Source organism: Schistocerca nitens, chromosome 4, assembly GCF_023898315.1.
Source record: "Schistocerca nitens isolate TAMUIC-IGC-003100 chromosome 4, iqSchNite1.1, whole genome shotgun sequence".
In the NCBI taxonomy this organism is placed as follows: Eukaryota; Metazoa; Arthropoda; class Insecta; order Orthoptera; family Acrididae; genus Schistocerca; species Schistocerca nitens.
The window spans coordinates 18,118,527-18,190,615 of record NC_064617.1 but is presented as its reverse complement, the minus strand read 5'-3'; the positions used below and the strand labels follow the sequence as shown (position 1 = coordinate 18,190,615).

General features: G+C 44.5%; 1 protein-coding gene across 1 annotated transcript; it reads right to left on the bottom strand.

Annotated features, from left to right (window-relative positions):
- Positions 1-28,330: 28,330 nt before the first annotated feature.
- LOC126251371 (uncharacterized) lies at positions 28,331-53,138 on the bottom strand. Its single transcript, XM_049951754.1, has 3 exons — positions 53,103-53,138; positions 37,223-37,621; positions 28,331-28,477 (listed from the first exon to the last, which is right to left on the bottom strand). The coding sequence occupies exons 1-3, from the start codon at positions 53,136-53,138 to the stop codon at positions 28,331-28,333; spliced, it is 582 nt and encodes a 193-aa protein (XP_049807711.1).
- Between the last annotated feature and the right edge of the window lie 18,951 nt (positions 53,139-72,089).

Below are 72,089 nucleotides of genomic sequence, written 5' to 3'. Positions count from 1 at the left end.
CTCAGCTATTCTTCTTGGGAAGATTTCACAAATAGTTAATATGAATTTAGTATACCAGTGTGTGGTAATTACATGACGGACAGGATTGTGCTTCGAATGTAATTTCTTTGACTGAAAATTTGAATCTGTTGGTTGTGGTTAACTTTCTGTTGCATGTGTTTCAATGTTCTTTGTGTGTTGTTTTATGAATCCAGTGTTGTATCCAGTCTCCCAATCTTGGCTCCATATTTTATGTGTTCTGTAAGATTCCAATCTCACAATTTCACAATCGTAAATAAGGCACCAGCTCAGTATAACTCAAGTATAATATGCTGAAATTTCAATGAACAATCTTAAAATAAATTGGCAAATATAAACTGATTTCTCTCTTTTTATTTAAATTCTCCTTTTATATAGATATATTACCGGTTGTTGTATGACTGTAAAAGATTATAATCAATGTTAGTCTGATTGGTAAGGTGGTAAACCTAGACTAGATACCCAGTCGTGAAACAGTTGCTTAGTAATGCAAGATTAACTTCCCCAGACAGTTCACGGCTTGTAACCCGCTTTTATTCTACTATTAGCATCCGATTTCAGCATAGCACATTCCTGTAGAAATATTACAACTGAAGCAAGCCTATAGAAACATCAAGAAACGTTCATAGGATTTGTCGACCTGAAAAAAGCGTTTGACAATATAAAATGGTGCAAGGCGTTATGAAAAGTAGTAGGGGTAAGCTATAGGGAGAGACGGGCCATATACAGTATGTACAACATCGAAGAGGGAATAATAAGAGTGGACGATCAAGAACGAAGTGCTCGTATTAAGAAGGCTGTAAGACAAGGCTGTAGCCTTTCGCCCCTACTCTTCAATCTGTACATCGAGGAAGCAATGATGGAAATAAAAAGAAAGGTTCTGATTTGGAAATAAAATTCAAGGTGAAAGGATATCAGCGATACGACTCGCTGATGACATTGCTAGCCTGATTGAAAGTGAAGAAGAATTACATGGTCTGCTGGACGAAATAAACAGTCTAATGAGTACAGAGTATGGATTGAGAGTAAATCGGCGAAAGACGAAGGTAATGAGAAGTAGTAGAAATGAGAACAACAAGAAACTTAACATCATGACTGATGGTCACGAGTAGACGAAGTTAAGGAATTCTGCTACCTAAGTAGTAAAATAACGAGTGACAGACGGAGCATGGCGGACTTCAAAATCAGACTAGCAATGGCAAAAAGGGCATTCCTAGCCAAGAGAAGTCTACTAATATCAAATATCGGCCTTAATTTGAGGAAGAAAATTTTAAGAATGTAGGTCTGGAGTACAGCATTGTTTGATGGTGAATCATGGATTGTGGGAAAACCATTTGAGATGTGGTGCTAAAGACGAATGTTGAAAATTAGGTCTACTGATAAGGTAAGGAATGAGTAGTTTCTGCGCAGAATCGGAGAGAAAAGGAACTGATAAAGAGAAGGGGCAGGATGATAGAATATCTGTGAAAACATCAGGGAATGACTTCCGTGGTACAAGACGGAGCTGTGAAGGGCAAAAACTGTAGAGGAAGACAGATTGGAATACATCCAGCAAATAATTGAGGACGTAGGTTGCAAGTGCTGCTCTGAGGTGAAGAGGTTAGCACAGGAGAGGAATTCGCGGAAACAGAGCGACAGACAGCCGTAGCTTCAGCGCGTGGGGTGAGATCGGCGCTAGCTTTCACATTTGTAACCGCATTGCACACGATTATAGGCACATGTAAATTTAATTAACAGGAACTTTAGAACTCCAAAATATACAGGAAACTTTTTAATAAAAAAGTGAAAAAAAGAACGCTATGGGCACCCACACCACTGGTATGCGTGCTCTCGAGGATTAACGAAGCACACATACACCACTACGTGCAATGTAAAATAGTGTAGCAACAATAACTTTAGAAATAGGTATAGTTGTAGTCAGTCAGCAAGCTAACCTCCAGATATTCCGATGCTGTTTGTAACATATCTAGTAATATAAGCTGGAAGTTATTCACTTGTAAATTGAGTTTTTTTTTCAAAACTTATCCTTATTTTCCGACTTTTGTTTTCATCCTACATTAATATAACCAATAGCTACTGTTAATATAATTTATTGATATTTACGACACATAAATCACTGAGTGTGTTTAGAGTTTACGGATAACATGTCAAAAATAGTGGCAAAAAATTGAAACAGAAGAAACGTAGCGTGGGTGGGCCAACCTTCCACAGGCAGTCTAAGTCAGGGCGGAAAACAAAAGATACATTGACCTCAGCAAGCTTCTTTGGGGCGCAGCTATAGCAAAAAGCATTGTCATAATTAATTAAATACAAACCATGCTGGAGGACAGGAGCACAGCACTTCTCACACGGCGAGGAGGAAGTTACTGCTCGCAAAAGGTTAATTCTAAAAATCGTAATAATTAAGAAACCTGAAATGTGTCAGTTGAAGTGTTTCATAACTAATTCTAGATTAATCATAGGGTGTAGCCCGGAAGTTTTAATTACTAATCCTAGATTAATTTCCCAGATTGCCTAAAAATTGCAAACAACGACCTTACCTTAGGGCCACAACCACGCTTCTCAGGCAATTACGTGAGTTAAAATCGACATCAGGGAATCCGCTGACTGTCCCCTTGCGCTGCCTGCGCCACTGGGGCACTTGTGTGTCATACATTCAAGAACGAGATGTGACTAGAACCTGTGCCCAAGCATCCTGGACAATGCGCGAACAGAAAGTGAAGGTCACTCAGCTGGTTCTTGAACAGATAATGGTCTAAGATGAAGTCACCATTTCCCCATTCACCTGGGCATATAGGATGCCTTAAAAAGGCGAGAAAGCTCTGTGGTAACACTTTCGTCTCTGGTCCAGTTAAATGATTTACTAAAGGCTGGAAACCCCTCCCCTCACCTCTTTCCACTCTTGAGCAATTAGATGGTTCAAAATTATGGGAATACCTTCTCCTCCACCCTTTTTTTTCTACTTCAGTTATTTGACTTTCATCATTCAAGGTATGGGCACGGTAATTAAAGGATCATCCAGAGTAATATTGCAGTAATTCCTATAATAAATTATGAGATTAGGCAGCTTGACCTTAAAGCATGTGACTGCTGCGTGTCTGAATTACTATAGTTTAAAAATGTCATGGCATATTCTGAAAAACAGCGGTATATATTAACATAATTAATGAAACAACGCACTTTGACATTATAGTGTGTGATTAAATTACTATAGTTTAATGACATCACGTAATATTTTGCAAAATAAAGGTAAAAATTAATGCTGAAGATATTCTGGCATTATAGTATGTGACTCAAGCACTAATGAAGTACTACAAATCAATGACGAAACCACATTGTATTCTTAAGCACTCCAAAACATGATATCTGCATTTCTTTACCAGTTTTAGCGAAATACATACTGCCCAATATCGCCTATCAATTACACCATTATCACAGGTTAAACAACTGGCGCTGTGCGACATCCAAACAAACACACTGGTATCCCACATTAAGCAATACTTAAGCAAATACATCGATATCCTGCGTTAAACAACTTGCACAGAAAGATATTTTAACAAATACATTCATATCCAACATTAAACAAACAGCACACTGTATGAAATATGTGTTGTTGGTATGCAGCATGACTATATGGCTGATCCTAGTAGACTTCTAAATAACGACAGAAGGAACTAAGTACATACACTTGCAGCACATTGCTAAATGTACAGTGTAAAAAATTTTCCTACTAGTATTAAAAATGATGTAACAGAACGTTAAAAAACAATGTCACTATGAGTCACCCTATGCTGGTCATGTAATTAACAGTGGGAAATCTGGAGTATGTAGACACACAAGACATCAGTACAACGTAAACAGCTATCCGAACCCACGACAGGCATGGTGAAGAACTGGTAGCGAAATTTATATTCAAAATAGACTAGAAAAGTGCAAGGATTTGTTCTGCAGGTAGCCTGTTCAGTGGCGACTGCCGATGCTGCAACCTCCAGCATGAGTATCCGTCGTCAAACATCTGCTGCCTTGACCACTAGCAACAGCCAGAAAAACCCAAAAGATCTTATAAATACAAGCGAAGAAGGCAGAGGGAGAGGGAGAGGGAGGGAGAGATCCGATCGCCCGCACCTGGCACACCTCAAATCATAGTAAATCACTTGCCTTGCTCTTAGCCACAGACGACTACGTTTATCAAATGCTGCTGGTGGAAGCAGCAGACAATGATAAATCACACAGGCCTATACATATATATGGCAGAAGCAGTCTTAGAAAAAGATCTAAACATTTTTATTACATGCTTCTAGTTCCCACAAATACTGCCAGTATAAAGTCATTATTAAAATCGTTACAACTGGATAATCACCCATCAGTGTACTGTTCCACCTTTATTATGGTAATTTCATTCTGTAACTATGATATCGGTTAGTTCCTATAAATTTAGCACGAAAGCGAAAGATCACTAATACGAGGCGTGTTTTTTAAGTAAGGTCCGTTTGAACATAAGTACACAACGAAACGTTATTTCAAAAAAGTAAATTTATTTTCAGAAAGAATATGCTTCACTCTATTTTTCGACATAGTTGCCAAGTTTGTTCAAACACGTATCATATCTCTCAACCAATTTTAAAATACCCTCTTCATAAAAACTTGCCACCAGCTCTGATAACCAAGAGTTCACTGCCGTTTCCACGTCGTCGTCATCATTGTAACGGTTGCCACTGAGGTGTTGTCTGAGGTGGAGGAACAGGTGGTAGTCGCTCGGCGCAAGGTCAGGACCGTAGGGTGCGTGGTCTAAGACTTCCCAGCCAAAACTGTCCAATAAACCGCGCGTCTGACCTGCAGTGTGAGGTCTTGCATTGTCGTGGAGAATGACAATTCCCTTTGTCAGCATGGCTCGTCTTTTGTTTTCAATCGCTCTGCGTAGGTTTCTCAGGGTTTGGCAGTATGCTTCTGCATTGATAGTGATTCCTCGTTGTACGAAGTCGACCAACAAAACATCAAGCCTATCCCAAAACACCGACGCCACGATTTTGCGCTGGAACAGAGTCTGTTTGGCCTCCACCTTTACAGGCGAGTGTGTGCGTCTCCATTCCGTGCTCTGTTGCTTCGATTTGGGCGTGATATATGCGAAACCCATGTTACGCTCCAGTTACGATCTGACTCGAGAAGCCGTGACCTTCTTCGTGATAACGCGTCAAGAACTTGATCGCACACTCAAATCTTTGGTTTTTGTGGTCCTCTGTTACTGTACCCAACTAAACATTAGGTGTTCAGAAACAGTTTTGTAAGGCACCGATCTCGACACGTCGGGAAATTCGTTTGAGAGACCTGTTGTTGTGAAGGGCCTGTTCTCACGAGCCCTCGCTTCAAATCAAGCCACCAAATCGTCTGTAATCAAAGAAGGGGGACCCGTGGACGTTGTCGGAGCGGTCCTCATCATGGAGGTTGTCACGGCCACCTTTGAATTCTCGTACCCACTTACACACTTTGCTTTCTCTCATAACAGTATCGCCGTACACTTCGCAAATCTGTCGATGAATTTCTGCAGCAGACAGGTTCCTTGCTGACAAAAACCGTATCACTGAGCGAACCCCACACGCGGCGGGCGAGTTGGTAGTCTTAAAACATTTTGAAAGCACCGAACAGAACCGTACAGGTTAGGTACAGAGCTGAAACTGAGCACAGTTGTTCCCGAGGCATGCCGTACGCGAAGCACGCGCTTGTTGCGGTATGCTCGCGAACTACTAGTGTCTGCAACAAAACGGACCTTACTTAAAAAACACGCCTCTTAGCTATGAAAAAATCGTTAAATTTCTGCTTGTTTTTGTATCGGTGGTGAAATATCATGATGTATCTAAAGACCTACTCAATGACAACACCGCTGGTAGAGCACTTGCCCGCGAAAGGCAAAGGTCCCGAGTTCGAGTCTCGGTCCGGCACACAGTTTTAATCTGCCAGGAAGTTTCACCACTGACCGTGTTCGATGGACCCTCTGGCAGGCACTTATATGTGATTTGCAGAGTATTCATATAGATGTAGATCTAGATGTGCATCACACTTGATAGTGCAAGAGATGGGTTCCTACGATTTATTGTAAAACCTTGTTACCCACAGCAGCTCTCTATAACACAAACGAAAGCTGAGAAAAAAAATTATGGCTGTCCCATTGTGAACAACAGGAATTTAAATCAGAACTTTATGTATTGATTCAGTACAACAGTAAAAAAATTAGTCCAATTAAATATTCATTTTTGTCCGCAGCTCGTGGTCGTGCGGTAGCGTTCTCGCTTCCCACGCCCGGGTTCCCGGGTTCGATTCCCGGCGGGGTCAGGGATTTTCTCTGCCTCGTGATGACTGGGTGTTGTGTGTTGTCCTTAGGTTAGTTAGGTTTAAGTAGTTCTAAGTTCTAGGGGACTGATGACCGTAGCTGTTAAGTCCCATAGTGCTCAGAGCCAAATATTCATTTAGTCAGTATTAACAGTCAGTTAAAAACATTAAGGATAGCCAGAACCAACATGGCGAACCACAACCTAACCTACACGTCTCACCCGTCTGATTCGACCCTCCTCATACTGCACCCCCACACATATTATCCTCATTTCTAACCTTATCATTTCTTAGGATAATACCTTACAGTTCTCCATGTTAATATCTAGGCATATACTAGGCATTTATAAAGAATTCTTAGAACACTAAACAATCCCACTTATCTCACATGCTAGCAAAGTCATGCTGAAAATCTTACAGAATAGATTTCGCAAGTATCTAGAGCGAGAACTATCGGAAGAACAAGTTGGATTTCATAAAGGAAGAGAAACCAGAGATCAAATTGTCGACATTCAGTGGATTATGGAAAAGGCAAGAAAAGTAGAGAAAGACGCGTATCTCTGTTTTTTTTTTTAATATATATAATATCAGAGCTTTTGACTGTGTCGATTGCAAGACATTACGGGAAATACTCAAAACTATGGCTGTACCAGACCAACTCATTCATGGAGTTTGTACTCTGAGCAAGAAGCCGTAACGAGAACTACGTATGGGACAACTAAATGGATCAAGATTCAGAAAGGGGTACGACAAGCCTCCGTATTATCACCTTACTTATTCAATCTATATGCGGAGCACATTATGAGTAGTGCCAGGCTAGATAAAGAAGAAATTGGAATTAAAGTAGCTGGAATAAATATAAAGAACCTTAGATACGCAGATGATACTAAACTGTTGGCAGAAAGTGCAGAAGAGTTCAAGGCTCTCCTGCTGGTGTTAGATTCAATGTTAAGAAAACGAAAATTATGGGAATTGCATACAGGAGGAGAAACAATGAAGGTAGTGTGTATGTTCAATTATCTCGGTTCCCAAATATCTGCTGATGGTGACTGCAGCCACGAAATCAGGAGATCCTTGGTGCTTGGTAGAAAGACAATGTCAAAGCTTGACAAGGTTTTAAGGAGTATAGATATGAATCTACGAAGACCCTTATTGTAAGGACTATCGTCCTTCCAGTTGTGATGTACGGATGTGATACCTGGGCCATCAGAAAGACGAAATGGTGAAGAATAGACTCCTTTGAGTTGTGATATTGGAGGAAATTTCTTAGAGTCCCATGGACTGTAAAGAGCACGAGTAGGTCAATACAAGAACAAATCAAACGAGAGTGCTTCCTGGAAGGTCTGGTACTAAAGCAAAAGCAGACCTACTTTGGACACATCCTGAGAAGACTTGTTTCACTGGGGAAGATCGAAGGCACTAGAAGAAGAGGGCGTCAGAGGCTGAGATGTGTCGACTGAATCACAGACGTAGTGTGTTCCAACCTGGAGAGCCTGTGGGAGAAGGCGCAGGACAAAAGATGCCGGCGGCTTTAGTTCATGGGGGTCACGTAGAGTCGGAACCGACGAAATGCATGGAGACAGAGAGAGGAGAGACAGAGAAAGAGAGAGAGATACTAATGGACATTACTATCGCGTGAGATCGAATAGTATGTAATAGTAATAACAAAGAATCAAAGTCGTGACTGAGAAGCCTGAGAGCGTTTGTGTGTTTCACAGCGCAGTCTGACAGATGTCCCTGCACTGGTGTTTCACCTCCACGCTAACACTGGACTCCATGGAAGAGCGACAGTACAGCTCCCGCCAAATTCTACTGGGTAATTTTTGGGGACATGCGCTTCGGATAGACTAGCGATAATTATATCCTACCATCACGTATCTCACACAGAGGCCATAGGTAAAAGATAACGAAAACAGATGGGGCAAAAAAGTAGATTAAATAATTCAAAGTCTTTATGTCTGTAAAAGATTGCACGTAGAACAGCAAGATACGTAAAATTTAACCCATGGCTCATGTTGTCCACATGCTATTCAAGTCAGTGATTTCGATATTGGATTTAGGGTGGACCGGCATATGTACTTTTTGCTGCAATAACCTTGAAGTAATTTCTTTAATAGTTATCTGCCTAAATCTTCTTGATACATCAGTACATTTTTGTTAATACTGATGGAATACCAAGATGGAATGATACATACGGTGTAAATATTCTCTTCAAGTAAATCCATATAGGTAGTTCTTAATATTGTCAACAGAAAATCAGTATCAAGTATCTCAAGGCCTGTTGAACGGTTGTTAAATTGTGGTGTAACAATTACAGAAATAAAACTTCAAAATCAGGCGGAAATTTTGTGTGTATCTCGAAGACAATAGGTTTTCAATGACGAAAGCATAAGCAGAGGTAGATTTATAGTTCTCCAGAACAATTATCAAAGAAACCTTTAATTTTAATTATTCAGTGGTTAGTTTAGCATCTGCCTGGTACCAGTACTCAAATATATGGGTGTACCAGACCACCTCATTCATGCAGTTTGTACTGTGACCAAGAAGCCGTAATGAGAACTACGTATGGGACAACTAAATGGATCAATATTCAGAAAGTGGTACGACAAGGCTGCATATTATCACCTTACTTATTCAGTCTATATGCGGGGCACATTATGAGGAGTGCCAGGCTAGATGAAGAAGAAAGCTCATTCCTTTCAGTTGTCTGACAGTACACTGTGCGATCTGCCTAATTCTAGGAACTTAAACAGCTTTATGAAAGTTTTCCTTTCCAGGTTGACATTGTGCTAAGAACAAGTTGTCTTGCAGAAACTTTGTAGATTCTCGCTGGCCTGATACGGGTTAGATAATAAAGAAACCCACTAGGGTAAGCAATCACAGCATAAATATTCTTCTATATTTAGATACGGAATATGTAGAAAATATCGAAAATATAGAAAAACATGTAAAAATATGGAAAATGGAAAAATATGAAAAATACAGAAAAATATGGAAAACGTATTTGATGGGCAAATAATGAACATTGATGGTGATAATCACTACTCGATACTAGCAACTTGTGGAGGGATAAACACATCCATAAGAGCTATAAGAAGTGCAGAATCTCAGCTGGTAAGGTGTTAAGTGTTGCAGAAAAAGATGGGCACGCCCCCCACAGTTTTACGTTTTCTTGGTTTTGGTCCGGTGATCGCAGCGTACACCACAGAACAGGGTCTTTTACGACTACATATGTATATAGTCGACATAAGGTGGCGTAACTTTTTGATATTGGTTTTGTTAGATGACTGTGGTTCATTTACGTGAGGCTGCCACATAGTTGTACTTCTTATATTAAGTGGTTCTTAGGACTAAAACCCATAGGCTCATAGGCAATGTGTATTTTGTCGGTATGTTTTTTAATATAAGACCAGACGGATATACATTTGTGTAACCCTAAATTTGTATATGACTTTTGGTAGGTTTTATATATGACCAGAGAGATGTGCGCTTGTGTAACTCGACAGTCCGAGAAAATTTGCATTTCTTTTCGGTATGTTTTATATGTAACCAGGCAGATGTGCATTTGATGTGGCCGGAAAAATCTGCGCTTATACACAAGGTGTGTTTTATTGGCATTTTTATATATGACCAGATGGGTATGCACTGTGTAACCCTGTAATGTTCTTAAAATTTGTATGTACTCTTGGTAGATTTTATATATCACCAGACTGATGTGCTGTGTATAACCCTGCAGATCCCATAAAATATCTATGTATGTTCGTATCTTATTACGTATAGGACCAGACAGATGTACATTTTTGTAATTCCGCAGTTCTCATCAAATTTGCATTTGACAAACTGCCTATTGGCTTCTGTCTCGGGTTATTCGGCCGACGTTCATCTAATGATTTTCCTGACGTTTCGCCAGCACGAGTGGCTGGCATTGTCAAAGCTTCACCCTCCATTGCCGGTGGTGAACTGGAGCCGAGCTCGCGGGCGCAGGCTATATGTACCTGGCGCGCCAACGTCCGAGGGCTTCTCCGCGGTCATTTCCGGTGCGGTTCTCCTCTTGCTACCTGCGACGGTCGTTCGCTGCAGTACGGGAAGCCAGGATCCGTTGACCTTAAGGCTTTCCTCTTTCTTGTTCAAACTGTTCGCGTGTTTTTGTATTTCTACAGCTTCTCTGAACAAGCGCGTGTGATAGTGCTTCTCTACAGCCAGAACTTCCGTGTCGGCGAATTTTATTACATGGTCGGTCTCATTCAGTGCGTGCTCTGCCACGGCCGATTTCTCCACCTGCCCCAACCTGCAATGTCGCTTATGCTCTTTGATCCTGGTGTTAATGGATCGTCCAGTCATTCCGACATAAACTTTTCCGCATGTGCATGGTATGCGGTATATTCCCGACATTGCAAGTGGGTCTCTTTTCTCCTTCGCCGATCTAAGACACTCTTTGATCTTCCTTGTCGGTTTGAAAATCGTCTTTACGCCATGTTTGCGCAATATACGGCCGATTCTGTCCGTCACTCTGGGAATGTATGGCAGAAAGGCCGTACCCGACAATTCTTTTTCCGGTTCCTTACTTCGCCGAGGTTTGGGCTCTGTTACACTTCTAATATAATTTGTGGAGTAACCATTGCTCCTCAGGACAGTTTCCAGGTGTTGCATTTCTCGTTTGAGGTGTTGCGGCTCACATATTCGTCCTGCTCTCGTTACGAGCGTACTAATCATGCCTCTTTTCTGGCTCGGGTGGTGGTTTGACAGTTTGTGCAGGTATCGGTCCGTGTGAGTCGGTTTTCGATACACGCTGTGTCCCAGATCTTCGCCGTCCCTTGTGACCAGAACATCTAGAAATGGCAGTTTCTTGTCCTTTTCTACTTCCATGGTAAATGTTATGTTGGCATGGAGGCTGTTCAAGTGTCTTAGGAAGTCACTGAGCTGTTCTTCACCATGGCTCCACACCACGAAAGTATCATCGACGTACCTGTACCACACCTTAGGTTTGCAAGTCGCCGAGTCCAGTGCCTGTGCTTCGAATTGTTCCATGAAGAAGTTGGCCACCACTGGACTGAGAGGACTACCCATGGCGACACCTTCCAGCTGTTCGTAGAAATCGCCATTCCACGTGAAATAGCTCGTGGTGAGACATGCATGGAAGAGCTTTCTGATGTCTAGCGGAAAAATGGAACCGATGTGCTCCAGAGCGTCACTGAGTGGCACTTTCGTAAATAACGAAACAACATCAAAGCTGACCAGGATGTCGTTTGGTGCAAGTTTCAGTTTCTTCAGCTTCTCAATGAAATGTCCTGAGTCCTTAATGTATGTGTCGGTCTTCCCCACGTGTGGCTGGAGCAGAGAGGCCAAGTGTTTTGCCAGTTTATATGTCGGTGATCCAGGAGCGCTAACGATCGGTCTCAGTGGAACGTTGTTCTTATGGATCTTGGGTAATCCATACAGCCGAGGTGGTAGGGCTTCTGTGTTGCGCAGGTTTCTCTGTATGTCCGCCGGCAGAGAAGACGCCTTGATTAATCGATTCGTATTCCGTGTGATACGTTGCGTCGGATCTGCGCTTAGTTTTCGGTACGTCGTCGGATCTAATAGGTCTCGGATCTTTTGCTCATAATCTTCGGTCTTCATTACGACGGTCGCATTCCCCTTATCGGCAGGCAGTACCAATATACTCTTGTCGGCGTTGAGATTCTTAATGGCTTGTACCTCTTCTTTCTTCAGGTTGCAAGCTGGTGGTTTTGCTCTGGAGCACATCGGTTCCATTTTTCCGCTAGACATCAGAAAGCTCTTCCATGCATGTCTCACCACGAGCTATTTCACGTGGAATGGCGATTTCTACGAACAGCTGGAAGGTGTCGCCATGGGTAGTCCTCTCAGTCCAGTGGTGGCCAACTTCTTCATGGAACAATTCGAAGCACAGGCACTGGACTCGGCGACTTGCAAACCTAAGGTGTGGTACAGGTACGTCGATGATACTTTCGTGGTGTGGAGCCATGGTGAAGAACAGCTCAGTGACTTCCTAAGACACTTGAACAGCCTCCATGCCAACATAACATTTACCATGGAAGTAGAAAAGGACAAGAAACTGCCATTTCTAGATGTTCTGGTCACAAGGGACGGCGAAGATCTGGGACACAGCGTGTATCGAAAACCGACTCACACGGACCGATACCTGCACAAACTGTCAAACCACCACCCGAGCCAGAAAAGAGGCATGATTAGTACGCTCGTAACGAGAGCAGGACGAATATGTGAGCCGCAACACCTCAAACGAGAAATGCAACACCTGGAAACTGTCCTGAGGAGCAATGGTTACTCCACAAATTATATTAGAAGTGTAACAGAGCCCAAACCTCGGCGAAGTAAGGAACCGGAAAAAGAATTGTCGGGTACGGCCTTTCTGCCATACATTCCCAGAGTGACGGACAGAATCGGCCGTATATTGCGCAAACATGGCGTAAAGACGATTTTCAAACCGACAAGGAAGATCAAAGAGTGTCTTAGATCGGCGAAGGAGAAAAGAGACCCACTTGCAATGTCGGGAATATACCGCATACCATGCACATGCGGAAAAGTTTATGTCGGAATGACTGGACGATCCATTAACACCAGGATCAAAGAGCATAAGCGACATTGCAGGTTGGGGCAGGTGGAGAAATCGGCCGTGGCAGAGCACGCACTGAATGAGACCGACCATGTAATAAAATTCGCCGACACGGAAGTTCTGGCTGTAGAGAAGCACTATCACACGCGCTTGTTCAGAGAAGCTGTAGAAATACAAAAACACGCGAACAGTTTGAACAAGAAAGAGGAAAGCCTTAAGGTCAACGGATCCTGGCTTCCCGTACTGCAGCGAACGACCGTCGCAGGTAGCAAGAGGAGAACCGCACCGGAAATGACCGCGGAGAAGCCCTCGGACGTTGGCGCGCCAGGTACATATAGCCTGCGCCCGCGAGCTCGGCTCCAGTTCACCACCGGCAATGGAGGGTGAAGCTTTGACAATGCCAGCCACTCGTGCTGGCGAAACGTCAGGAAAATCATTAGATGAACGTCGGCCGAATAACCCGAGACAGAAGCCAATAGGCAGTTTGTCAACAAGTGGCCACGAAAGCCTCAACAATTTTGTAAATTTGCATTTGCTTTTATGTCGTATATGTGACCAGGCAGATGTGCAATTGTGTAGGTCTGCAGCTTCCATAAGTTTTGTATATATTTACGTGATACAGTAATCTCCAGAATTATGCACAAGCCCTAACGACGTGGTGTTACCACGCACGCAGAGCCCTTTATGACGCGAGCTGTGACATTCGTTGGCGCCTCTTCTGCTAGCGCCATCTCGCGACGCGGCCTGTAGTGTATAAGAACAGAGCCGGAGTTGCGGTAGCACATAGCTTGTGCTTGTATGTGATGGAGACACTTAACATTTATAATGTCACCTCTCTTGGACGCTACTTACGACAATTTTGTAAGGCCTGCGTGTTATAGGCAACTATTAATATTACTTTAGTTTGCCTTAATGTTGTAACCTGTATGTGTCCTAAGGTACGTAACTAAATTTATATGTATACATGTTATATAAGTGGAATCCAAGCCCACTTTTATAGAGTTGTCTGTCCTCCCTAGATCGGATCACGGCAGTTTTAGTTTCACCAAAAGCGGTAATCATAGAATAAAAAGAATTCCTGCGATCTTGGCTACCAGTTTATTGTTTTACCTTATATGTCATTAATGCAATGGTTTCCATTATCTTCTGCATCCTCATGCCTTTTAGGTGCAGTTTCCTACCGCAAGGGCAAGAGAGTGCCCTGAACCTCAGTCAGCTCCTCCGCCCTCTTTGACGAGGCCGTTGGTTTATGATGCAAGTCTTTGGCCGCATTGCTCACGATTTTTATTCAGAATTTAAACAGTGGCAGGATTCGAACCCGGGATCGAGGAAGCTTTATTACTACCAAAGACGCTGCTCCTAGACTACATACCAGTACAAACAAGGGGGAGGCGCAGAAGTGAGTGCTACCTTATTCCAGTATAAAGAGGGATGTGAGTAGTACCTCATGCCTGTGGACACGTGAGTGCTACCCGAGTACAGAACACAGTCCCAGAATACTCTGGGATACTTCCTCATATGGCAATCACCCACTGCCAGGAATTTGGGATAACATGCAGGTGTAGTGCTGATCATTCTTCCAGCTACAAATCACCGTAACGTACTATAAACAAAAATGACCTTCAGCTGATATTAACGAGTGATGAAGTAATGGGTCTTTCCCCGGCGTCTTTCGCGACGGCATACACGAATAAAACTTTCTCGCTTTTCCAGCCGCGTCAAATCGAATAAAAATCCTCGAGCTTTCGATGGCCATCTCCGCCACCGTCGTCAGTTCACTGACTGCCGGGGCTGCTTTTTTTTTTTTTCTTTATTGTAATTTTTATCACCTTACACAAGGCGGGCTGTCAGCAGCTGAGTACGCCGCTCTTCAGCCTTGAGATTTACAATAAGTAAGAAATAGAGGGGACACAGAGAATACAATCAAAAATGGCGGGCAAAACAATGTAGACACCAAAAAAAAAAAAAAAAAAAAAAACACGGAGCCGTTCACGCCTGATGAGAAAACATCACTGACACTAGTGGACACGGCGCACAAAACAGGGACGATGGCGATGGTACACGTGAACAGTGGCGGCGTTCCGGCGAACAAACACTAAACACAAACGAAGACACACACACGAGACACTAATAGCGATGACCTCCGGCGCGCGAATGTTCACTATGCGTGTGGTGTGCGAGTCCGGGGACCTGCCAAGAGAGGAGGAGGAGGAAGGGGAGTGGGAGAGCGAGAGGGGAGAGCAGAGATGCCACGGGCAGGGGAGAAAGGGGGGGAGGGAGGAAGGGGGAGGGGAAGCCCGGCGGAAGAGCGGTGGGGGGAGGGGACGTGGGAAAAGGAAAGAGAAGGGAAGGAAAGAGAAGGGAAGGGAAGAGAAGGGAGGGAGGGTGCCTAAGGGAGAGGACACCGGAAGTGGGGGGTGAGGCAGGGTCAAAGTTGATAGGAGGGGTAGATGCAAGGGAGGAGGACATCATCAGGGAGGGGGAGCTGGCGGAAGCCACCTTGGGAGAGGGTAAGGAGGGTGGACAGATGGAGACCGGGCGGGACGTGGGAATACAGGCGCGGCAGCGGGCGGGGGTGGGAGAGGATCGGGGAGACGAGCAGGTGAGGAGGGTCGAGTTTACGGGAGGTGTACAGGATACATATCCTTTCAAGGAAAAGGAGGAGGTGGGGGAAGGGGATGAGATCATACAGGACCCGAGTGGGGGAGGGGAGACGGATGCGATAGGCGAGGCGGAGAGCATGGCGTTCAAGGATTTGGAGGGATTTATAAAAGGGAGGGGGGGCGGAGATCCAAGCCGGATGGGCATAACAAAGGATAGGGCGGATGAGGGATTTATAGGTGTGGAGGACGGTGGAGGGGTCCAGACCCCACATACGGCCGGAGCTTGAGGAGACTGAGTCGGGAGCGTGCCTTGGCTTGGATTGTCCGGAGGTGGGGAGTCCAGGAGAGGTGACGGTCAAGGGTGACGCCAAGGTACTTAAGGGTGGGAGTGAGGGCGATAGGACGGCCATAGATGGTGATGTAGAAATCAAGGAGGCGGAAGGAAGGGGTGGTGTTGCCTACAATGATCGCCTGGGTTTTGGAGGGATTGACCTTGAGCAGCCACTGGTTGCACCAAGCGGTGAACCGGTCAAGATGGGATTGGAGAAGGTGTTGGGAGCGCTGCAGGGTGGGGGCAAGGGCAAGGAAGGCGGTGTCATCGGCAAACTGGAGAAGGTGGACGGGGGCTGGCGGCGGCGGCATGTCCGCCGTGTACAAAAGGTACAGAAGGGGGGAGAGGACGGAGCCTTGGGGCACACCGGCAGAGGGGAAAAAGGTGTAGGAATCTGCGTTATGGATGGTGACATAGGAAGGACGGCGGGAGAGAAAGGAGCCGATCAGACGGACGTAGTTAATGGGAAGGGCGAAGGTTTGGAGCTCGAAGAGGAGACCGGAATGCCATACGCGGTCATAGGCACGTTCGAGGTCCAGGGAGAGGAAGATTGCGGAGCGACGGGAATTAAGCTGTTCGGAAAGGAGATGAGTGAGGTGAAGGAGAAGGTCGTTGGAAGAGAAGGACGGCCGAAAGCCACACTGGGTAACGGGAAGAAGGCGGTGCTGGCGGAGATGCTGGTGGATGCGGCGGGTGAGGATAGATTCCAGGACCTTGCTGAAGACCGAGGTAAGGCTGATGGGGCGGTAGGAGGAGACGGCGGACGGTGGTTTGCCGGGTTTGAGGAACATGAGCATACGGGAGGTTTTCCACAGGTCGGGGTAGTAACCGGTGGACAGGACTACATTGTAGAGCCTGGCCAGGGTGGAGAGAAAAGAGACAGGAGCTTCACGAAGGTGACGGTAGGTGACACGATCGTGACCAGGAGCGGTGTTGCGTTTTGTGCGGAGTGTAGCAATGAGATCCTGTGTAGTGATAGGAGCATTGAGTTCCGTGTGTGCAATGTTGTCCAAGTACTGGAAACCAGGAGCGAGGGGAGGGGAAGAGGTGTCAGTTCGATCGCGGATATCCGGGAAGAGGGAGTAATCGAACTGGGGATCATCGGGGATGGAAAATACATCGGAGCCGGGGCTGCTACGATATCTCGCTTATATATGCATGATGACATCATCAGCAGCCAATGTGGTGCGCGCGCGTTAAGTCGACCCGGGCAGCTAGCGGGGCTGTTGCCCGTGGCAGCACCGGTGGCGTCGGCTGGCGCCAGGGGCAGGCGCCACGCTTCAAACTACTGCTGCCGCGTCGCGCATCTGCCTTCTTTCGATGTCCAACGCCCGTCCCTATGCCCTGCTGAGTGTGTATCCCTGGTATCTGTACAAATTGTTGTTGTTCAAACGAATCTCGGCCGCTTCCTTTATAACTGAGTCCCAATATGTAGACGCATGAGCCAACACTTCTGTATTTTCGATCTGTAAATGTCCGTTTTCTAGGCAATGCTCCGCTATGGCCGGCTTGTCAAGCTCCCTTTGTTTCATATGGCGCTTGTGCTCAGTACAACGCTCCGCAACCGTGCGAATTGTTTGTCCAATATACATGCTGCCACATTCACAGGGTACACCATACACACCGGACACTCGGAGAGCAATGTCGTCTTTAACAGGGCGCAACATATCTCGTGTCTTGGGGGCGGGGCGGAACACTGGTCTTAGCCCACGTTTCTGCAGCAGACGTCCTAACTTGCTGCTAGTTGCTCCACCGTATGGCAGGAACACAGTCCGTTTGGCCTCCTTCTGAGTCACCAGGCGTCTTTCGGCGGCGGCCCTTGAAAGCGTTTGCGATCTCTCTTTTGCTGTATCCATTTTCCCAGAAAACACGTTTTAAGTTCTGCAATTCAGACTGTAGGTGGTCGTCGTCAGAGATAATCTTGGGCCTATGAACCAACGTGTTCAGGACAGCTTTCTTGTGTACAGTGTGGTGGAAATTTTTGGCGTCCAAGTACCGATCAGTGTGTGTTGGTTTCCGGCACACTGAATGACCAAGCTGGCCTCCTGCCTTCCGCTCAACCAAAACATCCAAAAATGATAGCTTGCCGTGCTTCTCCATCTCGACAGTAAATTTAATGTTGGGATGGACACTATTCATATGATCGACGAACTGCTGTAGTGTATCTTCACCATGAGGCCATATCAGGAAGGTGTCATCAACGTATCGTAGAAAGCAACACGGCTGTAATGTCGCAGTTTGCAGAGCCTGCTCCTCACTGCTCCATGAAGAAATTTGCGACTGCTGGAGACAGTGGTCATCCCATGGCTGTGCCGTCCGTCATCTCATAATATTCATGACAGTGCAAAAAGTACTTTGTCGTTAGGACGTGACGGAACAACTTAATGATTCCAGACAGAAAATGTTGGGCCAAAAGATCGAGCGTATCTTATATTGGCACCCTCGCAAAAAGTGACACAACGTCCAGGCTAACCATTAGGTCGTTTGGGCCTGTCTTCATTCTCCTGAGTATGTCAACAAATTTCTGCGAGTTGACAACATAGTGTTCGCAATGTCCCAGTGTTGGTGCTAATAATCCTGCCAGATGTTTGGCAAGTCTGTAGGTGGGCGAACTGATTGCATTAACAATGGGCCTCAGAGGAACACATTCCTTGTGTGTATTTGGTAATAGATAAAGCCTAGGAGGTCCGGCGGCACGAGGCGTTACTTTATCCACCACATCATCTGGTAAGCCCAGCATTCACGTAGTCAGATGCGGGAAAACCACATCAGCCTGACATGTACACAGGCTGTCGTCGTTAATCTGCCATCCGGATTCCGGTTCGGCGCGCCTCCCCAAATACTGAAGGGCGTGTGCTAATGCGAGCGGTTATCCCTGTAGGTCATTGGAGATAGTATTGATAATTTTATTGCACTGAAGTCGTCAGGCTGTTAGTTACCTCTTCGACTGTATTCATCAATCCTGAGAGCCCAGGCAGCAAGATCCAACTGTGGATGGTAGTTTCACTGCAGTTGCCAACACCGCACCAGCAGTCCGCGACCCACTTCCGTGTGAAACCCATTATAAGAAGGAAGGGGGGAGATTTTAGAATTTAACATCCGTCGATGGTGCATCATTAGAGGCGGAGTACAGCTCGCGTTTGGAAAAGAGGGGGAAGGAATTATGCAGTTCGCTCTCGAAGGAGTTATCCTGGCATTTGCCTGATGCGATTTTGGAAAATTATGCAAAACCTAAGTGTGCGTGGTTGGACTGGGATTTGAAGCGCCGCTCTAACGAGTCCAGCCGGGCATCATCTGCCGCTGCCCGCTGCCTCACTCACCTCGCTGGGTAGGAGAAACATGTACACCTTATCAGCTGTAGGCTACTGCGGCAACCCTGTGTGTCTGTACGATCCGTAACACTGCGTTACGTTATCAGGCGGAACAGGAAGGTGTGGGATCGTGGGGGCGACTGCGGTGCACTCTAGCGTACTTCCCAATCCGCTGGTCTGCAGACTACAGCTGTAGTGGTGATAGTTTGGTCAGTACGTTACTTTTTGCTGACTTTCTGCTCGGTACAATGGGCCAACGCTCGATGTCTTTGTTTTATGCCACTTAGCCGTCGCAGCTGCCTATAGAGCTTGCTGGGTTGTCGTCCGACCGCCAGCGATACACGCGCCCACACGTACCGTTTCCTGTGTTCGCCACATGGAAGCGGGCAACTCGTTTCACGTCTCTTCTTTTCTGTTGAAGCAGCTTTTTAACTTATTTAAAATGAAATAAATTCTGTGAAATAGAAACAAATCGCTTGATACTTTAGCAGGGAAAATGCAGAATATGGTATAGATTTTAGGGCCACCACCTTGATTTGTGAGCGTGTATACCTCGGTATTTGTTGTCGAGCCATAGAACCCTAGACATCATGGTAGTTAAGGAAATTGGGTGAAGCTCGATCTAACTTGTTCGATAAAATATACGCAGGACTAAGGTTATGTAAAGTTGTATAGTGGCTTAGCTGATAGTATTCTGTCACTATTTAAAGTACTACGTGATACGTGTGTACAGTTATAAACTGGCCTTTCGGTTATAATAACCGATTACTTTGTACCCTAACGTATCTATGTACAGTGTCTTCACTTTCTTGTTATAGCGTACGGAATCCCTGGTTTCGCTGCACTTACCATCTGAATGCCCTACTGCGTTGATATTCTTTGTAAGTCGTTTCAGAGATTTCGTCTGCTAATTTGTTTAGATGCATCCATTGATCAACGTTCCTAATGGGTTCGTACATTTGGCGTCGTGCGGTTGTGTTGTTATCTGTGATTTGTGTCTGCTGTTACTGTAAGTCTCGCAGAATCGGAGTGTGTCCTCTGGGTTTCCTAATACGTGTGGTCTTTGGAGTCTGACTCAGACAAACGTGGGGTAACTAACTACGGGGAGAAGGGGGGGGGGGTAATGTAAATGTTAAATTAAGAAGTGCTGGGATCGACATGTTTCAGTTTTAACCATTTCGATATGTCGGGGAAAAATGTATAGACCCTTCGACCCTTACCGGCGACCCAACATTCACCTTGCCAGTTTTCCTTTCGCCATTTTCTAGGTGGGTGTTCGTTGTTAATTGGTACACCGTCTGTCACTTCATCCCTGTGTAGTCCACCCATATTTAACAAGTACGCTGAAGCCAGAAATCTGATACCAAAAGGACTTGTCGAGGGGAATGAGCACGTAATATTCTGAACAGGAACCCACGTCAGCAGACGTGCCGTTTCAGTGCTACAGAAGTTGGAAAACCTGTTTGCTAGGCAGGTGTGCAGCAGAATAGTCATGGTGGAGCGTGGTTACGTCTAATCGGCTCATGTCTCACCTGGTTCGAACCTCATTAACGTGACTGGCAGTGTTATAGCAACATGATTGAGTACACGTTTGCAGAATACACCGATATGATAATTCTAAATGGCGAAGCTCACGGTAATGGGAGGGCTTCTCGTCGCATTTACCAAGAGCGTTCTCCACACACAACGTCTGACTGTTTCCATCACAAGTAAGCAACAGCTTCTTGAGTTTCTGCGTGTAAATGTAATATCCAATAGCCACAGTTCTCGCGTTTACGTTTGCTTTTGAAAGTAAACCGATTTTGTGACATATTACAAGTTGCCAATCCGAGCCAAATTATTTAGTTTCACCTGAGTGCTTCGGTAGTTAGGTTTTCGAATATCTGCGTATTTCTAGACACAGTTCGTGCGATTTCGTCAGGGTGTACAGTAGAGTTGCGCAGCACGTGCCGATAGTCCGTTTATCTGCATAGTTTAGTTTTCCTCCGTCTTTAGTATGGACAGGGACTGCGAGTGTTGTGTGCGGATGCGAGTCGAGTTGGTGACACTTCGCTCTCAGCTTCAGGCTGTGATGGCTTCGGTTACACAGCTTGAGGCTGCAGTGGATGGGCACCACTGTTGTGAGCCGGCCGTGGCGATCCAACGGACGTCCACCCCGTCAGAATCCTCCGATAGGTCCTCACCGGTGGCCATCCGAGTTACTGTTCGTTCTGAAGCCGACCCCTCACCTGTGGTCGAGTGGGAGGTCGCCCCCGGGCGAAGCAGGCTGCGAAAGTCTTCCCAGGTGGCCTCACGTAAGACCTCCCCGGTTCGTCTGACAAACAGGTTCCAGGTGCTGTCTGTAGCTGACACTGTCGCTGAGCCGGATGCTGTCGCCTGTCCTGTTTCAGAGGAAACCACTCAGCCTGCAAAATCTGGGCAATCGCAGAGGGTGGGATTATTGGTAGATGGGAGCTCCAACGTTAGACGTGTTATGAGCCCCTTAGGGACATGACTGACAAGAAGGGTAAGAAAACCAATGTGCACTCCGTGTGCATAACGGGTAGAGTCATTCCAGATGTGGAAAGGGTCCTACTGGATACCATGAAGAGCACAGGATGCAGCCAACTGCAGGTGGTTGCTCACGTCGGTACCAATGATGTGTGTCACTTTGGATCAGAAGAGATTCTCTCTGGATTCGAGCAGCTAACAGAAGTGGTAAAGGCTGCCAGTCTTGCTTGCAAGATGAAAGCAGAGCTGACCATTTGCAGCATAGTCAACAGGAACGATTGCGGACCTGTGGTACAGAGCCGAGTGAAGGGTCTGAATCAGAGACGCAGACGGTTCTGCGACCGTGTAGGTTGCAGATTCCTCGATTTGCGTCAAAGGTGGTTGGGTTTTGGGTTCTGCTGAATAGATCAGGTGTCCACTATACGCAGCAGGCGGCTACACGAATAGCAGGGGCTGTCTGGCGTGTACTGGGCGGTATTTTAGGTTAGAGAGTCTCGGGAAGACAGAAGAAGGGCTTCAGTCACAAAGGGTGGACGATGAACATAGGAAGAACATAGATACAGGAACCACTGGTATAACAGTTGTAAATTGTCGTAGCTGTGTTGCGAAAGTACCAGAGCTCCAAGCGCTAATAGAAAGCCCTGATACTCAAATCGTTACAGGCATTGAAAGCTGGCTAAAGCCGGATATAAGCTCAGCCGAAATTTTTGTGAAGAACCTAACGGTGTTCCGAAAGGATAAGCTAAACACGCTGGGCGGTGGCGTGTTTGCTGGTGTCAGACGCCACATTGGGCAACCTGAGCGCCGGATGGGGATGAAATAATGATGAAGACAGCCCAGACTTGTTCACAGAATCTTCCGTCGGTTCTTGGTAGAACAACATTATAATACATGAAAAGCACCAGTTTGCTTTTGTTCTACAATATTAATTTTATTGTTAACCGCTTTTTGGCTTGCAAGGCCATCTTCAGACATTTAGTGAGGCACTAACTACTGATAGCCATAGTTAGCAATTGAAAGATTTTAATAGAGAACAAACAATGTATCTACCTTAATAGTCATAATATATGTAGCAGTTCATGGCATCCCTTCTTACAAATGTACTGTTTCTGATGGACACACATCCAGATCACCCGCTCTCAAAAATCCGCCATCTCACTTCCCACACCCACCACTGCTGGCGGCTCACCTCCAACTGCGCAACGATACGCGATGTTAACATCCAGCTGCCCAACACTACAATGGCAGCCAACAATGCAAACTAGCCACAGACTGCACACAGCACAGCCAGTGATTTTCATACAGTGCGCTACATAACGTTGCCAATCAGAAAACATAAACAGTCTACTTACAGAGTGGAAGTCAGACTTTGAGCTTTCATCAAGTGCATCACTACATGAGTCTACAGACAAGCACTCTGATGTAGTAGTACACAGGATTATTTCCAGACTATGATCTTCCAATATGCACCATTCGTTGAGTCTCATCTAGGTATGAGGCGGTTGTTACCATACTTTTCATGATCTTCCTAGCCAATGTGCATGCATGTAGATCATTGGGAAGGGGGCAATTCTTATAATTTTTTAGCAGGCTGGTGTATAGGATACGCAAATATCGTCATGACCATATAAATTGTAAGATGGCAAGAACTATGAACCTTACATGAAGTCATTACAGATCACCGAACTCACGCTGAGTGAACAGTAGGGCTGAACAAAAATGACTGACAAGGCAGTATGCATCTTGTAGAGGGTATAGTATGGACGTATTGGAATAATAAATGTCGGGTCATAGTCTTAAAGTAGTTCAGGCGACATGAAAACTTTGTGGAAACACGTCGATTTACTGGAGGCTAGTTTATCCCAGGGAAGTATTCAGGGTTGACTGCGGCCGGGTGGTGGAGCACAGCTGGGGAGCAGTGAAGGGAAGTGACAATAGGCAGCTTAGGGCGGCTCAAACTCTGAGAAAGTGGTAACGGGGCGTGGTCTCCAGCCGCCTTAAGATGAGTGACAGTGAGTGGGTGGTCGACCCCGACTCCATGCTGCTGTACCGGGAAACAGATGGAGAACTTTACACCTGTTGATAAATGCCCGCCGTCCTGTTTTCTGTGAAAAAGCCGCGCAAAGCTACGGTGGAGCATGCAACAGAGGTCAAAATATGCGTGTTCGTGACTGTAGCAACTTCACGGTGAATTCACGGTCGGCTGAGCCTGAAGTAAATCACGTGAAGAGCGACAACATGAAATACGCTGGTCTCCAATGGGAACGTAGGACCAAGGAATTTGAAGTACTCTCCTGGGAGTCAAAATTCCGGAAAACTTGGTGTTTGTGCAGACGCTAACCTTGATGGGTGGCCTGGGGATAGCTAAATAGAAGAAGTTGAGAGGAAGGTGAATTTTATGGGAATTTGTTCACTTCCCAGAGCAGGTACTGGTCAGCACTTGGAAGCGACACATAATTAACGCGACTTGCACTGCAATTGGCGTAAGTGATTTTGCTGGAGGGGAAACCAAGGCGAAGAGCAGACTGGCAGAAGTCTCAGTAGAGGTCTTCCGTTCCCAGCTTGCCTAGAGTGTGGACGTGGCGCTCTTTACTTAGCTTCCCTGAGAGAGAGTGAGCATCTCTGCAGTTTAGGACTTAGCAAATGGAACGATTGAGCTTGGAGATAGAAAGTTTTCGTTCAGCTATGTATTGAGCAAGATAGCTAGAAGTGAATAGACGAGTGCAGCCTTGCAGGACCACGAGGCCGGCCGACGTCTGCACGACGACGATGCCCCGCCACGCTGAATTCGGTGATGTTGCGCCCGCTCCTGCTTGAGTTAGGCCACTGATTAATTTGTTGGATCACGTCGGCAAAGTTTCCATGAGGATTTCATGGGCCATGTATTGTAGAATTCTTCCTGTACTTCACATGACGGCTGTGTCAGTCGATAAGAATTAATTTTGATTTATCGCCCTTTACTCCATGTAAACGTAATTTATTCCCACTGCCTGTTGGGAGAGTCATGTAATGTGATGACTGAAGGGCGTGAGTTAAAATAAATTTGTGCTAATCGACTCCATCTGTTTTCAATCAAGTAGTTGAAATCCCAAGTCACTTTCGTAATTAATTTTATGTTCAACATTTGCATCTGGTGTTCCATAGCTGAATATAACATCAATGTGCACCCCTTTTTAATTAAAAGGGATCAATTCTGGATCAATTGTCAGCATTACCACCGCAATTAAATCAGGAGTCACAGGGCCTTATTATTTTCTTTGTGTTATCCGATGTTGCGACAGTTTTGCACTCTCCGTTGAGCAAGTAGCTGGGGTGAACACACGCCAAAACCAGATAAGTGACGGGTGGGGGTGTTACAAAATATGGAAAAATATGAAAAAAAAACATGAAAAATGATATAAAATCGGTAAAAAGTGAGGAAAACCTAGTATAATTACGACAAATGATAGTAAAAACGTAAAATTGATGGAAATACGACCAAACATTGCAAAATAACTTAAACAGACTGGGAATACATAAAATTAGAGAAAAAGTACAACAAAATGCGGGAACTGAAGTGGTTTGGGGATACCTGGACATTCAAGACCAAGAAAAGCATAAAAATTATGCACTGGCTGCATTCACTTTCAACTCTCCCCCTCCACCTGTAAACCACCTGGATTTTCGTAAAACATACTCCGACAAAGGCGACATTAGTATTACATACAGGCACCATATTAAAACAAGCAAAACATATGTATCCCAATCCATAACTGTTTTCACACAATACTGTCGAATAAATTACAGAATTATGGCTGGTTCACGGAAACATCGTCATTCCTTAGGTGTTAAGGAGAATAAATGTACGTTTATCAGGCTAAAGCCCTTCCCTAGAATGTTCTATATTAAAGTGGACAAATATCACATGTATCACCTTAAATAGTGTGAGGAGGGTGTACTTGAGAGGTGTGGTGTTAGGACGAATATGCTATATTATCCTACGCATGAGCAAAACTACCTAACATCAGAGCAGGACTTATTTGTGCATGAGGAATGCTGCCTGAGCTGTGGTGAAACTAAACCTTTAGCTACTGACAATGGTGCTTACTCTCTCATAAGAGGTTGCTGCTTCTTGATGTGTATTTTCGTGCATCGCGGTATAGGTGACACCTCAATGTATCAGCTATCGAAAATATTCATGTCGGTTTTCCTTCGCTCTATTTCCTAGTGAGACATAGCTGCAACCATCAAAACTGATACTACTACTACTACTACTACTACTATTAATGATACGTAGGATTGATGTGGAAAGTGTGACTGAGAGTTCATACGTTTCCGATTTAAAAAGATGTATAAAATCCATTAATTTCCTAAGAGAGAGAATGGTAGTTTCTGGACTTACATCTAGTTGGTTTATAAGCAGCTCAAGAGGTGGATACACTCTGATAATGCCATCATAGAACACCACAATAGTGTAGAAGGAAGTAGTTTTATGATTTTAAAGTTTTTCATTGTAGTGATTCAGGTAAGAAACATGCCAGATGGTTATATGTCTGATGTTAGACAAACACAGCCTGCATTAGAGTATTAAGAGTGTTGCATTCTGCATGACTAACACTTCGGAAATCGTATGGAATTAGCAATGCAGCATTTTTAGGTGCAGAACCATGTAACTGTCAGAGTGTGTTTTTAGACTATGATCATTCCTCTCATGCCAGTACCTTCCTCATAGTGATTCCAGCCAGTGGAATAATGCTTCGGAATTGAAAGCATGGTTTATTTAAATGAAATATGTCAAACTCCATCATGTATAAATCAGATGTTTCTTTATAAGCATCTGTTATATCACCACAGTACTCTCATCTACTATACATCGATAAGAGGAGCTACTGTCCTCAACAAGGATGCATCTGGAGAAATCTTGTGCTTTTGGATGGGTGCCAGATGTAAGATCGGTGTTGGAGAGAGGATTGGTCAAGAATAGTGTGAGAGGGATCTGTCAATCTCCAACTTTATCATACGAATGTGAAAATGATCGATACACTAGAAATATGTCGATAAAATAATTGCTTCAGTATAGGAAGCTCTCTTATAAGCTGACATATATGGTCGAATTGAGGTAGCGCACAGACATCAAGATATACTTACAATCTAGCATATTGTAGCTGCAAAGTAGTGGAGAGCCGATTTAGCGATGATGATGAAATTGGGAGGCATTCTACTGTGTCATTGGTTAGGACTGTAGTTATGCAACAGGTGGAGTACTTTGATGTATGTCACAGAATGAATGTACTGCACATTCATCTAACTGAATTTGTAATCTGGTTCGTGGTACTTGAAAAGTAGTGGAGTGATAGCAATGGTGCAGAAATTGAGAAGCTCCCGTTGTGTCTTTGGCTGGCCCAGAAATGACGGAGGAACTGGTAATGTGGTTAAAATTGATCATGTATTACCCTAAATCAGCCCATATCAACAGTGTCTTTCACATCGCATCTGTCCACAGGTATGGTGATGATTACCAGATAATGATTGACTGACAATAGTTGGTTGGGATGGAGGAAGACTTGCCAGAACACTGGTTATCTGCTACTTGTCCCTTTGGAGCACGGGATTAAATGTAGAGCTCATCACCTTCAGACAGTTGTTTAGAAGCGTTCCTCAATGCTGCAGACACATACTATTTCAATATGCTGTCATGCCCTCCAGAAGTTTTCGGTTTTTTAAATTTGTTTTCACCCATAAAATAACAGTACCCCCTTTTATTTCTAGTATCTCACTCGTGAACGGCAAGGGGCAGGAGGAGATTTGGGAAGGGGGAAAGGGGCAGGTAACCCACGAGGAGGTTGAGGAAAACACATGAGGTCATCCGGGGGTGGGCGTGGTCGAGGTCGGAGCGGAGTAATTAATTTACATTTCAATTTGATATCAACTCGATATGAAAATTGCGCCAGAACCCCCACCTCCCTATGACTATTGTCTAAACTATGCTTCTCTGTTCTCTTTTGGAATACTGCTGCGCAGTGTGAGAGCTTTACAAGATGGGAGCAACAGAGTACATCGAGAAAGTTGAAAGGAGGTCAGCACGTTTCGTATTATCGAGAAATAGGGGAGAGAGTGTCACAGACATGATACAGGATTAGGGGTGGATATAATGAAAAGGCTTTTCTCGTTGCGGCGCGTTCTTCTCACGAAATTTCGATCCGAAACTTTCTTCTCCAAATGCAAAAGTATTTTTTTAAGCCGATATACACAGGAAGAAACAATTACCATAATAAAATAAGGGAAATCAGAGCTAGCAGGGAAAGATATAGTTGTTCGTTTTTTTCCGCACGCTGTTCGAGTGGAATAACAGAAAATAAATGTGAAGGTGGTTCGATGTACACTCTGCCAAGCACTTGAGTGTAATTTACAGAGTAGCGATGAAGTTGTAGATCTAGAGGAAGGCGACAGAGTCAGACTCGCTCCAGCCAGGCCGGCAGCCTACAGAGTCCAGCAGGCCCCACCGACAGACAACACGAAACGCTGGCGCCAACGGCCAATAACTGCCGCCCGACCACTAGTTCCCACGAGTTTAACTTGGGTTTAGTTATTTTGATGTTTTCGTGAAAATTCAATGTTTCGTCGGTCCATATTGGCAGACAGCGTGTAACGATTGCTCTTTTTGTGTGGCGTCAACCTTTTACTGAGAGGGGTAAAGCACCCGATCTCGGTGTGTGGAGGGCGACACGGCGGTAGCCAGCGCGGGCCTCGGCCTTCGCCAGCAGACGGGCCGGCCGGGCAGTGAGGCGCGACCCACGGCGGGCGGCCCACGCTCCGGCTGGACGCTCTGCTCCACTCCCAACCACACACACACACAAAAAGCACATGAAATAAAGAACAGGAATATCGTACGTAGCTGGAAGTTAAAGACTCTAAACGCTGCAGTTGCCACTTTTCATCTGTTATCCAAATTCTTATTTACAACCGTCATATGACAATGACTAAACAGCTATACAAAAGTGCAGTTCTATAAAAACTGAGAATACATTTCTATTTCTGTAAGGACAAAAAATAAACAGAGGCCTCAGAATAAACTACGTGGACGTAAGCCTAGCCGGAGAGTGACTGCCGCTGTCATATTTTCTCCCGTAACGAACAAAGCAATTGGATAAAAAATTATCAAGGTTTTCAGCAGTTCTCTTCAGATTAATTCTGGAACTCGAGTAAAAAAATCTCTTTCGCACGCGACCTGTGACGTGGTTATGGGCGCGACTATACTGGATGTTCCATTGATCGTGACCGGGCCAAATATCTCACGAAATAAGCATCAAACGAAAAAACTACAAAGAACGAAACTCGTCTAGCTTGAAGGGGGAAACCAGATGGCGCTATGGTTGGCCCGCTAGATGGAGCTGCCATAGGTCAGACGGATATCAACTGCGTTTTTTAAAATAAGAACCCCCATTTTTATTACATATTCGTGTAGTGCGTAAAGGAATATGAATGTTTTAGTTGTGATAGATGGCGCTGTAATAGTGACAAACGTATAAGTACGTGGTATCACGTAACATTCCGCCAGTGTGGACGGTATTTGCTTCGTGATACATTCATCATCATCATCAGTTATCTGCTATATTAGCAGGTCCTTTGCCTCTCCATTTTCTACGATCCATTGCTTCCTTCTTAAGGCTGCTGTATGTTGTACCGTCGATCATGTTATCCAGGATCTGGAATCTCTTCCTTCCTAGCTTCCTTTTCCCTTCTACATAACCTTCTAAAACTGTTTTCATCAGTCCGTCATTCTTTCTTAATATATGCCCAATACAATTTCTTTTTCGTCTCTTTATTACATCTAGTAACTGTCTTTTCTCTCCCACTCTTCTCAGTACCTCTTCATTTTTCACTCTGTCCATCCAACTTATTCTTTCCATCCTCCGCCATGTCCAGATCTCAAAAGCCTCCAGCCTTTCTCTGTCTTTTTTCCTCATAGTCCATGTTACAGCGCCATATAGAAGAACACTCCATACAAGACACTTTATGAATCTCTTTCTCAGTTCTCTGTCCAGAACGCTGCAGAAAATTCTCCTTTTCTTATAAAACGCCTCTTTTGCCATTGCTATCCTTGTTTTAATTTCTGTGGTGCACTTCCAGTCGGTGGCTATCCTGCTTCCAAGATACTTAAAATTTTGCACCTGTTCTAGTATTTCTCCATTCAGCATAATTTTTATTTCCTTATTTCCTCCTAGTGCCAATACTTTTGTTTCATTTGTGTTAATTTCCATTCCATATTTTTTCCGTTAGTTGCAATGGTGTCCACCAAATCCTGTAATTCTTTTTCCCCTGTGGCTACAAGGACCAGGTCATCAGTAAGCCTCAAACACCCTACTCTTCTTCCTTTGTCATCTAATGACCATTGGTCAATCATATTTTCCAAGTAGAGGTTGAAAAGAGTAGGTGATAGCATCCTTGTCTTATTTTCCTAGTCTGATCCAGTTTGTACTTTCTCCTTTCACTTTAACTGAAACTTTTTGATTAAGATATAATGAGTTTATAAGTCTTCCGGTTCTCCAGTCCACTCTCTTTTCCCTAATTATAGTCGTCAGCTTGTCCCAAACCACATTGTCAAATGCCTTTTCTAGATCGATGAAGCACATATATAGGTGTCTTCTCTTCCTTTTTCAATAAACCTTTCTCCCAAGATTCGTAGGAGCCCTATTGCATCTCTGGTGCCCGTATTCCGTCTAAAGCCAAACTGCTCCTCGCCAAGATTCTGCTCCATTACTTTTTCAAGTCTTTTATTAATTATTCTTAACATCACTTTGCCTGCATGTGAAATGAGGCTGTTTGTCCTGTGCTCGCTGCATTTCTTGGTTCCTTGTTTTTTCGGTAATGGAATCATTACTGTTGTCAGAAAGTCCTCAGGCCATTCACCACTGTCACATATTTTATTACATAACCTCAATCTTTCTCTTATTCCATCTTGGTTCAAGCTTTTTAGTATTTCTCCCTGTATTGTATATGTAACTACCGCTTTGCCATTTTTCATTGCAGCTATGGCAGACTTTACTTCTTCCATTATGATGGTTGATCCTTTCTCGTCATTACTTACACTGTTGTGTGATTCAAGTTCCAGAGTTTCTGGTTTGCTATTTGTGTCATATAGCTCTTTTAGATATTCTTCCCATCTCTGGAGGACATCGTCACGATCTTTGTACACTACCTCTTCGTCTTTACTTAAAATTTCCATAGTAGCACTTCCTCCTCTGTTTTGTTCCCATGTCAAAGTCTTTACTCTGTTGTATAGTAAGTCATATCTTCCCTTCCTGTCCATTTCTTCAACTTCATCACATTCCTCTTTTAGCCATTTTTTCCTAGCCTGCTCTGTTTCTCTTCGCAGTTCATTATTTAACCTTCGGTATATCTTTCTTGCATCTCCAGTGATCTTGTTTTTCAATTTTCTTCTCCATGTTGGAAATCATTTCTTGTGTGACCCATGGTTTTTTTGACCTTTTCCGTTTTACATATCCTATATTTTGCTGTCCTGCTTTAATGATTCCTTCTTTCAGCATATTCCAGTACTCGTTGACATTATCAGGTGGTTCTTTGTCTCGTAATGAGTTTAGAAACTCACGTGATAGCATTTCTGCAATTTGTTCTTTGTTGGATCTTATCTTCTCTGGATCCCACTTCTTCACCGTGGTCGCCTTTTTCAGTTTTTTCATTCTTATTTCTATTACTGCCATAAGTAAGTTGTGGTCACTATTAATATCTGCACCTGGCAATGTGTGCATCTTCTTGATTCCATTCCTGTATCTTTCTTCTACCAGTATAAAATGTATTTGGTTTCTGTATTTATCCCCTGGTAATTTCCAAGTGTAGAGCCTCATCTTGTGGTTCTTGAACTATGTGTTTGACGCTATCAGCTGCATTTCCCTGCAGAAGTCAATTAACCATTCACCTCTGTCAGTTTTCTTTCCAAGACCATGACTGCCTACGATGTTTCCCTCTTTCCCTTCTCCCACAATGGCGTTCCAGACTCCTATTACTATTTAGCAGCATTTTTTATTTTCTTCCATTATTCCTCTACAATTTGGTCTTCATGTTCAGAAGTTGGCATACACACCTGGACAATCAGTAAATCTTTTTCTGCTCCTTTCAGCCTTACACCAATAACCCGGTCATTTGCATAGTCTACATATTCCATACATTTAGCCAATTCCTTTGTCATAATCATTCCTACGCCATTAATTCCTTTTACTTCTCCTCCTGAGTAGTACAATACATATTCATCTGACTGCATTTCTCCATGCCCATTCCATCTTACCTCAGCAACTCCTACGAGGTCCATATGATTCTTTTCCATCTCTCTTTTAAGGTTTCTAGTTTTCCTGCTTGTAGGAGAGTTCTAATATTCCAGGTACCAATTCTCGTTTTGATTTTTTGCCTTCTTTCAAGTTGTCCCCCCCCCCCCCCCCCCCCCACCCGGAGATCCGAATGGTGGACTATTTTACTCCGGACACTGATTTAACATGAAAGGAAGTCATTTTTGTGCATAAAATGGAGACTGCATTACGCAGGGAAGATAATCTGCGGTGGTATTCCGTTGCCTTCCGCAGTTCTGGAGGCCGCCCCTAACATGGGACACAGACGCCTTTTGCAGCCGCCCGCTCCGTGTCAGACGCTCCATCAGAAGTATAGATTGGAAAATGAAAGACCCCTAGCCTTACCCGTGTTAAAATGGACCGTTTATGCCGGAAAGGTCGATATCGTGTTGATGTATGGCTATTGTGAACAAAATGCCCAACGGGCGTGTGCTATGTATGCTGCTCGGTATCCTGGACGACATCATCCAAGTGTCCGGACCGTTCGACGGATAGTTACGTTATTTAAGGGAACAGGAAGGTGTTTTAGCTGCTGTCGCATCTAATCCGCACATCAGTAGCAGACAAACTGCGCGAGAATCGGGAATCTCAAAAACGTCGGTGTTGAGAATGCTACATCAACATCGATTGCACCCGTACCATATTTCTATGCACCAGGAATTGAATCACGACGACTTTGAACGTCGTGTACAGTTCTGACATCGGGCACAAGAGAAATTACGGGATGATGACAGATTTTTTGCACGGGTTCTACTTAGCGACGAAGCGGTAACGCAAACCGGCATAATATGCACTATTGGGCAACAGAAAATCCACGACGGTTGCGATAAGTGGAACATCAGTGACCTTGGAGGGTTAATGTATGGTGCGGCATCATGGGAGGAAGGATAATTGGCCTCCATTTTATCGATGACAATCTAAATGGTGCAATGTATGCTGATTTCCTACATAATCTTCTACCGATGTTACTACAAGATGTTTCACTGCATGACAGAATGGCGATGTACTTCCAGCATGATGGATGTCCCGCACATAGCTCGGGTGCGGTTGAAGCGGTATCGAATAGCATATGACAGGTGGATTGGTCGTCATTGCACGTTCACCGGATCTGACGTCCCCGGATTTCTATCTGTGGGGAAAGTTGAAGGATATTTGTTATCGTGACCCACCGACAACGCCTGACAACATGCGTCATCGCATTGTCAATGCATGTGCGAACATTACGGAAGGCGAACTACTCGCTGTTAAGAGGAATGTCATTAAACGTATTGCCAAATGCACTGAGGTCGACGGACATCATTTTGAGCATTTATTGCATTAATGTGGTATTTACAGGTAATCACGTTGTAACAGCATGCGTTCTCAGAAATGGTAAGTTCACAAAGGTACATGTATCACATTGCAGCAACCGAAACAAACTGTTCAAACGTACCTACGTCCTGTATTTTATTTAAAAAACCTACCTGTTACCAACTGTTCGTCTAAAATTGTGAGCCATATGTTTGTGACTATTACGGTGCCATCCATCACAAAGGGAATAAAGTGGTCCAACTAGAACTTTCACATTTCTTAACGTACTACACAAATATGTAATAAAAATGGGGGTTCTCATTAAAAAAAAAAAACGCATTTGATATCCGTTTGACCTATGGCAGCGCCATCTAGCGGGCCAACCATAGCGCCATCTGGTTTCCCCCTTCAAGCTAGACAAGTTTCGTTCTTTGTAGTTTTTACGTTCGACGCTTATTTCGTGAGATATTTGGCCCGGTCACGATCAATGGACCACCCTGTATAGGTACAGCACACGCGTCCCTGACTGGGGCATAAGGAGGAGGGGCACTACTGCCCATCGCCCTGATCGTGTTCTGCTCCCAGGAAACTTTTCTGGTACTCGTTTGACAGAAAGGAAATAATGAACTCAAACTTCCCGCCTGATGCGGCAGTTTTAATGCATGAACAAGGAAAAGTAGGAGCGATTAACTTTTCCTTTCTTCATTTCGTGAGGCTTACAAGTGAGACGTTTAGTAAGGGTTTAAAACTGTGTGTAAAGTTTGTTGCAGGTCACTAACTGCTCTCATTCTCAAATACCGGGTGAGTGAAGCCTGAGTACTCACACTCATGAGCCACACTTCTTTTTTATCCCCACACCCCAACCCCCACCCCTTTCCCCATTTGATACATAGCTGGTTATTACCCCAAAGCGATTACTTCCAGGCAGTAAGCGTGTGAACCAAATTTCCAGAATGAGATTTTCACTCTGCAGCGGAGTGTGCGCTGATATGAAACTTCCTGGCAGATTAAAACTGTGTGCCCGACCGAGACTCGAACTCGGGACCTTTGCCTTTCGCGGGCAAGTGCTCTACCATCTGAGCTACCGAAGCACGACTCACGCCCGGTACTCACAGCTTTACTTCTGCCAGTACCTCGTCTCCTACCTTCCAAACTTTACAGAAGCTCTCCTGCGAACCTTGCAGAACTAGCACTCCTAAAAGAAAGGATATTGCGGAGACATGGCTTAGCCACAGCCTGGGGGATGTTTCCAGAATGAGATTTTTCATATCAGCGCACACTCCGCTGCAGAGTGAAAATCTCATTCTGGAAACATCCCCCAGGCTGTGGCTAAACTATATCTCCGCAATATCCTTTCTTTTAGGAGTGCTAGTTCTGCAAGGTTCGCAGGAGAGCTTCTGTAAAGTTTGGAAGGTAGGAGACGAGGTACTGGCAGAAGTAAAGCTGTGAGTACCGGGCGTGAGTCGTGCTTCGGTAGCTCAGATGGTAGAGCACTTGCCCGCGAAAGGCAAAGGTCCCGAGTTCGAGTCTCGGTCGGGCACACAGTTTTAATCTGCCAGGAAGTTTCTTGAACCAAATTTGTTTGAAATCGGTCCAATGGTTTAGGAGAACATACGGAATATACCGGGTGATCAAAAAGGCAGTATACTTTTGAAAACTGAATAAATGACGGAATAATGTAGATAGAGAGGTACAAATTTACACACATGCTTGGAATGACATGGGGTTTTTATTAGAACCAAAAAAATACAAAAGTTGAAAAAATGTCCGACAGATGGCGCTTCATCTGATCAGAATAGCAATAATTAGCATAACAAAGTAAGACAAAGCAAAGATGATGTTCTTTACAGGAAATGCTCAATATGTCCACCATCGTTCCTCAACAATAGCTGTAGTCGAGGAATAATGTTCTGAACAGCACTGTAAAGCGTGTCCGGAGTGATGGCGAGGCAATGGCATCGGATATTGTCTTTCAGCATCCCTAGAGATCTCGGTCGATCACGATACACTTGCGACTTCAGGTAACCCCAAAGCCAATAATCGCACGGACTGAGGTCTGGGGACCTGGGAGGCCAAGCATGACGAAAGTGGCGGCTGAGCACACCATCATCACCAAACGACGCGCGCAAGAGATCTTTCACGCGTCTAGCAATATGGGGTGGAGCGCCATCCTGCATAAACATCGTACGTTCCAGCAGGTGTTTATCAGCCAGGCTGGGGATGATGCGATTCTGCAACATATCGGCGTACCTCTCACGCGTCATGGTAGCAGTTTTGCCGTCCAGCGCCATCCGTCGGACATTTTGTGAACTTTTTTTGGTTCTAATAAAACCCCATGTCATTCCAAGCATGTGTGTCAATATTTACCTCTCTATCTACATTATTCCGTGGTTTATTAAGTTTTCAAATTTATACTGACTTTTTGATCACCCAGTTACACAGTACGTATATATACAAACGTACATATACTTTTGTAATATCTATGGATTAACTGATTCAACTTTATTGCTATTTCTAAAGTCAATCTTTATAAAATATTCATGGGTCGCTGCAGCAGCACTTACACGAAAATAAAATTGAAGACTATCTTTCAACAAGTTAGCAGTGAATTTCCTTCGTCTTTACTTTAGATTAGTGTATCTCATTTTCATTCTCACTACGTTCTGGATCCAAGACATTATCTCAGATGCTGACTACTGCAACCCGTTGCCGTACTGCCACTGCCTGAGTATCTGTGTTGTGCGTGAAGAGGCAGTCCGGCGGTCTCGGTACACCCACAGATTCCGATTCAAAGAGGGTCACTGCATTCCAGTGAAACATAACGTCTCAACAAAGATAAAAAGTCAGTCGTCAGCTGCACAAAAAAGTGTTTTCTGACTCATGTTAATTAAGAATTGTGAATATTAATTTTCATGGCTCAAGATGGATGTTGCTAAATGGATCGATATGAAAAATAAAATTATCTTATCAGAAAAATAGTGTTTTTGTTATGTAATCTGCCCATATTTTAACATAATTTAAGTGTAAAAATTCACTCAATTCAGGCGGGAATTCATACGAAATCGAATATTTTGATTGAAGTACAAAAGTGGGCTCTGAGCACTATGGGACTCAATCGCTGTGGTCATAAGTCCCCTAGAACTTAGAACTACTGAAACCTAACTAACCTAAGGACAGCACACAACACCCAGCCATCACGAGGCAGAGAAAATCCCTGACCCCGCCGGGAATCGAACCCGGGAACCCGGGCGTGGGAAGCGAGAACGCTACCGCACGACCACGAGATGCGGGCCTACAAAAGTGGGTATAAGATTCATTACACTACAAATGGAACATATAATTTATGTGGTAAATGCCACTCTATTTTAATGATCTGTAACAAAGGTATGATACTGCTACAAGCTTAACTTTATTACATTTTTTCAACAAGCTTGTACAGTTCAATCATTATATATTTGTTTTTAACAAATTTGCTTTACATACGGTGAGAATTCTTTGTAGGTCACTACCGTCCGATTCTTATTTTGACTTTGGCTTACCAATGATTGCGCTTCTCAAGATGATAATTTAAACTGATGGAAAGGAACTGCTGAAGTGAATGAAATAAAGATTTTCTCGTGCAGCTGGCCGACTTTTAATCTTTGTCGGAATAGTCTGCAGCTGCTGAACAATAGCTGCGAACAAGATCAAAAATATAATGTGTTTACTCTTCCGACCAGAAGGTTGCGCTAAATTGTACTTTGAGGGACTGAGAGTATAACATAATGAACATTAGGTAGATGATACATTTTCAGGTATTTACTGCTAGTTGAAGTTGATTCTGTTATTCATTCAATTTTTTTCTACTACGCTATCAGCATCCCGCGTGTAACTTTATAGCTTGTCCCGCAGGACTGCAACGAACAACCGGAGAGACTTACCTTGACCTTCTTGTCGACCTCGGGCGGCCTCTCGATGAGCGAGGGCACGGGAACCGCGTTGGCCGTGGGTGGCGGCCGGGGGGCGGCGGGGGCGGCTCCCGCCCCCAGGCCCACCCCCAGAGCCTGGCCCTCCACGTCGTAGTGGTCCGCCATACTGGGCGCCGTGGCGGCGGGGGCGGCGGGGCCGGCGGGGGCGGCGGGGGCGGCGGTCTGCGTCAGGGCCCCCGCCTCCTCCTCACCCTCGCTCTCTGCAACAGGAGACCCGCAGGGCTCAGGGCACGGCCCGGGCTTCGACTCGCACTGGCAAAGGTGTGGAAGAAAAGTAAAGTGGATGGCAAAAGAGGATGCGGGGGCGGTAGTGGGCAGCAGAGGCGGCTGCCCTGGCGCCGCGCCGCGCCGCTGGCGGCTCCCACAGTATATAGTATATACATTACAGTTACCCGAGTGAGCTAACAGATTGACTACGTCTGCTCACGGCATCGGCTACCACTGCTAATAAGTAGTGGAGTAAGGGGACCACCACCACAGGTGGCTCACCCCCAACTACCGTTATCCAATTTGACGGCCGTGACGCAAGTAAGTGACGTCAGCTGATGATGTGAGTACCGTTATCCAAAAATGGCGGGAAGATAGGTCAGTTGGGCTACCTCCACTAACCAAAGTCATCCTATCCTACGAATTCACGGGAAGTTTGAATTCAAGTGAATGTGCCAGCACTGTAATGTTTTCTCATCGTGAATGCATTCATGCTGCGGTTTTTGAAACCTCTCGTCATTGTGGCACTAAAATGATATTATCCCCTACAGAGTGCTGCCGTTCATGTACTAAATCAATTGCAATTGCAGGCAAGTCTACTCGAAATAACTCAGACACCTACAGTGGTCTTAAGCGATTCGATGAACAATTAAAGTTCCTAAAGATATGGAATCGACCGACATGCAGGACAGACTTTCGAGAATGTGGTACGACAATTATGCCATAGCACACAGTCGATCAGACGCTGAGCTGGCACTGTCACATTTATAGCCTTTGAGAAACATAATGGACTTTTTTGTTTTGTTTGCTGTCATTTAAAAATGACCTACCACTTTGTTAGAAAGACAGGTCGTGTTTTCACAATATTAAATTGTTCATGCAGAGGATACGACGCTTATTTCATTTCTTCTTATTAAAAAAAAATCTTTTAATACATGCGAATACGAACACCTATCACCTGTATAAGGGAATGTCGACAGTGAAAATTTGTGCCGCACCGGGACTCGAACACGGATTTGGCACTCTACGTGAGCGTTTGTCGCACCGGCGTTGGCTGTCCAGGCGTGACCGACAGCCAGACCCAAACATGCGTGTGTCGCCATTCCTGCATCACAACTCGTACACATGTTATGTAGTTCTCGTACAGGGGAGAATATTTTAATTGAAAGTCCCTCCCTGGTACTGGGGCAATATCTATGATACTGGAGTGCCTGTGTTGTTAAGAAGAACGATGGGAAGTGCGTGCGTGTGTGAAGGGAGATGGCTTCGTTCTTCTTAAGAATACAGCCGCTGCAGTATAGTGAAGCTTTAAACACTTGTGAACATAAAACTAACCAGGAACATCAACAGTTTACGTACAAAATTAGGACAAAAAAAGCTTAGATTTATAGAACGCCACTGCGGATGCCGTCGAGGAATGCCACAGCAGTACTCTGCGCTTGTCGCCACCAGATAGCGTGGTTCTACATCTACATCTACGTTAGATAGCACAGCTGGAAGACAATGCACGACGAACGCACGAGAGGAAGTCTTTTCAGCCATTAAGAGGTTAAAGAGCAAGGAGGCAGAGAGCCCTTATGAAGGTCACTCACTAGCCCTCCGGCTGGCACAAGTGCCGCGTCCTGGAACGCGGCAGACACGGAAGTCGTATAAAAGTCAGCGGACAAATTTCCGACAGATCCCGATCTGTCTTCTAAATTCACTGGCTGAGACGGAGGAGCGACTTCTTCTGGCACACTGTACACGCAGGCGCATTAGACCACATAAGTTTGGCCTTACACCCTCAAAGCCGACAGATGACGCAGCTATTCAGGCTACTCGAATAATGAACAAAACAGATGATGGTGATGTTTGGTTTATGAAGCTCTCAACTGAGCGCTCATCAGCACCCTTACAAAGACCCAATTTTTACACAGTTCAATTCAACATAGACCAATCGAGCCAATGTCACAAATGATGATGGTGATGATGAAATGGCGAGGACAGCCGAACACCCAGTCCGCGGGCAGAGAAAATTTCCAACCCGGCCGGGAACAGAAGAGAAAAGAAATACGTAGCAGTAGTAGAGACAGATACAGCAGGGCCACACGGTAGTCTGTAGTAGTGACAGGTACGGCAGGGACACATGGTAGTCTGTTGTAGTGACAGGTACGGCAGGGACACACGGTAGTCTGTAGTAGTGACAAGTACGGCAGGGACACACGGTAGTCTGTAGTAGTGACAGGAACGGACACACGGTAGTCTGTAGTAGTGACAGGTACGGCAGGGACACACGGTAGTCTGTAGTAGTGACAGGTACAGCAGGGAGACACGGTAGTCTGTAGTAGTGACAGGTACAGCAGGGACACACGGTAGTCCGTAGTAGTGACAGGGTTCCGGCGATCTGCTCCCCTTCCGAGTTCGACGCCGGGTGTAAAGGGGCGTCGCTTTCGTTGTCAGAAAGCCTCAAATTCTTTGATATAATGGAGTGCGAGGCCTTACCAACTATCAGTCCACCGCAGTGGACGAACCCGGCTAAGATGCTGCACCGGTGGAGACGACGCACACTTCTCGATTTGCTGCGACTTGCCTTGTGAATCCTGAGCCCGAGTCGCACACCCCACTACACTAGCAGGCTGCTGCCGTGCACGTTACGCAGGAAGACGAGTGGGGTACCGGGCATAATTCTATATCTCAAAACCCGCCAATTGTTCCTTACTCTTTGAGCCGTGCGTGGCTCGTGTTCCCGCCATCGTGTATTTTACACCCTGTTTTTAACGTACTTCCACCTCACTACGTTAATCTAAATTACTACTGTCACTATTGCTGCTTTGCCTGACCGTGAGCGGCGCTAGCAGCGCGTATCAATATATCCCCTCTCGTAGTATCTTTGCTCGACTGCTATTACTTCCCGGTCGTTGTCTGTCGTATGGGAGTTCGGGTAGCGAGTTCGGGTTTGCCAGTCAGTCGGAACGCGTCTGGAGCGCAGTCCGGACCTGCCAGTCGGGGAGTTGCAATACGGCACTAGTGCAGTCGGGTTGGAGCAGTGAGGTATGCGTCGACACGGCTCGCCCGACCATCGCCGCCACGCATCACTTGAGCCGGGCCACGGTCTCGGTGGATCGTCGGTCGGTCGTCCTACGGGACGACGCGTTCTGGCTCGCCGATCGGTCGTGTGTCGGCTGTGTGTGTGTGTGTGTGTGTGTGTGTGTGTGTGCGCGCGCGCGCGCGCATTATCTCCCGAGTTGCCTTCGTGCGTTGTTAGTGACTGTTGGGTATCTTTCAAGTCTTCGTGCAAGTGCAAGTGTTTGTCAGGTTGTGTGTGTAGTTGCCGTTGTTTCCACTGACGACTATTTCAGGTGTTGTGGGTATTCTGAGGGTCGGTCGGTTGGTTGCTGCGCACCACGGAAGTTATCTCCGTCCGTGCGGGCGGCTGGGTCCGCTGCTGGTCCCTGAGCGGTGTCGGAGCGTGTGCGGAGCTGTCCGATAGCTACGGGCTCCGTGGTTCACCGACCCGGAACGTCAAAGTTGTGTAGTGGTTTCAGTTACCCAAGCCACGTCCATGCATGTTGTGTGGTTCCTTTCGGTGGTTTGCTGTTGCGGAGGTTTTCCTGTGAGCAACACGGAGTGTTTCTATTCCTGAAATTTAGCCGACATGCGGTGTAATTAAATATTTTGGTTGACTATAATTCAAGTGCACCAGTGGAATTCTCTGCCTTGTGGCCGTTAGTGTTCTGGTTACCTGAGTTGGCCGCTAACGTAGCTTTTAGGCAGTGTGACATAAGCGTTTGTTTGGGGATAGTGATGCTTGCAACATTTTCTTGATTTTTTTTGCTTTGAATTCTCGTGTACTCCGTTCTGGGAAGCAAGTGGTTGGCCGGTCGGTCCGTAACTGTCCCTTGGTTGGGTTCGCACGAGTTAAGTGTAGTTGTATCCACCAGGTCTCTCGCGTAAGTGAACGAGGGTAGACCCATCCACTGGAGTCTCCTGGGTAGCGTTCTCTTAATTACCCTTCTGGCAGTGTTAATTTTGTTGTATTTTAACTGTATTTTATATTTTAAATTTGGCAAGGTTAGTTGTGGGTCTTCAGCCCTGGAAACATGTTCTCAGAGTTTGCTTCAAGTCCAAACATTATAGCCTTCTGCTCTTGAAAGGTTATTGTAATTTACTCTGGAAGATTTTACAAGTTATTGTGGGCCTTCCGCCGTTGGTGTTGCAAAAGGGATATTTTAAACTTAATGTACTGTTTTACCGATTGTTGCAATATATATTGCAGAATTTAACTTTACAGCCATCTTGTTTCGTTTGTTTATCTCTTTCTGTGCACCTTCTGGGCCATCAGCCCTGTTAGCATCTTAAAAAACTGTGGCCTTCTGCCTTCTGTAATCATAATAATATATCTGGAATTTTGAAGATTTAATGCAGCGGCCTTCAGCCGCTCCGCATGCTGATCTCATATATCTATACGATTTATCTTATTCGTAAATTTAACTGTGTGTCATGTCTTTTCAAAATTGAACTTATTCTAAAGCATCTGTTTGGAGGCCTTCAGACGCGAAGCAAATTTAATTCTTTTAAAAGTGTATTTTTGAACTAAGTGATACTAAATTACAGTTGTGAAATGAATCCGATCGCAACTTCCTTGGCCCTTTCCACCATCCTAATTACCTGTTAGCCCTGCGTGATTTATGGAGCGTTTCACTTTTAACACTTGCGGCTGCAGGAGTCATGCCCAATACTGGAGCCAGCGTAGGTGCCTTCTCGACGGCCACACCCCACACACGACCTGCAGCGCCATTACAGATTACAGCCTGCGTCCACGCCCACGTCGTCGTTACCAGCCGCAGCAGCCGACCATCAAACCCCGTCACAGGTGGTTGAGTCACTTCCTCACTTCCCCCAATAGTGCAATCGCTGACAGTCTCTTTGCGTCGGCAGCGTAAGCCTGCTTAGCTAACGTGCTTGCCCTCCCCCCCCCCCCCCCCCCCCCGCTCCCCATGTAGTGGCCCTGGGTTCCATTCCCGGCGGAGTTAGAGATTCTCCCCGCTCGTAGACTGGGTGTTACGTTGTCCTTGTCATCATTTCATCCACATCACCGGCGAGCAAGTCGCACAACGTGTTGTCGCCTGAAATAAGACTGGCACTCGATTGCTTCCACAGATGGGGAAACGAACAAGAAGCGAAAGGTGGGAAACACCATAAATTGAAGTTCCATTGGAGTCATTGCCACGGTTCCCCGCACAATAATTCATGTTGCCCTGGTGGACGAAACACAGATCTGGGGTTACCTTTTAATGGTGGTGTGATGTGTAGTATCGTTACCGGGTTCGGATATCGACATCGAGATAAACACTCCAACATTGCCCGTCCAGAGTTTTAAAGTTCGACTGCCACATCTTGGATAGCGTGGACATGGCATCCGTTGGCAAGACCCTCTGGCTGTGTAGGAAACGAGGAAACTACGCGGGCATTCCTCAGCCAAGACACAAAGGAGTTACGACATGTAGCTGCTAGTGGGCGATGATTGACATCAAAGGAGAAAGTTGAAAACTTGTCCCAGACCGGGATTCGAACCCTGGTCTCCTGCTTATTCGGCCGGACACTGTGGTCAGCGCCGGCCGGAGTGGCCGCGCGGTTAAAGGCGCTTCAGTCTGAAACCGCACGACCGCTACGGTCGCAGGTTCGACTCCTGCCTCGGGCATTGATGTGTGTGATGCCCTTAGGTTAGTTAGGTTTAAGTAGTTGTAAGTTCTAGGGGACTTATGACCACAGCAGTTGAGTCCCATAGTGCTCAGAGCCATTTGAACCATTTTTGAACTGTGGTCAGCGCAACTGCATGGACTGTCATAGCACGCTCCTCGTCAGGCGCAAGCACTCAACTTATCCGTACACTAGTAATGTACTACTCCTGTCCGTTGTCTTCATCACTCACTTTCCGATCGCCGACGCTACAATTCGCACACACTGACATGTTTGTTCTAGGTCATGTTTATCACTCTGCTGTACAAGTTTCGTTCGTACACTGTTGATGATTCTCGTGTTTACATTTTAATTCCTACCGGACTTGAGTATGCTTAGTCATCGTCCAGTTGGTCTTTACCGTCTAGTGACACTCCCACACGTGGATAGTGCGTTATGAAAGGGAGTCGCTTAGCCGAACTTTTCAGTGGTGATTATCCAGTGAATCGACACAAAAAATCGCGACTGGACACGCCAATGGCAGGGCTCCGTGATCTCATTTGCTATCTCACACAATGACCTACCAGCCCTTTACTCACGTCCCTAAACAACGCTGATGCTTTCGGGTGCATTTCATGCTAACCCTTTCAGTATCGATAACTGTAAGTAATTGGCTCGCCAGCCCAGCTGCAAACTGTTGAGCCCGTGAAGCAGGCTAACTCGCTGGCTGTCACTCATCACACCGTTCTGACTGCTCGTTTCGTTCAGAGCAACTGTAGAAATATCAGGGCCGGAAAGTGCACAACTACAAATCAAATTAAATAAACAACTCTTCCGTTCGCTTATATCTGCCACGCGAAAATGTTATAGAACACACTCAACTCTACCAACAATACAAAATACCTGTATATCCTTGAAAGAAAACACCAACTACTACTGATAACACGTTAATATGAAGCTCTTTTGTTAAATTTAAACTGAAAATTACACGGTTAGGTTAGTGCACAGCAATTCCTGGCTTCGTATTTTAACTCAAGTAGTTGCTAAAGTCTCAGTAGCACCCTTTAGTAACTCACAGGTTCTTCTCGGAACTAGTCACAGTAAAAGAAAACTGTGGAACCTGCAGTCCTCTACCAAAGACCGACCCGTAAACTAACTAGGAACTCAGTTCAGTAGGCCTCTGTGCCCTGAGCTGGGCAGACGGCGTCCCTCCCCTTTCCTCCAACCCAGACAGAGCACGCAGCCTCTTCATTCGTGCAGCGTACACACTGCTGCCTTAGTCTTTCTCGTTGCACTTTACAATTCCCAGTTCCTCGTACCATACCCAACACGTGCTTCACACCGACCAACTTTACCCTCTTCCATCTCCCACACCCCGATACATGCTCTTCACCTCTTCACTTTTTTAGCTGGTTGTCCCATAAATATGAACAGAGATTCGGACTGTTGACTCGGCTCTCTTCTACCTCGCCACCACGGTTCGTCCTCCCAGGTCATTTTCCAGGGCAACCTATCGTCTGGAAACCCCAAATATTACCTTTAACAGGAAATTAACTCTTTTCACTGCCTACTTGTTTGGGGTTTGCAAATAGCCTGCTATGGTGCCATAACAACTCCAGGTGTTACATAGGCTTCGTAGCAAACGTTGTCGTCCACAGGATAACTTAGCTGTGTCTATCATTCCCCCAGCACTTGTACCTCAGAACGTTGGTTATCCTGCCTTGTTGTTTCTCAGGGACGCCGAACAACATGCACCGTTTCCGGTCATTCACTTTAGACCATTATCCAGGGACACATTCTCCTTGTCGCCAAATCAGCAGGTTTCCCCCTTTCCCCCTTCGGTATGGAGCTTTCCGATATTTTCATTGGTTAAATGAGTCGTCACAATACAATTTCATCCAAGACAGTAATGGAATCTTTCACCTGATACTGAAGAACAACTGGAAGATATGTTGTTCAGGAAGAGTTTACAGCTGGCAGCGTGGAGGCCGGTTGCATGCTCGAAGGACTCAGGCATTAGCAGCTGGGGCGCAGAACGTTGCGTGATGCCTCGAATACATTACCGCGCTTTTCTTATTATTTCCGGATACCGTCTGATTAATATTGCTGTTAAAAATATCGTTTAGCGTCTTCTGAGCCCTAAAACTTACGTTCACTCTATGACTGTGTGGTGTTTAGATCCTCATATTTACGTCTGCCTGTCACCTGGGCAGTGTTTCGGCAAAGTAGACTCCAGCAAACTCATAGGAACGACCTTAAGGCTAGGCTGATAAGAAACTCAAGTTGAAAGAAAACAGTCCTGTGGCTGGGTTGTAGCCTGGGAGGCGTGTAGGCCATACAGAAGTACCAGGCCACAAGCATGGTGAAACCTAGTGCAAAGAGCTAAGGAGTAACGGGGGACATTGGATGTATACAAAGGAGAGCAGCACAAATGCTCGAATGTCTGTTTGGTATGTGTGAGAGGTTCAAGAAGACGCTCAAAATAGCTGAACTGGTAGGTGAATGAAGGTAGACGTGAACTCTCCTCCATCCTCTGAAAGCCTACGTAACAATACCTCAAGAACCAACTGCAAGTGAGGAATCGTAGGAGTACATTAAAATACCTTACATGTCGTTCCGTTACGAACATCAAAGACAAGATTACACTATTCACAGTGACAATTGAGACGTTTATTCAACCATTCTTCACATAATCGATACGCCAATGGGATGGAAAGCAGTCCCAATAAGTGTCGCAGTGAAAGGAACCCGATAGTGGCAACCGACAGTGGTTTGCAGATTACACATGTCGATGAAATTTTGTCGTCCGATTGATCAGTCTGCCACTGATCGTGAAATATGAGGTAACTGATCCGAAAAAAATCACACATTTTCCTACTTGTTTCGTCGCCTTTTGCTCAAGCTGATCGCAGATCTCGGATGTTGGACCACACCTAGCTCACTAGTCCGCCCGCCCTGGAACACCCCCACCGTTGCCTTGTCTTACAGCTTAACGTTCTCCCCGTGTTGCTGTGGTCTTCAGTTCCAAAACGTTCTCTGTGATAATGTACCACCTGAAAGTACCTTCAACTGTGCATCCATCTGAACACGTTTTCTGTATTAGGGTCTTGATCTCCCTCCGCAATTATCTTGATGTGTCAGGACGCCTTTTATCCTTTATACCTTTAGTCAGGTTGTGACAAAAAATTTATTTCGTCCCCTACTGGATTCAGACCCTCTCGTGTCTTATTCTAACCCACTACTCTGTTCTTCTGAAACAAAACATTTCAGTTTATCCAGTTACGATTTGCCTGAACCGCATAACGTCCACATTTCAAAAATTTTCAAATGTGTGTGAAATCTTATGTGACTTAACTGCTAAGGTCATCAGCCCCTAAGCTTACACACTACTTAAACTAAATTATCCTAAGGACAAACACACACACCCATGCCCGAGGGAGGACTCGAACCTACGCTGGGACCAACCGCACAGTCCATAACTGCAGCGCCTGAGACCGCTCGGCCAATCCCGCGCGCCTAACGTCCACGTTTATTTACCCTACAACGATATAGTACAGTGACATACTTTCAGGAAATGTTTGCTACCGTTACATTGATGTTCTATGTTAGCGTACTTCTCTTTTTCAGAAAACTCCATCTTATTGAAAGTTTACATCCTTTCGACTTTAGTCAACATCACTTATAAATTGCCCAATCAGAAAAACCCATGTATTGCTGGTGTTGTCTCATTTCGTAATCTAACTCCCCCAGTATCATCTGACAACTGAACTACTGTTTGATTTGCGGCCTATCGAAGATGTTATCCATTTCGTTAAACTGATCTTCCAACTCTTTCACATACACGACACAACTTCACTGCCCGACGGAAAAGTACAGCACCCAGCATACTTGTTCGGATGTCGATGTAACTTGGTGCGCGTGCACACAGACGGTGGGTATGAAAACTGTTAAGAGTTGGAGTTCTCTGTGAAAGGTAGGATGGCTACCAGGGTGCACTAGGGTTGTTGGTATTTAGTGTTGTTACTGGGCTCGGTTGTTGTTGTTGTTGTTGTTGTGGTCTTCAGTCCTGAGACTGGTTTGATGCAGCTCTCCATGCTACTCTATCCTGTGCAAGCTTCTTCATCTCCCAGTACCTACTGCAACCTACATCCTTCTGAATCTGCTTAGTGTATTCATCTCTTGGTCTCCCTCTACGATTTTTACCCTCCACGCTGCCCTCCAATGCTAAATTTGTGATCCCTTGATGCCTCAAAACATGTCCTACCAACCGATCCCTTCTTCTAGTCAAGTTGTGCCACAAACTTCTCTTCTCCCCAATCCTATTCAATACCTCCTCATTAGTTACGTGATCTACCCACCTTATCTTCAGCATACTTCTGTAGCACCACATTTCGAAAGCTTCTATTCTCTTCTTGTCCAAACTGGTTATCGTCAATGTTTCACTTCTATACATGGCTACACTCCATACAAATACTTTCAGAAACGACTTCCTGACACTTAAATCTATACTCGATGTTAACAAATTTCTCTTCTTCAGAAACGATTTCCTTGCCATTGCCAGTCTACATTTTATATCCTCTCTACTTCGACCATCATCAGTTATTTTACTCCCTAAATAGCAAAACTCCTTTACTACTTTAAGTGTCTCATTTCCTAATCTAATCCCCTCAGCATCACCCGATTTAATTTGACTACATTCCATTATCCTCGTTTTGCTTTTGTTGATGTTCACCTTATATCCTCCTGTCAAGACACTGTCCTAGGTTCGGTAGGATACAGAAAAGATCTTAACAGTTTCAGTTGTTGTGTATCACTTTGAATGACATGGAGCAGCCGCGAACTACTGTGAAACAGCGTTACCAGCAACTAACGGATTCTGAAAAGGGCCTCACTGCAAGCCTCCATTTGGTCGGCTGATCGAATAGTGGAATATCCACGTTTGTGAGCCATTAAGACGAGATGTAGCCCGTCCACGTCTGCACCTGCCACGCGGAAACAAGTGCTGGAGTTCAAATGGTTCAAATGGTTCTGAGCACTATGGGACTCAACTGCCGAGGTCATTAGTCCCCTAGAACTTAGAACTAGTTAAACCTAACTAACCTAAGAACATCACAAACATCCATGCCCGAGGCAGGATTCGAACCTGCGAACGTAGCGGTCTTGCGGTTCCAGACTGCAGCGCCTTTAACCGCACGGCCACTTCGGCCGGCAAGTGGTGGAGTCCTCGCAGCGTGCCGCGCCATCACGCACCACAGGCTGCAGTAGCCGCTCCACCTAATTAAAGTCTCACGCAGCCGCATATTTACGCACGGGCCAGATGGGCCCGGGCCCAGGGAGGCAAATTTTTAGGGCCGGCAAAATGGTACGGGCGGCAAAATTTTGAGCATACAAATTTAAGTGAGCAGGAAAAGAAACGTAGCTACGGTTGCGGGAATTATTATTAGGTGCGTTCGAGTTAGGTCTAAACCGTTTCGACCGCGCTAATGCGTGCGAGTGCACCTTTTCCCCAGCTGCCGTGGTTTCTGACTGGCCGTTTGATATTTAGCTTCTGGCCAATGGACGGCCGAAACTGTCTCCCACTGATGATAAAAGTTTCTTCTGATAGTTCCAAAGCGTATAACACCGTGCCCCAAAAAGAGCATCGCGCATGCGCATAGCATAGTTTTCTGAAGCGAGCAAAGGTGTCAACTAGCACTACTCCGAAACTACGAAACTCGCAAAAAGGCGTGCCAGTTTGCAAAGTAATCGAAACGAGCGCAATAGTTTCGATAGTTTGCGATACCTTAACTCGAATGAAATCGTAGGTAGACGGGTGGGATCTCTACGTCATGGAATTGGCAGCACTGCCTATGCGTTGTTTTTGTGTGGGAAAGCACGAACGCATCACATGTGGCATTGGTGTGGCTTTGTTTCAGTTTGGTGCTTTTATTATTGTTTGTGTGTATCTTCCCCCCGTTTCATTAATCGGGTGAAGTTTTGACATAACGTGAATATGGACGGTAGGGAATTCCTCAGTGGCCCAGGCTACAGAAAATTAGTTGAACAAAGGAGGAAAAGGGAAAAGGAAGCATTAGATTAAACGCCAAAGCTACGAACGTTTCTCGTTGACAAAGGACTAGATTCTCCACCTGCAAGTTCTTCCTCTCTTGCGAACTTGACACCTACGAATGATTCACAGTCGAGCAGCAGGTGTGGTGAAGGGCTCGACGATAGTGACTCTGAAATTGATAACAAACATACGAACAATTCCACAGCAAGTGAACCAGAGTTAGGGCAAGGGGAAGTTTTATCAGACTCTGCTGTTAATAAAGAACCTTTCTTTGGGAAATCGGTGATAAAACACTGTGATTTTGTGAAGTCGGAGCGTGCATATTCCGACAAACGAAGATCTATTTCCAAGGATTTCTTTGAAAGGAAATTGTTGAATGGAGACGTTTTGCAAAGCGATTATTTACTCCCCCGGTCAGGGATCACTTTACTGTGCACCATGTAAACAGTTTGGGCGTTTATTACAGTTCGCTACAAGTGGATTTAGTGATTGGAAATACGCTAATCAAAGGGTAACTGAACATGAAAATTCCAGTGCACATCGCTTGTAAGTTTGAGACAAATGAGAAATACTCTACGTACATTTGATAAATAATTTATTACTCAGCCACAAGAAGAAGCAAAGTATTGGAGAAATGTACTACAGAGGGTAAAGGCTGTAATGAAAAAACTTTCCTCAAGGCGATTGCCATGTTGTGGAGATGAAGAAGAGTTTGGTTCCTTAAGGAATGGCAATTTTATGATGTTTTCAGTGCTGACAGCTGAATTTTATCCATTCTTAGCAGCTCATATAGCTAAATATGGAAACCAGAGTAAAGGAAGCATCTCATATTTATCATTTCTTGAAGATATTATCAATGTTATGGGGAAGACTGTCACAGAAAAGATCATACAGAAGATAGATAGTTGATGCAAAGTATTTCTCCATTATTGTGGATTCTACACCTGATGTTTCACACTGTGATCAGTTAAGTTTCGTTATACGAGATGTAAATAAAGATGGTCAACCACAAGAGCGGTTTGTAGAATTTAGGAGAAATGCTGGACATACTGGGAAAGAATTGGCAGATGCTGTATTTATGTTCCTCAACTCCCATGGACTAGATATAAGCAATGCCGTGACCAAAACTATGATAATGCTGCAAATATGGCAGGGATCTACTCTGGCCTACAAGCCCGGATCAATTAATTCAGTGCCTTGGGATTTTTCATTCTCTGCTCCACGCATTCCCTGAATCTGGTAGGATCAAGGGCAACCACATGCTGTACAATGGCTACAACATTTTTTGACCTGCTACAAACGATTTACAATTATTGTTCGGCATCGACACAAGGCTGGAAAATACTACAGACAATTTTCGAAGATGGAAACTTGAGTTTAAAGTCTCTCTGCATTACAAGATGGTCAGCTCGAGAAGATGCTTGCAAAAGCTTAATGCTAGTTGGGATACAGTCAACAAAGCTCTTAAATGCATTTTTGAAGAGAAAAGCGAGAAATCTGTAGTTAAATCAGAAGCAACAGAGATACTGCAACAGCTTAACTCTAAAATATTGCATTCGTGGCTACAATGTGGGGGAATATTTTGGATCATTTCAGTGCAGTGAGTACAGCGCTACAGTCAGAAGAAGTTGACATATTTGCAGTAGTGAAACTTTATAATTCTGACTTTCATAGATGACATGACTAAGTTCTTTGAAGTGTACAAAAAGTTGGCAGAGAGAAATCTGGAGCCCACGCAACATCTTCCGCGAGTCAATGAAACTCAAGAAAAACGTATGAAAAAACGAAAGAAGTTCTTTGGTGACTCAGACTCTGAGTCAGAAAATGAAACAGTTTTTTGCAAATCTAAAAATGACATACTGAAGACCAATTATATTGAACAGACTATCCGCAGAGCTCAGTAATCGTCTTGGTATCTACAAAGAGTTTACTGGAAAGTTCTCTTTCTTATCCAGTTTGATGGAAATGGAACCTGATGAAGTCTATAATGCTGCGAAACAGCTGCAGCATATTTACTCAGAAAATATAGAGGATTATTTTGGACCAGAATGTGTCCATCTCGAAAGCTTACCTTTGATTTCTGGATATGGGAATGGTCCTTCTTTACCGGTGTTAAATAAAATGCTAAGACAGAAATATCTCTTTGATATTTATCCAAACATCAGAATCCCTCTGCAAATTTATTTGACCACACAACAACGAACTGCTTTGCTCACCGATCCTTTCCGTTCTTGGAAGGGTTAAGAACTGCTTGCGTGCTTCTCATACTCAAGATCGTCTGAACCACTTGGCTGTATTAGCAATAGAAAATGATCTGACTGTGAAACTGCAATTTGAAACGTCATAAATGTGTATGCTGATAACAAGGCAAGGAGGAAACCATTGAAATGATGACCATTCTTTGTTGATATAAGAATCAATTACCATAATTCAATACAATATTATCCTTTTTGTAAATTTCTTCAAGTAATATATACTTATTTTAAATAGCGTGTTTATAATTTTGTTATTAAATGTTTTTCAAAATTGACTAAGTGTGTTGTTGAGGGGGAGGGAGGCGGAAAAATGGATCCCAACATTCCCAAGCGTATAAAATATCGAGATAAATAATTTCCCTACATTAAGTTCTATACGGTTGAAGACGACGGACTGAAAGTGAAACAGCTGTAAAGAAAAACAAAACAAAAAGAAGAAAAAAAACAGGAAAACCACTGAATGTGGTAACAAGGTATATATGCAAAACTTTATGCCATTTCCAGATTTGTAAAAACTTTCTTAAAAACTCTAATTTATATGTGAGTAGTAACGAATGTTTTTCCTATTTTGTAACAAAAGCAAATGAAAGCCGAGCGGTGATGCTGAAACCTCAACGAAACGTCTCTGGATGAGAGCACAAAAAGAAGCACTTGTGTTTTGCTCAAGGCGGATCCCTTCGGAAAGACCAGTCAATTTGTAAAGAAAACGCAGACGGAAGAGCTTCAACCTGAAGACGATACACACACTATTCTGTCACTAATCATGATATAGCTTCATTCTTCCTTTAAATACTGTCAGTGTTTAATGCTCCGTCTTTTGAACGACAAAGATTTGTTTCGTTAAACAAACGAATTTTTTGCACCTTAGTCACCCAAAATGATGGCATACATTTAAAGCATTCTCAACTTTTAATAATTTGTAATTATAAGGATATCAGAAAAAGATCGTTTAATGTGTTACTAAAAGGTAATTTCCTTTCATTGTGCAACTTGCTACGGCGTTATAGTTTGTGTACTTAACTGAACCTAATATGTTTTATGAAGGAAAAGGCATTGTTACGAGGTCAAAGACGAAACTTGAGTGCTAATAATTTTTATGCTGTTGGAGGCACAGTCATACAAATTAAGTCATAAGTAGTAGTAATTGCTACTTCACGGTAAGAAATCCACGCCATCATCTTTGCTGTCCGACGTAGATGAATCAGACTGAGCAAGGTCAACACGGTCCATTTGTTTCCGTCAAAATTTTCGACTTCTTTCATGTGCGAAGCTAGTTTCTCTGCTGTCGGATACTCGCCTTCAGCATACATGCTGAACACTATGCGGCGCTAAACAATTTTCGCGAAATCGTCCAGCTCACCCACTTCTTTCTTGCGGGTGTGTTGTTTTCCCTGGTGATTTGAAAACAGCTAAGCCGTAGGCTTGCACTGACGTCTTAACTTCGCTGGACATTCTCTGAACGCTTCACTTAAAACTTCCGGGCTGATAGGCCGTGGTCGAAGTATAAAGCTGTCTCCTAACGTTTCGTCTCCCGCAGTCGGAGACGAAACGTTAGGAGACAGCTTTATACTTCGACCACGGCCTATCAGCCCGGAAGTTTTAAGTGAAGTCAATACCGGCCGTGAAAGTTTACATTGTATGATTCTCTGAACGGTCCTCAAACCGACACCACAGGCTTCAGCTTCTGACCCCCGTTCATAGCTGCTCTCCACTCTCAACACCACAACACGGATCGCTGCGCTTCGAGTGGTGCTGTGACTGGCAAACGTGCGCTGCTGATGCATGGCGACAAATTACGGTTCTGCACCGTCGCAGATGAGCACTGTCGGCGACTCTGGTGACCAGCTGGGGAGAGGTCCCATTCTCCCTCTCTCCTGGAGAGGTACGGTGGTGTAGCTCCTGGCGTCGCGATGTGGGGAGCCATCGGTTACCAATTCAGGTCTCGGCCGGCAACAATTGAGGGAATCTAACGGGACAACAGTACACCACGAGCAACCTACGTCCTCGCGTTTTACCTCTTCTGTGACAATACAGTGACACAATTTTTCAAGAGGTCGGTGCTCATCCACTCTCGGCACGTGGCTCTCTACACTGCCGAGGAGATCCCGTGAACACATAAGTCGCCAAATACGTCGCCGCCGTACTGTACGTGTGCGACCAGGTCGGATGTCAGCTCCGTCTCAGTCCCCCTGTCCCAGTTAGAACGGTAGTGGGACACTTTGCCTCAGTATTCGACATCTTTCCCAACCTAATCAGCACCTGTATCCAGGCGAGAATTACTAAACGTAGAATTCCGAAATCCCTTCACCAAAGAAGACGAAGTAAATATTCCAGAATTCCAATCAAGAACAGCTGACAACAAGAGTGACTTAGAAGTATATATCCTTGGAGTAGTGACGCACTTAACAAAAGCAAATTTTCCAGTCCAAATTGTGTACCAGTTAAATTCCTTTCAGAATATGCTCATGCTCTAGCTCTGTGCTGGAAAAATTATACGTTCAAAGCCGGCGGCAGGCATAAAACGTTATCCGAAATTGTACTGAATGCTTTCTCAGAAAATTATCTTGGACATATAGTTCACGAGCCCACTCGAAGCGTAAATGGTTGCGAAAGCATACTTGACCCTTTAGCAACAAATAATCCTGGACAAATATTGAGTATTGTGGCGAATAGAGGGATTAGCGCGAGAACAAGGCAGTTGCTGCTAGGCTGAATACCGTAACACCTATAACCATCAAAAAGAAACGCAAAGTATATCTATTTAAAAAAGCTGATAAAAATGCTCTTAACGCCATTTTAAGAGACAGTCTTCACTCCTTCCGATCTGATGACGTAAGTGTAGAAAAGTTGTGGAATGTTTTCAAAGAGCTAGTATCGACAGCAATTGAGAGATATATACTTCATAAATTAATAAGTGATGGTGCTGATCCCCCATGGTACACAAAACGGGTCAGATCGCTGTTGCAGAAGCAGCGAAAAAAGCATGCCAAATTTAAAAGAACACCAAATCCCCGAGATTGGCAAACTTTTACAGAAGTTCGAAATATGGCACGTACTTCAATGCGAGATGCTTTTAATAATTTCCACAACGAAATTCTGTCTCGAAATGTGGCAGAAAACCCTAAGAGATTCTGGTCATAAATAAAGCACACCAGTGGCAAGACGCAATCAACACCTTCACTGCGCGATAACAACGGTGAAGTCACTGATGACAGTGCCACTAAAGCAGAGTTATTAAACACGGTTTTCCGAAACTCCTTCACCAAAGAAGACGAAGTAAATATTCCTGAATTCCAATCAAGAACAACTGCCAAGATGAGAAACATAGAAGTAGATATCCCCGGAGTAACTAAGCAACTTAAATCACTTAATAAAGGCAAGGCCTCCGGTCCAGATTGTATACCAGTGAGATTCCTCTCAGAGTATGCTGATAAAATATCTCCATATTTAACAATTATATACAACCACTCGCTCACAGAAAGATCCGTACCTAAAGACTGGAAAATTGCTCAAGTCACAGCAATACCCAAAAAGGGAAGTAGGAGTAATCCGCTGAATTATAGGCCTATATCACTAATGTCGATTTGCAGTAGGGTTTTGGAACATATACTGTATTCGAACATTATGAAGTAGGTACCTCGAAGAAAACGATATATTGACACATAGTCAGTACGGTTTCAGAAAATATCGTTCTTGTGAAACGCAACTAGTTCTTTATACTCATGAAGTAATAAGTGCTATCGACGGGGGAGGTGAAATTGATTCCATATTCTTAGATTTCCAGAAGGCTTTCGACACCGCTCCTCACAAGCGTCTTCTAACCAAACTGCGTCCCTACGGAGTATCGCCTCAGTTGTGTGACTGGATTAATGGTTTCTTGTCAGAAAGGTCACAGTTCGTAGTAATAGACGGAAAGTCATCGAGTAAAACATAAGTAATATCCGACGTTCCCCAAGGAAGTGTTATAGGCCGTCCATTGTTCCTGATCTATATTAACGACATAGGAGACAATCTGAGTAGCCGTCTTAGATTGTTTGCAGATGATGCTGTCATTTACCGTCTCGTAAAGTCATCAGATGACCAAAACAAATTGCAAAATGATTTAGATAAGTGCGAAAAGTGGCAATTGACCCTGAATAAGGAAAAGTGTGAAGTTATTCACATGAGTACTAAAAGAAATCAGGTAAATTTCGATTACGCGATAAATCACACAAATCTGAAGGCTGTAAATTCAACTAAATAGTTACGGATTACAATTACAAATAACCTAAATTGGAACAGTCACATAGATAACACTGTGGGTACAGCAAACCAGAGACTGCAATTCATTGGCAGAACTCTTAGAAGGTGCAACAGGTGAACTAAAGAGACTGCTTACACCACGCTTGTCCGCCCTATTCTGGAGTATTGCTGTGCGGTGTGGGATCCGTATCAGGTGGGACTGCCTCATGACATCCAAAAAGTACAAAGAAGGGCAGCATGTTTTGTATTATAGCGAAATAGGGGAGATAGAGTCACAGACATGATACGTGAATTGGAGTTGCGTTTTTCGTTGCGACGGGATCTTCTCATGAAATTTCAATCATCAGTCTTCTCCTCCGATTGCGAAAACATTCTGTTGGCACCCACCTACATAGGGAGAAATGATCATCACGATAAAGTAAGAGAAATCAGGGCTCGCACAGAAAAATTTAAGTGCTCGTTTTTCCCGCGTGCCGTTCGAGAGTGGAACGGTAGAGAGACAGCATGAAGGTGGTTCATTGAACCCTCTGCCAGGCACTTTATCGTGAATAGCAGAGTACTCACGTAGATGTAGATGTACTTAACATTCATATACAATCGTTCTCTAGACGGAAGATACGTACCCAAAGACTGGGAAGATAGACAGCTGACACAAATACTCAAGAAAGGCATAGGAATTACTAAATTACAGTTATATATCATTAACGTCAATGGGTAGCAGGATTCTCCAACGTACATTGTGTTCGAACATTATGAATTACCTCGAAGAACACAGTCTGTTAACATACAATCAACACAGACTTAGGAAACATCGTTCTTGTGAAACACAACGAACTCTTTACCCACATGAAGTGTCGAGCGCTATTGGCAAGGAATGTCAAATTGATGCCGTATTTCTAGACTTCCAGAAGGCTTTTGACAGTCATAAACGGCCTGTAACCGAATTAAGTGCTTGTGGAATATCGTCTCAGATATGCGACTGGATGCGTGATTTTCAGTCAGAGATGTTACAGTTCGTAGTAATTGACGGAAAGTCATCGAGTAAAAGAGAAGTTCAAATGGCTCTGAGCACTATGGGACTTAACATCTATGGTCATCAGTCCCCTAGAACTTAGAACTACTTAAACCTAACTAACCTAAGGACATCACACACATCCATGCCAGAGGCAGGATTCGAATCTGCGACCGAAGCAGCAGCGCGGCTCCGGACTGGAGCGCCTAGAACCGCACGGCCACCGCGGCCGGCCAAAAGAGAAGTGATTTGTGGCGTTCCCCAAGATAGTGTAATAGACTCTTCTGCTGTTCCTTGTCTATATGAACGAGTTAGGACACAATATGAGCAGCCATTTTAGGTTGTCTGCCGATGACCCTGTACTTTATCGTCAAGTGAAGATAAAAAAACTTATAAAACGATTTGGAAAGGATATCTATATGGTGCGAAAATTGGCAATTGACGCTAAATAATGAAAAGTGTGACGTCATCCACATGAGTGCTGAAAGGTATCCGTTAAACTTCGATTATATGATAAATCAGTCAGATCTAAGGGCCGCAAATGCAACTAAATAACTAGGAATTACAGTTATTAACACATAGAAAATGTTTTGGGTAAGGCGATCCAAGGACTGCGATTCATTGGAAAAACACTTAGAAGGTGCAACGGATCTACACTACGCTTGTCCGTCTTCTTTAGAAGTACCGCAGCGTGGCGTGGGATCCTTACCAGATAGCGTTAACGGGGTACATCGAGAAAGTTCAAAGATGGGCAGTACGTTTTGTACTGTCGACGAATAGGGAAAAAAGTGTCACGGACATGATACAGGATTTAGTGTGGACATAATTGAGACAAAGGCATTCTCGCTGCGGCAGGATCTTCTCACGAAATTTCAATCTCCAACTTTCAACTCCGAATGCGAAAATATTTTGTTAATTCACACCTACTTGCGGAGGAACGATCGTGATGACAAAACAAGGGAAATCAGATTTCGCACGGAGAGATGTAGGTGTTCGTTTCTTCCAGGCGCTATTTGAGGAAGGAATAAAAGAGAATTATGGTTCTGGTGGTTAGATGAGCCCTCTGTGAGGTACTTGTCTGCAGAGCATCCAGTGTAGGTGCAGAGACCGGCTGCAACTGGCAAGTTGTTCGTAAATTTGCCTGGATCCTGTAACCGCTGAGGCACTCTCTGCTGGAGCCGTGGAGCTCGGTGCCGCGCCCTCCTCCCCTTCCAAGCGCTTCCCTGGTTTTGTGAGGCACTACAGTCCAGAGTGTGGCGGCTGTGGGAAACCTTAAAGCTGTAACTTCTTCTGCCCGAGCTTCAGTTCGTCTCCCAGATTCCTGGTCGGCTTCCTTTACTGCCCGCACTGTGTTTGGACAATTGTGTGGGGGACGAGCTACGACCCTGGCTCACGAGGTCCGCAGCTGCTACCTTTTACAACTGTAGTCTCTGGCCGCTGGCCGCCTGCCCTCGCAGCCCCGCCGTCATCTGGCGCGCCGGGCTGTGCAGACACTGGAAGAGGTCCGGTCGGCCGCTAATCCCGCGATATTGCGATGCTGCGGCCTACCCCGCAATTCCCCGTCCCTACCGGCTGCCACAGAGCCACGCGTAACCCCTCCCCCTCAGGCACCGCACTTTGCAAGCCCGTGTGCATCGTATGACAGTTAACGTTTACATCTGCCGGATACGCACGTCCTATCGTTGCTAGATATTAGCGCTACAACACGCACCGGCAGAAATTCTTGCGGGACGTTTAGCGGAGGCAATGATAGAAAGAATCTGGAGAACGTCGCATACTGCTGCGGTATCAGACAACGAACTTCAGAGCTCTCGTTTTCAGTATAAAAAACACTGGACAACGAACTTCAGAGCTCTGGAAAATGAAATTGTCAGTCTATTAGAAGACACTCCGAGTTTCTTCGTACAGACAGTTCCAGCGCTACTCTCGATAATTGAAGCAAGAAAAAAAGAAGTCGAGGCACTGTAATAGGATTTTTACGTGTATAAACCATTCGACAAGGTAAAGTGATATTGAAAAAATGGCGAAGCCACCTTAGGGTGTGCGACGGAGGGTACTGCCAACACCACCACTCCTTCCCTGCTCGCGTGCTTACGAAAACGACTGTCGGTAGACTTGAATATCACTTCTAATTTCTCCGGTTTTCGTCACGTACATTTCGCGAAACGTATGTGGGAGGAAGTGATGTCGTGTAACGAGCGCTGTTGCAAATTCAATAGCGGTGCGCAAAATGCGTCTCGTGTATCGTCTGTCACTTGCCTTCGTCGAACACCTTCGTAAAGTTTTCGCGCTCGTTAGGGCATGCCGTCATATAACGTGCCGCTCGTCATTGAATTTTCTCTGTCTCTCTCTCTCTCTCTCATTAATCGAGCCTGGTACCAGAGTGATGATAAATTTTTATTTCGCGGCTGAACTAATTTTTCCAGTTGTTATAAGCCTGTCACCACCATTTCGAGCAACTACATTTCTGTAGCAGGTCTTCAGCCGATAGCGCCAGGCGATTACTCGTACGCATTTTACGGTTGTTTCTGTTTCCAGTGAGCTACTCGTGTAGTCAGTAGTGGCGCGTCTACCCACCCGCGTTACGTTTCGTAGCGTGCAGGGCCAGTCAGTGAGCTGGCTGCCTGCTGTTCTCGCCACCTCTGTCGCTCTTTTGCAGGTCTTCCCGTACGCCGCCAGAGCCACTGCCACCTTGTGCGCTCTGATGTGCACCACCACTTTTACGTGCGACAGCGATTTCATTTCCCAGGTTTACTGGCTACATCGTTTTTGAGTGACGAGGAGGACGGTCGTGACAGAACAAGACATACCGGCAGCTGCCGAATGCTTGCACACGGAAGCACAACCGCTCTGACATCCTGTCTCCTGCCTGAATAAAGTCAGGGAAGAAATGCGTTCGCGAGTCTAAAACAGGCGTCGGATTTGCTGGTGCTCAAGAACGCGGGATTGATAAAATAAATGGTAAACGAAAACGGGCAGCGGAAATTTTAACGTATGGACTACTGAACACTACAACGGGTTGTAAAGAAAAAATTACCAAAATTGACGAAAATAAGCGAAGGTGGGAAGAGCAATGTACTGGTCACTCCAACAACTGAGAAATGACCCAGGGGACGGTAAGTTTGGAGTGCGGTTCCACAGAAGGTCTAAAGAAAGACTGATATACCAGCTACAACAAGTAAAATCTTCGGAAACTTAAGAAGTAGCTACAAAGCTGATCAGTGAAAGAATACTAGCTACAGATTGGAAAACAACTAAAGGGAAACTTACAATCTGATGGAAACAGGAAGGTACAAAAAAGATACATTTTCTAAGATGCCACAAAAGGAACGGAATTCTGTCAACAATAAAAATTACATAATAGCTGATGGAGATTTCAATGGACGGATACCTAAACATCATCCGGCTGTGCGGGTAAACAAGAAGAACAAACACAAAATCAAAATTTGCCATTACGTAGAGATTAAACGAATTAAAGAAATACTCTTGGATATGATTGAGATGCAGAAGCATGAAAGATTGCACCAGCGTCAACTGAAAACTCGACACCATCGCTATGGCCATCCGCGTATACAGAGATGAGGTTATAGAGTAGACCATTACTCAGTTTAAAGCAAAATAAAAGGACAGTTTCTTGAGTAAAAAGGAACAAAAACCTAAAGCGGAACCAACAAGAAACCTCTAAAATACGTCCACTAGAAGAAAGAAGCAGGACACAACTGAAACAGGATCAGGTATGCGGCACTGACCCAGCACCCCCTTTCCTAAGATGAGGGGAAAATTACCATGGAAAAAATTAGTGAAACCAATCACTCGAGCCAAGTCTTTCTCAGTATTGAAATAATCAAAGTTGGTTTAAGAAACCATCCTGACGCAAAGGTATGTGAATCATTCAGTCTATTTTAGCTACTCGTCATATTATATTGAATGCGTCTACGTAGGCCTATGCAACAACGAAAGCAGACGTAGGACACCGGAGCTACAGATCACAGAAATGTTATACATAATTGAATTTAAAATGGTTTAAATGTATTAATAATTCCATAGAAAATATTACATGTTACTTGAAACTTCAGGTGACGTACGACATCTCAGCAACTTGCTGCCACGATTCATCGGCGCACAGTCCTCTGGCCGGTTTGAGGTGTATACTCCTGAAGTATCCGCGCCGAAATATCATGGCAGCAAATTGCTGGTAATCGGCAGTTCGTCTGATATATCATGAAGCAATCTGTACGCTAGGAACATTTTTAGATTTCACAACGTACTCTTTGTACACAATATCGAAAGCTAAAATGGGTAGGGACCGGAAACCAGTCAATATCAGCCCGAAGTCACGCAGAGTCTTGCTACCTCTATCGAAAAAACTTGTCCCACCAGCCACTGCTCCGAGACTCTTTTCAGAGTCAACTATTAATACTCGTCGTGTCAGATCGTGGGCACATAATGGAGTAAGAGTTCATGTACAAATCATACCCACTGCTCAAATCTATTTGTCACCGAAATGGAGGCCAGCGCTAAACAATGAGGAATACCGCGTGAGGCCCGCTGGTGGCCGCCAGAGTCGGCAGGCAGAAGCAGCTGGAGTTCCAGCGACCCGCCCGGCTTCAGCACCAGTGGGGCAAGCAGCCGAGCTGTGCTCGGGTGGGGGATACGAACTCGCTACCACAAAGGCCAATGCTGAACTACCTTGTGTGTTTACGTATAAGCATTCCATTTGTAAGTCACCTCGGACTTAAAACGGAAATTAGTTTTCTAATAAAATTTCAGTTTGTTCCGTGCTCACGAACGTAGCATTCGCATCTTTTCCGAGGTCCTCCATTATTTCTTTTTCCATTCGGCTTGTAGTTCAGGATCTTCTGGGGATTTCTGTGACCTCATGAGATCTTGTCTCCATTCTTCGCGATATTCTTGAATTTTTATATTCTTGAATTTTTTATTAATGTTTAAAATATTCAATTCTGTTCTAATGTCTTCATTTCTAATGATGTCACTTTCTGTGCAGCCCTTCTTTTTTTATTAGGAACCTCATTTCTGCTGTTTGAATTTTATTTTCATGTTTTCTATGGTAACCCAACTTTCGCTTCCAAAGGATGACACACGAACCGCCATTATTCTATAGAATTTCATGATGGTTTCTTCTCGTGCTTTATGGTTCAACGTTCTGCTAATGGTAGCACAGACAGCTTGAAATTTGTGTATTTTACTTTCAATATCAAAGTCAAAAACCAAAACATAGCACGACCTATATCACAGATTAGAGACACTTATTCTAAAACTGAATTGTCCAAAAGAATTTTTGACCTGATTGCGTATTTTCCTCGGAATGCCATTACTTTCGTTTCACTACTAGAAATTTTGAAGTTTTATTCCTTAAAAATTGCGTTCAGTTGATATACTGATCTTGGAGGTCATTTTGATTCTTTTGAATTATAACGATGTCATCAGCAAACAGAGTACATTCAGGTATTTCTCATTAGTTATCTTAACTCCTTTGTTTACTTTACATTTCCATTTGTGAAGAATGAAGTTAATGTAAATATTAAAAAGGGTAGACGATAGCCCACACCCTTTTCTAAGTCTTTCGTTAGTAATTATCTCTTCTAATCGTTTCCTACATTTCTTTATTCCAATGCATTTAGTTTTTAAAGACACTTCACTACAGCTATTAGGTGATAGTGATATCCACATTCAGACGAAATCTTCCATAGACTATCAAGGCTCACACTGTCGAAGGCCTTCTCAAAGACGATAAGCCATATGGGTTTCTACATTAAATTCCCTGTCTTTTTGTATAATGTTTTTAATTACAAACATCTTGTCTGTGCATGAACGACCAAATCTAAACCCCTCTTGTTCGTCAGAAATAATAGCTTATGTAATATTCTTCATGCGGTTATTGATTATCTTTGAGTACAGCTTGGTAGCAAGTGCGTAGGAGACCGATGCCATGATAGTTTTTACAGTCATGGTGTATAACTTTGTCGAAAAGGGAGGTTACGTCTACTGTATACCAAGGATCTGGGATCTTGTAGTTCGTGAAACTTCATTTATTATTTGTAAAAGTCTTTTATCTAGTGGTAACCGTTCATATTTAATTAGTTCTGCATTTACACCAGGTAGATTTTCTGTTCAAGCCTTTCAAAACCCCTTGCAATTCCTACATTGTAATTGTATCTACTGTTTCACTGTACATCACCTTCTGACTTCTGTGTACACTACAAGTGAATCCATTGTTAATTGGGTATAATATTCCGTGAGGCAACGTCTCTTTCTTCCTTGTTCAGGGCTTTCGAGACGTTGTATGCACATTGCTGTCTATCGTGCACGTTGTGTTCTAAGGCTCTTCTAAATGAGTCCCACGACACTCGGTGTGCTTTGCGCACTATTTCTTTCACAGCTTTCCTTTTTATTTTGTATGTTTGCCAGCTCCCTGACGCTTTTGTTCTGTAGAAACTTCAAATAAACTATTCCTGTTTCTTTAATGGCTTCTTTAACTTCTGCGTTCAAAATTCTGAGTCGCTTTTCCTGTCTATTTCCTTCTTTCTATTGAAAGCTTCTGAGGCAGCTTCAGTGATGCATGTTTGGTATGTCGATGTCTTTTTTGACTGGTAGTGAAGCAAGCTTTTCGTGGGATCTGTAATGATAAAGGTACCTAATACTGTATTCCGACAGGAGATACACTTTGAACAACTCATGTTGTGGCTTCTTTTGGAGTTCCTTTGCTTCCTTCTATTTTGATACGAGCCTTATTTCACTACCTACAAAAGAAGTGGCCGATACCTGTTTCGCTTCCTCTATAAATAAGTATATTTTGCATAACATTCTTCATTTTATCATTAATTAGTAATAATCAGTCACAGACCTTAACCCTCGTGCACTCCATGTAAATGTGTCAATGTCTTTCTTTCTGTAAAATGTGTTACTAATTTTAAATTTATTGAAGAAGACAAGTGGACGAAGTTCCCGTCCATTATTACTAATAGTTCTACTATTCGTCGTGTAGGTCGATTTCCAACTTTTGCATTAAAATCACCAACGATAGCAACATGATCCGTCTTGCTGATTTTGGCGCAGTAAGAGTTCTAGAGGCGCGGTGAAGCTATCTTCCCTAAGGAAGAGAACGCCGGCAGAAAATGAGGCGGGTCGCGATAAGCAGAGCTGGCCCTGGCGCCTCAAGCCGCGCAGCGCTCGCAACGCAGCCAGGTGATTGTAAAACTGCTGGGAAACTCACAGACAGCCTCGGATAAAGTGCCAGATCAACACGTGACGACCGGATAATCTTAATGGACAAACGATGTTATTTCATTGAATATGAAGTTACAAATAACTTGGTAGTACGTGCCAAATTGTAAGCATGACATTGCAGCCACTCTGGGCTAGATGCATGCACTGGCTCGGCCAGGAAGTGTCCTGGAGCTGTTGTACCCTCTCGTGAGGCAAGCCGGCCTGCAGCCGTAGTAGACGCTCCTTCATATTCCGGATGCAGGCACTGGAACCGAGTCCACATCCGAAATGGTGTCACACATGTTTTATCTGGAACAGATATTGAGATCTACCTGGCCTTGGGAATACCACAGCATTAAACTGACAGTTTGTAGACGCGTGCCATTTGAGAAGAGCATTGTCCTGCTGAAAAATGGTACTACGACATTGTTGGTTGACGGGTACCGTATGAGGACGTAGGATGTCCGTCACTCAATACCAGCGTTCCGTCAGTCAATACCAGCCACGACCTGATGTCATACCAGAGACTCCCTGTTGTGGACTGGCAAGACAGCCAATCCACAATGGACGGTAGCCGAAAAGGCACGCGTTTAAGCTCACGCAGGATGGCGTGAGGTCTGGAACAGGACAATGTCTTGAGAATAGCAAAAAGGTACGTATCTTCTGGAATACTTAACTTTAATCCATAATTGGTGAACATCGCTCTTGATGATACATGAATTACAAGATAAATAGCAAAAGATAATGGCGCCTTGCTAGGTCGTAGCAAATGACGTAGGTGAAGGGTATGCTAACTATCGTCTCGGCAAATGAGAGCGTAATTTGTCAGTGAACCATCGCTAGCAAAGTCGGCTGTACAACTGGGCTGAGTGCTAGGACGTCTCTCTAGACCTGCCGTGTGGCGGCGCTCGGTCTGCAATCACTGACAGTGGCGACACGCGGGTCCGACGTATACTACCGGACCGCGGCCGATTTAAAGGCTACCACCTAGCAAGTGTGGTGTCTGGCGGTGACACCACACTCCCCACGCAATAAAGTCAGAGTAACGGCAAAAACAGAGGGACTATGGGAGGTTTTGTCAGGTCAACGTGATAATCACCAATCATCCAGGATAATACGAACTGTCGATTCGTCGCTGAACACAATGCAACGACAGTCGTTAACAGTTTCCGGTCACGGCACCAGCGCAGACGCAGTCTTCCGTGTTGCTGGGCGGACGACAAACGGGCCGCCGCTAGTCTCCAACCAGTGGTGCAAGATGTCGCGGAATGTCGCAAGGCGACCGTTACTTGTTTTCGGGTGGCAGACGGAAGCATAGATTACATCACGGGCAGGTAGAGACTCCGAAATCAGATACTGCACCGTAAAGCGTACCCAGGAGCAGATATAGACTCAGACCACAGATGTTGAAGTTGGCTGAAGTTTAAGAGACTAGTCAGGAAGAATCACTGTGCAAAGAAGTGGGCTACGGATATAATAAAGAATGACGAGATACGCTTGAAGTTGCCTCACGCTATAGATACTGCAATAACGAATAGTTTAGCGGGCAGTTCAGCTCAAGAGGAATGGACATCTCTATAAAATGAGCAATTACAGAGGTTGGAAAGAAAAACATAGGTACAAGGAAGGTAACTGTGAAGAAATCTTGACTAACAGAAGAAATACTTCAGTTAATCAAAGGAAGAAGCAAGTACAGAAATGTTAAGAGAAATTCGGGAATACAGAGACACAAGTCACTTAAGAACGATATAAACAGGAAGTGATCGAAAAAGAACCGATCGTTGGAGGACTCACTCAGGATATAGAGGGTAAAAAGAATCTTTGATCAAAGTAAAAGCAAAGAGTACACTGGTAATTCCTTTGTTAACTGCAAGGGGGGGGGGGGGGGGTCTAAGGAGTACACTGAAGGCCTCTGTGAGAGGGAGGACATCTGATGACGTGATAGTAGAAGAAACAGGAGTCGATAGGGTAGAGGCAGGGGACCCAGTATTAGATTTCAGAAGAGCTTTGGACGGCTTAAGATCAAACAAAGCAGAGGAGATAGATAACATTCTATTGGAATTTCTAAAATAATTGGGGTAAGTGGCAACAAAACTACTATTCTAGTTGCGGTGTAGAATGTGTGAGACTGGCGATATACTTTCGAACTTGAGAAAAAACACCATTTACACAATACAGAAGATTGCAAGAACAGACAGGTGCGACAATTATCTCACAATCATCTTAATAGCTTATGCATCTAAGTTGCTGGCAAGAATAATATACAGAAGGATGGAAAATAAAATTGAGCGTCTGTTAAATGACTATCAGTTTGGCTTTACGAAAGATTAAGGCACCAGAGGGGCAGTTCTGACCTTGCGGTTGATAACGGAAGCAAGACTAAAGGAAAATCATAAGATTTGTCGGCCTAGAAAAAGCGTTCGATAACGTGATATCGTGCAAGATGTTCGAAATACGGAGAAATACAGGGGTAAGCTATAGGGATAGACGGGTCATATGCAATATGTACAAGAACCAAGAGGGAACAATAAGACTGGAACTCAAAGAACGAAGCACTCGAATTGAAAAGGGTGTAAGACAGGAATGTCGTCTTTCACTTCTACTGTTCAAACTACGCAGCGAAGAAGCAATGACGGAATTAAAAGAAAAGTTCGAGAGTGGTATTAAAACTTAATGTGGGAAGACTTCAGTGGTAAGAGTCGCTGGTGACACTGCCCTCCTCTGTGAAAGTGAAAAAGAATTACAGGAGTTACTGAATTCAGTGAACGAACTAATGAGGACAGAATATTGATTGAGAGTAAATCGAAGAAACACGAAAGTAGTGAGAAGTAGCTGAAATAAGAACATCGAGAAATTTAATATCAGGATTGGTGATCACGAAATAAATGAAGGTAAGGAACTCAGCTAGCTAGGCAGCAAAATAATCCGTGACGGATGGAGCAAGGGGGACATAAAATGTAGACTAACACTGACAAAAAGGGCGTTCCTGGCCAAGAGAAGTCTACTACTATGAGACATAAGTCTTAATTTGAGGAAGAAATTTCTGAGAATGTACATTTGGAAAACAGTATTGCATGGTAACGAGAAGTGGAATGTGGGGAAACCGGAACAGAAGAATGTTGAACATTAAGTAGACTGATAAATTAAGGAATTCTACGCAGAATCGGTGAGGAAAGGAATGTATGGTAAACGCTGACTAGGAGGAGGGGCAGGATAACTGGACATCTGTTAAGACTCCGGAGAGAGCTGTAGAGGATAAGAACTGTACAGGAAGACAGGGACTGGAATACACCCAGCAAATGATTGCGGACGTAGGTTGCAACTGATGTTCTGAAATGAAAAAGATGGCACAGGAGAGGAGATCGTGGCGGACCGCATAAAACAACTCAGAAGACTGATGACTTCAAAAAACTGGAAACGTATTGTTATGCATCGGAGCTATTTACGTCAGATCGTGTCAGAATGACTACAGTGATCTCATCTTCCCAGTTTTCGACACTGCTGTAGCACTTGATTTACATTCGTTTACATTTTTACGGAATAACACATGATCTGCAGTACTCACTGCTCGGCAACGCCTCGCTAGCGACCCTCGGTACGTCACAGCGAGCACCCAGCCGCCAGCCGCGCCGTTATCGCAGGTAGCGGACCTACGCGAGCCTCGGGTGGCTGCTGGCCTCTCCTACACACCGACTACCTGTTGCTCTTCTGTTCTTCTGTGATTGCACCTGTGTACAGTGCTGACAGCCCCTCCAACTCTGCAGGTAGCGCTCTGGTTCATCACGTGTTGCTTGCATTGTTCTGCATTATCAAGACCCAGAAAATGTTCCTGGAATAATATCACGGAAAATCCCACTCTCAAAAGGGAAGCGTATATAAAAACCCTGAATCTGCAGCTGATGTTAGTGGAACACATGTTGGCAAAATGCGGACAGCTTAGACACGTAGCCACCGGAGAGTACGCATTAGGCTTAGCACGATAAATGTTCGCCGTGTGAACACTTCAGCCAAGTCAACAAACTGATCAATTTTGGACATTAAATATTTCTGAAACCAATAAAATTAGAATTAAATTTTTTTTTTCTGTACTACTTTTTTGTCCGCTCTGTAGTCGAGCGGTTCCGCCCGAAGTTGATGACAGTTCCCTCAAGACCGTCCTACTTCCGTTTGGGGATACACGAAGTATATGCTGGAACGCTGGTCCTCTCAACATCGTTTACAAGTTTATAGCGGAGTTCGATCCGTGAATATGGTGGTCAGATGGAATATTCTCTCTCATCTGCAGGTGTGCGGGTACCGGGTGCATGAAACTTACTCAGAACAAGAAGGGAACTGTTTTATATGTAATGAGAGTGGCACCTCGGTAAAAATTGCCAGCGGCCTGTCACGGTGTTAAAATCCAATTATGAACAACATAAAAGGCAAATTTTAGCGGATCTGGCTTCCCACCACATTTCCGAAGGGGAAGACGAGCCACTGCGTGATGGTCCTAGCACATTTCCGCCGTTAGCCTCGCCATCGTAGCTTCCGCGCTTACATCACCTTCACTTCAAAGCGAGCGTAGACGGAAGCGTTGGTTGCTACTCAAGATTCGAAAGCGTAGAGCACTCTCTCCGACCGGAGTCCCGAGGCCGAGATCGTCTCTTCGGAATCCGGAGCTCCGCACTATATGTACGGACTTGCCAGGCATCCCGGAGGCTGTAACGTTCTCCTGCGCCCCCGGGTGGGGAAAGCGTGCCACAAACCGCTGCGGCACATGTGCTGACGGTAAAAGACGTACCGTCAGTTTCGGATTCCGCTGCTTCCCAGTAGCCGCACTGCCCTCTTGTATCTTATACTGAATTTCCGCCCATGTGGCAGTCACCTTCCCACTCAGCCGCAACAAACAACGTTTTCAACTTGAGCGCACTGCATCGTGAAAAAAGAAAAAAAAAAAAAAAACAGAAAGAGGATCGAGGACGGGGAGCCACCTCCTCACATTCAGATTCATCCGTTAACTCTGCCACGGGCTGTTAATGGTCATTTGCAAGTAATCAGCTGCGTAGATAGCCACTAAATAGATGCACACCTACATCTTCCTGACCTCGGTTGTGAACAGAATCACTTCCGAGCTTAGATTTGCGGCGCTGCGACGATGTATTTACGATTCAGGTGCACTTGCGGTATTTTTCCAAGAAATTTTATTTCAGAATTTTTCTATTCTGGGCTTTTCTATATTCTTTAGTGTGTCTCTTGAGCTATCTACTGGTACTGCATTTCTTTGTTGTTTTGATTTTTTTTTAGTGGGGGAATACCACTGATTGATTTCGAAGTTCTCGATAACGGCCGAGGAATAGACTGGACTTTTATTGACCTTTCTTCGATTCTTCCTTATGCCCCTTCTTGCCGTTTCACAAATCGTGTGCGTTTTTATAAAGAGGATACAGTTTGTATATGTCGTAAAACTCTGCAGAAACTTTTGTTGCAGATGTGTCGCAAAGCCTTGTGCCTGGGCGCACGATAACTTCCGTAGTCGAATGCCGCGACGTTGTCTCTGTGGCTGCGGCGAGTTCTGTCTCTGGAGCATTGCCCTTTATTACGTGGCTGCGACCGGCCAGCCTGACTCCACCTGCTGATGTTAGCCGGATCAACTCTAAATTGCGGCTCGTACGTGAATTTTATTTTGTAATAAGTTTTCTAGGAGCTGACATTGTATCAGTCACATACCCTACCACCAGATCCCTGCTTTCTCATTGAGGAGTACAATCATCTCTGTCCCCAGTTGAAATGGACGCACCATACGTCTGTTGGAAAACAGTGTGGTTAGTCTTCCTGCCTTCCCGATGGAAATCGCTTCCTCTTCCTGCGCTCCCGATGGAAGTCGCTTCATCGTGGTATAGAACCATTCACAATCTGATTACGACCAAAGAAAGCTTCCATCGTATTGGTCTTAGCCGGCCGGGGTGGCCGAGCGGTTCTAGGCGCTACACTCTGGAACCGCGGGACCGCTACGGTCGCAGGTTCGAATCCTGCCTTGGGCATGGGTGTGTCTGATGTCCTTAGGTTAGTTAGGTTTAAGTAGTTCTAAGTTCTAGGGGACTTATGACCATAGATGTTAAGACCCATAGTGTCATTTGTTTATGACTCTAGGGTGAATCGAATTGTTCTGAAACTATCAATAAGTGAAATATTATTCTGGAATAATAATTCAATTTTAATATAAATTTCAGAGTAAGATACAAAGAAAGCTTAAGAAGAAAAAAATGTGATCACAGATTTGCTTATGGAAATCTGAAGAAACACACGCGTCCAAGTACTGGCCTGTACATGCCGTCATCTAATCGAGAAGTATTGCACGAGTAGAAGATGTAACTTAGTGGAAATCAATGTGGGAAAGGTCGCTGATATATTAAACGCTAAGGTGGAAGGCATCGATACACCAGTTCGTCTCTGGCGCGACGTTTTACCTGAGACACCTAAGACCCCAGGAGCTAGCACGAAACACTACGTTTGGTGACTGTTAAAAGGCGCAAACGGAGATGCTGTATCAAGCAAACGCTGGGTATGATGAGACAGGATTGGATGAACAGTTAGTAACTGTGCTGAGAGGAGAGTTAGACATGTCCCGGTTGAAATGCGTATACTGGATAGCCATGGAAGATCGCGGAAAACCTTGCCAGAAGAGTGTGAAACTCACGACAAATGCGGTCAGCTAACGGAACGACTAATATAGTGAACGATACCTTTAACTTGGACTAGACTTCCAACCGCTGTCAAAAGCTATTCAGCACAATAGGATTCATCCAGCCACTACAAATCTCAATGTTTGTAGCTGTATAATGTGGAAAACTCACTAATATCGCAAGGAAACTTCTAGTGATAGTAAACATGTTCCTTGTATTCAAGGGCCAAGAAAGCAGAATACGACTATAAAGAATTCTTTACAGCCAAGAAATGTTTTAGCAACAATCTACGACGGCGTGCTGCAAAGTTTTTTACATGAAAACTCTTATAATTTTTAAACAAAACATACAATATTCTGCATTATTATTCTTCATGTCTTCACATTTATTTATCGACGAAGTAACCCTGGTGGTGAACACATTTCTCTCAGCGATAGACCAGTTCGTTGATACCATCGCTGTAGAACGTTTGACTCTTTTGATGAAGCCACCACCTCACCTCTGCTTACATGACTTCATTACTGTCAACGTGAAGCCCTCGAAGGGTGCAATAAGTTTTAGAAACAAGTGAGAAATGGACGGGGCCAAGGTTCGACTCTATGGAAGATGATGGATCACAGTGAACTAAAGATGTCGGCTGGTTGCAGACGTTGAAGCGTTCTTGTGTGCTCTGGCACTATCACGTACTCCAAGTGTGGCCGGCCTCCAGGAATTAGAAACTCGATTACAGCACGCTGTTTCTCACGCGCCGACACAGTTACGTTGCGTACCGCCGTGTCACACGCTGCAGTTCGGAGCCCTCTACTGGCAGAGGGTTGCGACTAATGTGCATTACGTGTCATACCTCAACCGATATTCACACCAGAACAACAATTCCGAAGCAATAGTTTTTAGCAAGCTTTCGTTTATTATCACCTGCTGCATTAACTGCTTTAATACCAGAGCAGTACAGGCTTCATCTGGGCAGACAACCTGACCACAAGTCGATAAAGACATTCTGAAGACGTTTAAGGGAATCTTACAGCTGTTACAACGTATTCCACAAATACCGTCTAGAACATATTGAAAGGTCAAGTATAATAAATCCACATGCACATTAGAGAACGCAAGTCGAAATGTAATACATTATAGAACGAAACTGGATAGTTCGATGGAGCACTAGTATCACTGTAAGGCCTTTACTAACTTCCACAAAATGTTTCTGCAGAAAAATCAGTGACTGTATCTTTCCGGGCTTGAGTCATGCAAATGGCATCATAGCTTACCATCAAAAGATTTGAATCCATATTGTGTGAAACACAACTTGTGTTGCAGGACGCAGAGCCTTACTTTGGCGACTCACTACGCAAAGATTCAGTTCATCTCATGATCACTTTGTAAAATGAAACCATTTGTTCTCCCAGAGACTTTTTTTTTTGTGTCATCAGTCTACTGACTGGTTTGACGCGGCCCGCCACGAATTCCTTTCCTGTGCTAACCTCTTCATCTCAGAGTAGCACTTGCAACC

What these genes read in the sequence shown, in the direction of transcription:
- LOC126251371 (XM_049951754.1), bottom strand. Translation starts at nt 53,138, where the DNA reads ATGAACGGGGGTCAGAAGCTGAAGCCTGTGGTGTCG. An exon ending in AGCTGAAGCCTGTGGTGTCG is followed by an intron (nt 37,622 to 53,102) that starts GTTTGAGGACCG and finishes GGGAGCCGCCAG; the next exon opens with CGGCGCGGCGCGGCGCCAGG. An exon ending in AGGTCGACAAGAAGGTCAAG is followed by an intron (nt 28,478 to 37,222) that starts GTAAGTCTCTCC and finishes GGAGTGGAGCAG; the next exon opens with AGCGTCCAGCCGGAGCGTGG.